Here is a 72089-nt window from a genome sequence, read left to right as displayed (position 1 = left end):
TCACAAACACATTTAAGCATAATAATTACAAATAAACAAACAACCAGTGTCGCACTTATTGGCTGGCACCACATGCATCATCTCAACAACACACTCACAAACAACAATCACTCAGCATGCAATGCATGCCATTTACCTGTTCTTCTAAATCGAGTGTGGTCACTGTGACTGTGGTACATTGCCGATCCATTGTTCAAGAAACAGATATTGGCCAGTCTTAATAAAATAATGTGGGACAGTCCGGCTAGGGGAATAATAAACTAAATAAGGATAGATGTCCTGGGACATGGCCCAGGGTTAGAGGCAGGTACACATTTGTTTGTATCTCCAATTGCCTTGAGTAAAATGGGTGGGGACGTCTTCACTGCACACTATTGCAACACCAATCCAGCAATAAAATATATCAGAGAGTGAGACGGTGGGGCTGACTTAGTCAACCAGACACAAGCAAATAAAATTAAATAATGTTTCGCTAGCTAATTTGTTTTGGGGCGTCGAAGAAAAGAAAGAAGATCAGCAATAGAGAGAGAAAGTTCTATGATTGTTGGCCTAGGCCTAGTAGTCAGGAAAGTAGAGTTTGTCCTTAAACTCAGGTGGTTTGCCCAGAAGTAGGTCACCTAGCACACTACTTCCATGACTTGAGTCTCCCTCCTTTTGTTCTTCATGTATGGAGTAATGAAGTGGTATAAAGTGCTGATTCATTTTAATCATGCTTAATCTCTCCATGTTTTGGTGCAAGAGACTGGTCCTTCTATGTGGCAATGGCACCAGTAGCACTGCAAACACGCTCAGCAGAGACACTGGCTACCAGGCAAGAGAGATAGTTTATTGCCAGCCTGCTGAGCTCTGACCATTGGTACCGTTTCCCATACCAATACACCAATGGGTCACCTTGCTCAACCTCTTTTGCCTTCGCCTCTGCACAGTACCTATGCCCTGCCAGTAGAAACCATTCTTTTGCGGATCCCGGGGTTGATGATCCAGTTTGTTGATGGTGTTCTTGTTGTTGGTTTTGGCTTCAGTGAGACACACGCAGTGCCCTAAGGCTCTGAACTTGAAGGCTGCCCCACAGAACTTATGGCCTGGAAGAGTGGGGCTCTAATTCCCAGCCTTTCTTTTTCTAGCTCACTGGCTTGTTCAGCTATCCATGTTTTGTAGTTTGCAACATCAGTGTCTGGAAAAGGAATGAAACTGGCCAGTAATAGTTTGTAAATTTGGAGAATGAACCGTCGCACTCGTTGTTACTTGTGATTGTAAAACAGTACTGAAAGGTAGTTAGGTGCTAGATGAGTTCCTCCTTCTGAGTCTTGGAGGCTAAAGTGATGAATATGGTAGCGTTATTCCAACCGGGAATGAAGTCCTCAAATGCACACAACACTGAGAAATGTCCTTTATGCTTTGTACTTTCAAATAAAGTTTTATTGAAACACTCAATTTAGTTGATTGTAATCATTATTTTTTCATAATGTCACTGATGTTCAAATGTCACTGGGCCAAATATAATTGTGACATTTGAACATTAGTGACATTATGAAAAAATTGTGATTACAATCAACTAAATTGAGTGTTTCAATAAAACTTTATTTGAAAGTACAAAGCATAAAGGAAATTTCTCAGTGTTGTGTGCATTTGAAGACGTCATTCCCGGTTGGAATAACGCTACCATATTCAGTAATAGTTTGTGCCATGGATCAAGAATTGTGGCACAGAGGTAATATTTGGATGACACAATGTCTCTTGCACCCTTCTCTTAACAGATAAGAGAAGGATTAAGCTCTCCACCAAGTCATATGCATCATTTTTTTCCTCCACACCTGCATACATTGCAGACGCCTCCTTTAGCTGTTCCTGTAGCATGTACAGCAAATGGATAGCTTGGCCCATGGTACTGTCCTCCTGGCTGACTTTCTGTGTGAACACTTCAAAAGGAAGCTGCACCTGTCAGGAATTTGACTAGGCCCCATTGATTAATCTGAATGATCATGCCTTTCACAGCTGCATCCCCTCTTTGCATGACATACTCATTGATCAGTCTTTACTGCTCAAACAGGCGTTTAATAAGTCGCGTCCAATGTGTTTGCACCTCCTGTAACTGGCATTCTATTATAACTCTGAATGACCCTCAGCTGTTTATGGGCTTAAAATGAATGGCTGAAATGAGTGCAGATCCTTCTGCAGGTGGACAGTAAGTTGCCTACTTAGCGTTCACTTTTGAGAAGGTCTTGTACAATGACGTTGATGAAGTGCACAAAACACAGGATCCTGAAATAGCCTCCATTGGCCACGACCTTAACTTATTACTGCGATTGCCTGTGGCAACAAATCCAATGTTAAGCCCTCTTGGTCATAGCCATTCAAAGACCTTGTTAATAAAGTCATACAAAATGTTTGCAGGAGTATTGGATTTCTCCATGATGAACATGGCTGCTGTTGCATGCTTCCAAGCGGCATTTAAAATCTCAGCAGTGTCAACACCTGCAGATTTCTTTTCTCTAGACCCCACAAAAGAGATCCAGTGTGCAATGATGCACATGTAAACAGTGGCTTGGCAGCTGATACACATGTCTGTCATCAGGTGGATATTGGTAACAGCACTCTGCTGCAAAGCTTGTCCAAGCAATTTTCAGCAATTTTCAGCACATCGGGATGCAGCCCTGGAACAGCAACTCGTGCAAAATAGGACCATCTGTGAACCTTCCATTTTGGGCAGTGGAAATTCTGAAAGAGCGGCTGCCTCTACTTCCTCAGCAGAAAGCTCAATCTGCTGAACTGCTCCACTTTGGGAGAAACTACTATTGATGGTTGTGGCTGTAGTTGTTGTAATCCACTTCTCTGAGTTTCCTGCAATGATAGGGTACTATTTTGTGACAGAGATAAGTCAATTTTCACATTACTGCTCGTCTGAGTTGTAGTAATTAAACTGGCTGCCTCTGTGACAGACATGGGTTTGAGCCTAGATTGGAGTGGGTCCACTGATACGGGGGTCCTGCTCCCAACTTGCTCTCCAGAGGCCAGTGCGGCAGGTACATTTGTATTTTGTTTCTCAAAAAAGATCTGGGTTGATATACCAGTGGTGGTGGTAAGCTCCTTCTTTTCACTGCCCACTTGCTTGGTACGAGTTCTTGATGGCATCCGAGTTAGATAGAGTCCCCAGATGTTTTCGCTCAATACTGCCATAAATCTAGGCAGCCACTTTGAAGGCTGATTTATTCACCATCCAGACATGATTTATTTGTTCTTGTGCGGTTACAGCACCATAAATCGACAAGTGTGCAATATGATCTTCAGTTTTCACGCAATTATTCATTCACCAGGATTGTCCACACTATTTCAACAAGGGACTACCGTGCCACTTATACAGGATTTATAGTGGCTTGAACAGAATTGGGGCCTTTTCAATAGAACTCCATGATTATCGACTGTCTGTAGCGATATTCCTATTTGGGAGTCATTTTTCTTCACTACGCTCCTACCATATCCGGAGTAGACTCAGTTTCAGTTTCGGAATACTGGGACTGACACTAGCTTTTATTGTCCTGAAGAAGACCCTATTTGATGATCTCATAATCACACTGTTACCTGGGTTGAAACGTCAGCGTAACATTCCCTCCTGTCCTGTTTCTCTTTACCCAGAGACACGGTGGGTTACTGTTGAAATTTAAAAGGGGACAGAGACTTTTTATAGTTATCTGGTTGTCTTGTGATTGTAAGCCCTTTCAAATATTAGAAAAATTCGAAAACCAAAAATTGGATATAGGAAAACATTTATTTTTTGATAAAAAGACAATAATGATTGTATGATTCTTTTTGTGTGCGATTTATAGTAATTGATTTATCACTATCAATAATGACATTTTTGGTTCTACCCAATGGAGCCACTTGTAGTTTATAGCACTTTCTTGGTAGCAGCTTTCTTTAGAGCCATCTTGAAGTTGTCAGTCAGCAGTGGCCCTTAGTTTCACACAAGTTGAAGAGAAGACAAGGCCCTCGACTGGATCTGCTCCTTCCTCTCCGGAAGAACGCAGCGGGTCAGACTCCCCCCTTTCCTTTCGGACCTTACACCTACCACCTGCGGAGTCACCCAGGGGTCCTCCCTCAGCCCTATGCTCTTCCACATCTACATGGCTCCGCTCGCCCCCATCGTCAGAACCTACGGACTGAACATTGTGTCATAGGCAGACGACACCCAACTCATCCTCTCCCTATCCAACTAATCCAACACCGCCAAGAACAATTTTCAAGAAGGCATGGAAGCGGTCGCCAAATGGATAAAAAACAGCTGCCTACAACTAAAAACCAACAAAATGAAGTACTCATCTTGGGCCCAAACCCAGACTCCTGGAACGACACCTGGTGGCCCCCCACCCTCGGAAGCCCGCCCACCCCCACTGACCACGCACGCAACCTGGGCATCATCCTTGACTCAGAGCTCAAAATGGACCGCCAGAACAACTCTGTCTCGTCCTCCTGCTTCCACACCCTCCACCTCCTACGTGAGACCTTCAAATGGATCCCCCTCAAACACAGAAAGACCGTCACTCACACCCTGGTCACCAGCAGGCTCGACTACGGCAACGCATTCTATGCCGGAATAAACAAAAACCGCACCCGCAAGATACAGAACATCCAAAACGCTGCCGCAAGACTGGTCCTCAACCTGCCAAGACATTGCCACATCTCCCAGCACCTGCGCACACTCCACTGGCTCCCCATCGAAGTTAGAGTCACCTTCAAGATGCTAAGCCATGCTCACAAGTCCCTCCACGACACGGGTCCAGCATACCTGAACAGCTGACTCAAATTCCATGCACCTCAAAGGATCCTATGACCAGCCTAGCTCTCCTACGCTGTGGTCCCCCACACTAGAAAGACCAGATCGGGAGGCCGCTCATTCTCTTTCCGCGCAGCCTGAGCCTGTATCGACCTTCCACTCCAGCTCAGACAGATAATATCGCTCCCCATCTTCGCAAGAAACCTCAAGACCTGGCTCTTCGACACACCCCCTCCTTGATGGACTGGAACCTGTGACCTCCCCCACCCCACAGTACCTTGAGACCCTTACGGGTGAGTAGTCGCGCTTAACAAACACCTGATCGATTGATTGATCTGTGTGATGTGTGGGTAACGCGTCAGGTTGTACGCAATGTAATTCGTTTGATTTATTTATTTATATACACATCTCTGTTGGGCCGCATTAAGGAGTTTACTACCCCCCACAGTGCCCCTCCCCCACCCGCCTCACCATCCCGCAGCACTCCCTTGAGGAGCCACCACTGGTTGCACAACAACCAGCAAGAAGGCATGGTCACAAACAAAGAACATATGCAGGCCTATGGCTAATGCACACCGACTTTCTATGCAAAATGGCCTCCAGCCAAATGGTCAGAACAACGACCAGCAAGAAGGCATGGCCACAACAAAGAAGACATGCAGGCCTATGGCAAAAGCACATTGGCTGGCTACACAATAGGCAGCCAGCCACTGTTATGTTCCCGGATTAGGCTCATGTAGCGAGCCTGCTCCTTTCTTACATTGTCCTCTTTTTCACAATAACATTTTTGCCGTGAACATTTGTACATATTTTGATGCTCAACAATTTTTTATTAGTTTCTCTGAAACCACTTTGTTTACACATCTAGCTACGTACAACATTATCACGAAGCCTCGAACATCTTGTACAAGACCTCTTTAAGCACTATGTACAAATGTTGTTCTAGCTTCATCCACGGGCGACAGAGCTATCTACATATCAATAGCTTCGCTAATCTACAACGTACATCACAAGGCTGCTTTCTATCATAAATAATGAGCATCCTATTAAATTAGCAGAGAAAGCACTTAGGCTGACACGAGGGTCACTGCATGCTGAGACTTCTCCACACAGCGGTCTGACACATAGTGAGGGGTGTACTGTTCGTGACCAAGACGGAGCCCTTCATTCTCTCATGCAAGGTAATGGGGTTGGATCGTCCCTAGGGGACAATCTTGGGTTTACACCTACACACTCTCTAGTTACACTTAAAGTAGGATTTGCATAGTAGGAGTACACCTGATTACTGCCTTGTTTATATGCCTGCATATACATACTTTCAGCACCAAGGTAGTTCCATACCTACTATTCACTCCTTTTGTGCTCGTAATCACTTTTATCTGCTTCTGTCTGCTGAGTATCGTAGCACATGTATTCTATGCAAGAATAACGTTGGTTCAATAAATATATTGAAAACGTCCCACTGTGTATTCTGTATATTTCTCTGAGCACACGTAAGCACGAGTGACTGAGCGAAAGGTTCGGATCTGTCACCACGATCCCTGGGGGTCAGGGTGGTCATGTTCAGTGGTTGTCAGAAACCATTCGCTCCCTGCTAATGTTAGGGGAGCTTACAGTGGCACTGAGAGCTGGCTGGTCTACAGGCCAACATATCGTGAGGTTGTGCCCGGAGTCAGTCCAGGCACTTCACCCAAAGCTTTTGTTATCCAAACAAACTTGCAGGTCTTACTGATTAGTGGGAACCACACAACACCACATGGTCACAACTCACAAGCAACAATAGCAGGATGCCTGGAAAACAAAGAAGAAATGCACTCCTATTGCAAAAACACACTGGATGCCAGTGCCTACACAAAATGGCCACCGACCACATGATCTAACAGCAAGCAAGGAGGCATGGCCACAACAAAGAAAACATTCAGGCCTATGGCAAAGCACAATGGCTGGCTACACAAAATGGCCGCCAGCCACATGGATAAAACAAGAAGCAGGAGGCCTGGAAAACAAGGAACACATGCAGGCCTATGGACACTGACTATACAAAATGGCCCCTTGTCACATGGCATGGGGAACAGAGTCAAATAGTGGCCTTTGGCAAACACACACACTCACCAGCCAGACAAAGGAGGCATTGGCAACACAGGGAACAGAGCATTAATTCAGCAATGCCAAAAATTTACTTTTGGAAAGATTTTGATGCTTCTCGATGAGCAAAACTTCCCCAGATTGCAGTCGCTGTAGATCCTGAGCATTTGGAATCACGTATGGCAATAAACATCCATCTTAAGTTGCTGGCATGCCCGAATGATGTATTAGCAACCACAAAATCTTATGGGAGCATGCAGAGAGCATGCAAATCTTGTGGCGACTGCAAACGGCTCAGAAACTCTCGTGGGCGATCACAAGCATTTGGCAAGTCACTCCTTAATGCTTGAACGAACATTTCGATCACACTTAAAAATATAACCTCCGCTCCGTTGCGGAGTTTATCAGCAACTGTGCGTTCTCTGCAGAGCGTGGAGTTGCTGAATTCTCTAAACTCTGCAAGCAGCGCAGAGTTTTATGCCCAGACCTAATTATGAGGAGGTTGAAAGAAACACCAAGCTGCATCTATCTCATCTGCGTTAGAATGTGGGGTCAGATGCTCGTTAAGAGTAACCTCAGAAAGTATTGAGTCATAATTTGAATGATAATATTCAAAGAGTACCTGTCTATGCAACAGACTAAGCAAAATACTACAAGTAATGTCATAAGAAAGAGGAATGTTATGGTAAGTGACTCCCTCAATTACCTAAGCAGAGCACATACATAGCATTCCATTGCCTCCTTTATTTGGGCATACTCATATGGCAATCTAGAAAAGATGTAGAAATGTCTCATTAGTGTCAAACCTACATTCGTCTCAACGGGTTATGCATGCGTATTAGGTTTAGGTGTAGGCGTATCAGGACTATTATTAGCAAGGGAAATTAACCCTATTAATAAAGCAGCCATGAGTATAATAGCACCTACTAACACTCCAGCTGTAACTGACCTATGCTGATCTTTGGTAAAGATACCAATACTTGCGATACAGACAGACCTTTTGAGTTGAGCATCAGGAAGCAGACTTAAGAACTCTGTAAATTTTCTACTTGTGCAAATGGCAAAACTTATTTTATTATTACATGATGAGATTGGCTTTATGTATAGCAGTCTTGGCAAATCATCCTTAGCCCTACTCCACCTGCTTCTAAAACAACACCTGTGCTCTTATACTGGAGACTTGGCCCTAAGGAATCTTCGTAATTCAACAAATGCAAAGTTAATCTAAGTTCAGTTCAAAAGAGCTGAATGGAGTTGAGGTTAAAAGACACCGTTTTTTACAAAGAAGTTTGGTCAACAGAGTTCTCTGCTCACCCAGATTAAAGGTGATTACATCAAGTTCACTGTCAACATAGTGTGTCCACTCAGGGGCAGAGTACCTCCAGCAAGACACCCTCACTTGTTTTGATCATCTGAATACTGGCTGTTTGTCTACACTGTAACTCAGCCTACTCAACTCTGTCTCTTTGACGACATCTTGTGGAATGCAATCAACAGATAGGCTCTATCTCAGCCCCTCTCTGACCGTTCGCCACTCTTCTATCCTGCAGTTGCTTCTGGTCACATTACTTCCCGTGATCTGCATCATCAATCACCTGCACGAGAGATTGATTTACTGTTGCTACTCTGGATTCACTTGCCGCAGAGTCAGAGCTTGTCTTAATGCAGCTTTGCGTTACTTCTGGAACTTGAATTACAGGTTGACCTTGAGGTTCCTGGGTGTTAATTTCAACCCCTTTGCTCCTTCGAGGTATTTACAAGGTGAAGGTTGCAATTTTGCAGCAGGTGTTACCATCTTCCTGTCGAGGCTCCCCACTCCCTGGGTATGGGAAGCATGTATCCATTCTGGCGTTCCATCACACTTGACAGCTGTATAATGCACTGAGATGACCTGGTAAGGGCCTGTCCAGCTTGGATCCACGCATGACTTTTGAACATGCTTCTTGACCAAGAACAAGTACCCCGGACTGGGGTTGTGACACTACCCTGTTGATGGATTGACATTAGCAACATCACCTGGTGAGACAGAAGGCCCCACATTAGCAATTCCCGTGTAGTAGTCGGGAAATGTCAGCTGTACTATTCACAAGCACAGCAGGCACAGCACGGCAGGCAATCTAATGACTCTCCCTATGAGTATCTCATGGGGAGGCAGTCCTGTTTACCGATCAGGAGTGCTTCAGATGCTCATCAACTGCAAAGGCAAAGCATTCAGCCACTTTGAGGTAGAAGCATACACTTTGGTCAGCTAGGACTTCTAAACCCCATTCACCTGTTCCACAATGCCAGAAGCCCGAGGTAGCTAACTACAGTTCAGTTGCTGTTCCCTTTGCAAAGCCACACACAGCATTCACAAGAAATTATCATTAAAATTAATCCTTGGTCTGACTCCAGAGAAACATGGACTCAGAACCTGGGTATCAGTTCACATAACAGCAGTTCAGCTACAGGGACAATGTCATTTCTCCAAGTCCGATATACTTCAAAAAACTTTTTACCCTATTACCAGGACAAATCTCGGCTGGTTAAACACAAATATCTCAAAAAAATCCAACTGCATTCGGTTGCAGGGACCTCCTGATCTCGTAATTTGACACATAATACCTGCGGTTGCTGTCCCTACATTTATCGGCTGGCAAACAAGACAAATGTGAAACAGGTTTTAAGCCATTATCCTGAATTGGGTGTTAAACCAAATCTGTCTGAACATTCTCACCATTGCGCCCCTCCCTGTGTGTGTGGGACCATGGAAATGTCTAGCCACAGGAAACAAACTATCAGGCAACACAGGTCTCCCATCTGCTGAAACTAAAATCCCATCACTATTATTCACACACCCTGCTCTAACCCAGCCCTGCTATACAACCTCTGCCACTTCCTCCTGCAGCCTCTTAACTTACTCCCACATATCAATAACTGACAACAAGAGATTAAAATTAGTACCATTTTCAGATTCATTTGAATATTCCCTGTTAAATGCACAAGACCCATAAGCACAATACTGAGCAATTTCATAAGCATAGTGGTTGCCAGCTGTTATGTAATCATTTTCGCTCCTGTGTGTTGGTCATTTAACCACAGCCATCTCTTGGGGCATCTGCAAGACCTCAAGAAGTCTCATAACATACTCCACATTTATGATGGAAGACCCTGATAATGTCTTAAATCCCCTTTGTGACCACAACTATCCGAATTCATGCACAGCACCAAAGCCCTATTGACTCTCAGTAAGAACTGTGAGTTTCAATTGCTCAGAAACACAGCAAGCTCTAGTAAGAGTGACTAACTCAGCCACTAAGGCCAATTTTACACAGTAGAGTCAGGAGGCTTTCACTACGCCTTGAACTGTAAAAATAGCATAGGCACCTCTAAAATGTATCTCCTCATCTCTTAAGCATGAGTTATCCACAGCCAATACATAATCGGGCTCTGTGAGGGGTTAATCTTTATTATCAGGTCTTGGCTTGGTGCACAATTCTGTGGAATTGAGACAGTCAGGCTCAACCGCCCCTCAGTTTCATATTCTTGTAGGGGTAATAATGCAGCAGGATTCAAGCTACAACATCTCTTCAATGTAATATTCTCAGCAGCAAGTATAATTTGCTTGTAACTGGTGAGTCAACAGTTGGTCAGATTTTGGGTCTTGGTATAAGTAAGCAATATCTCTACAAAGTGAGGGACCATCACTGTAAAAGGAATGCCATAACTATATTCTCACTCTCCGAAAATACTGACACATATGACTGCTACTGCTTTAAGGCAGCTAGAAAGACATACAACTAAAGGGTCTAGTACAGCAGGAAAATAGGCCACAGGTCTTTAAGAATCACCATGCATTTGAGTAAGCACTGAAGGAGCACAGCCCTCCCTCTCACTGCAAAACTATGTAAGCTTTTTGTTGTAATCTGGCATTCTCAGTTCCCGGGCACGGCATAGAATTTTCCCTCCAGATTTTCTGTGGTGTCTTTTCTGCATGCTTCTTGTGAATCGATGAAACTAACAAAGCTTTGATGTATTGGACAAGGACTGAATTACAGAGTAACTTTAGAGTCTCCAGATTCCTTTTCAGGATTTGGTTGAAGATTGAGGGACTTTCTGTTTACCCTTGTGGAACTCGGCACCATGGCAAAATTCTATTTTGAAACCTAAACATAAAAAGAGACTGACCCTCCCCATGAAACGGGAGAGAAAAAAGACGACAAAGATCACTTACTGTCAATCATGCAGCTTCACAGGGTAAATGGAACAAAAGCACAGCAGGATTATTTTCGACAGGACAAAGTGGAGCAGCAATCATTTGCAGGTCTTGCACAATGTGGTACTTGCTGCTCGGTTTTTGCAGACCTATAATAGCAGATTACGTAGGCTCCCCATAATTTCCTTCAATATTCCTTGCGTAAGCATGGAATAAAGCACTGGGCAATCCCAGCTATCATTTCTGGTGTGAGGTTAAACTGTGATGTTCAGGGATATTCAGCATTTAAGTTTAACAGTAATTTAGACAGGTTCTACAATTTTAATTAGTCCAAACTCTTTCCCACTAAAATCCCAGACTCCAGGCTTCACAATATCTTTTAAATCAGGGACAAGTCTTCCACAGTCATCAGAGGAAACAACCCAACAGCTGTTCTCTATTTAGCTATTTTAAAATCCAAGTCCTCATCATGTTTAAAACACAACACCATCTGGTGTACAGTGTGTGGGTCAGTTAAACTTGCACAAAATACTACATCCTAACACATCTACTGGGCCAGAATCACATAACATATATCAAAGGAATCTATCATACCTGGGCCTTTTATGACGCAGGGCTAACAATTTGTTTATTTCCAACACCTACAACTTGGAGCTGTTTTCCTGAGAGGGGTAGGCCGGGGACTTACGCTGTTCTAACAGTAGAATGGTAGCATGGTGTCTATTAAAAAAAACACTGGGTAGTCATTTTCTTCACCCTCCACATATGGATCAGTCTGGGCTACCTCCAAAACGGTGCCAAGTTTGCAATCTTCTTTTACTCTCAAGCATCACCATTGTGATAGATCAGTACCATAGCCATCAGAGGCATCAAAAACTGGGTACTGTTGAAAGTTGTTTGATTTGCAAAAGAATTCTGATTCACCCTTGTGACCTAGTTCACACCGAGCCGCAGATTTCCATTTTCTGTTGGGGCGTTGGTGCTTGAGGAACCCGAATCACTTCAGCTTGTGGCATATTAGGAGTGACTTACCACTAGTAATAAGGCCACAACCACAATTAAATGTTCAGTTAGGGTCTCAATAGATTATTCTCTTGCTCAACCCTTGATAGCTGGCAAAAAGCAGTCAGACTTAATTTAGGAGACAGGTGTGTAAAGAAATTAAAAACGCCAATACATTCAATAAGTAAGACACAATACACAGTAAACCTCCAACACCAACTTATAAACAGAGGTTATATTTTCATGAACATAAAGACACCAATATGACAAAAATCCAATGTAGGGAACCAGAGTTTTTTTAAAGATTAAAAGTAAAACGAGCAAATAGATCTAAGTTGTTCAAAAAGGTAATGCTGGACTAGGTCAGATCAAACTTTCACAGCTAAGGGTACCCCCAATCAATATTTCTTTTAGGTCTAGAGGAGGGGGAAGGGAAGGAATATACACTATAAAGAGACCTCTGGACTGACCTATCTAATTTCAAAAGTTGGTAAAACTCAAAACAAACTTTTTCTACAAGGACACAGCACAGCTATATTAATATATACAAGAAGCAATAATTCTCATTTAGGCTTTATTTATCATTTATTTCTCTTAGTTTATAATTCATTTCAGAAAGCAATTTTTTGTTGTTTTTTGAATTTTTTTTACACATGCAAAAACAATGATACACATGTTATCATTTCTGTATTTAGAAAGAAATGATTTCACAATAAGTACACAATACAGGATTTCATATAACACCCCCACCAAAACATTCAATAATAAAAGAAAGCTACATAAAACAGCTTTATTCATTCGTCCGTGTCAGTCTCACCATTCATACTACTCATACATACTGTCTCTTACATACTACGCACAAGGGATCTGGAGAAACAAACAGACAACCAAATTTCGAACGGCCCACAAATGGAGATATTATTCAGATATTGTACACAAATACCATCCCCAGTTTTGCATTTGCTATCCTTCTTTTGGGGATCCTTCTCAGTTGGATTTTCAGTTGTCTCTCAGTGGCCTACGTACGTTTCGGTGTAAGCTAAAAATATGCCACCTTCATCAGGGCCAATACATATTCAATTTCCTTGAAGGTAGGGGTATCTTCACATCTGTAACCAATACAATGGTAGTACAGATGTAAGTGCTGAGTCCTTGATACTCATGTTTCTTATTCAGTTAAATTCTATTAGTGGTTAAAGTGACATGTGCTCTCAAGGGAAATAGTGAGGAAAAAAGAGAGGTGATCTTAATAGCTCTGGTATTCAAAATGAGAGTCTGTTAGTAGTTTTTCCAATAGTAAGAAAGAAGACTATATCAGTTGTACAATGAGACAGGAAGTGTGGATTTACATACGAGGTTATATGTCCATAGAGTCCCCAGAAAGTGGAAGGATTCAAGATTTTGTGATGAACTGCCACCAGAAACAGGAGAAGATATGTCTACTATCATCACCCACTTTTCTTGTAACAACTGCACTGTTGCAGGTTACGTATTTGGTTCACAACTTTTTATTTCTCCTGTAGAGACATACATAGAGAAAAGTTACTAGAGATGTAACATAAGGCTATAGATTAAACTACTCCAATATTTGTAACTAGGCTTAGATACCTACAGGTATATTAATGCCCAAGCCAGGAAGATGCTCTTTTCTGCTTTCCATAAAACTGCAATGTGTTCATCTATATCACTAGTAGATATATCTGGTATTAATTATGAGGACACCAATCGCGTCTCTTTTCTTCTTCTTTAGGCACAGGTAAAAAGATTCTACAGGTGTAAGAATATATGGTTTTAGAGCATTTGAAAGTACCGAAGCCTTTTAACGATCGTTAATAATAATATTGTCCTCACTGTGGTCTCACCTTATTAGTTTGGTCTCTCTCTTGAAAAAAGGGGGGTCCTGTTGATTGGTTTCACTGGGGTATTTTTCTTCCCCGTTATTCATGGAGTCTCCACCCAGAGCAATTTATCACTAAAGGGCAAAAGTTAAGAAAAAAAGATGGACCAATATGGCAGCATGATTTTTACTACTACACCGTGAAGAATAGTTTCCTGTAGCAGTCCCAAGATTAGAACAGACCCACAGGGCGGGGACCAACTGGCATTGTAATGGCAGGCACAATTTGATATCCTCATCATGAACAATAAAGTTTTAGAAAAAATGCTAAAAGTTAGTTTCTACGCGCTAGTGCACGCATGTGTGGCACGAGTTGTCTAGACCTTATTTTCATATATGATTAAATATACGTTGATGCTGATATTATAGAGCCTGTGGCAGATGACATAGCCATTCTGTCCCGGGGCTGAAGCTCAGCGGGTGAGATTTCGCCCAAAAACAAGCCATTATTATCGTGTTAATTATCTAGCGGTATGTTAAAACCGCAATACCATTTTTAAAACCTTACTAGGAAGACTTACTACTGAGGGCACGCTATCTAGTATGGGGACCTATGTTTTGAAACGTTCTATAACTTGATACTGCAGCATGGGGAGAATGCTGGAAAACGGCGTTTCAATTCATCAGATTACGAGATGGCCTCTAAAAATTATTTAGCTGTGCGAGACCTCTCTAGTATGGGTACGATATTTACCTCGTGTAGATGTCTGTTCCTCCGCATGTGTCGTCCTCAGTCCATCTGGTCGGTGTTCAGTAGCGCGGACGGTTTCACTTTTTAAAAGAAAGAAAGGTTGACTCCTGCCGGAGCTCGCGCGATATTGGCAAACTGAGATTTCTTATTTTCAGCACAATATAAAGAGGACTAAAGTTTATTACGCTCTCAGTGCGATAGCTGGCTGCCGCCACCATTTTCAAATGGTATTATCAGTAAGAAAAACCAGTAAGTCGGTAATGTGTCAGTGGTATCAAAGGGAGTCCAAAAAGGAGATAAACTATTTAAAAACTCTTATGACTTGCCAATTTGGATTATCTTAGTGAATAACTTACGTCTTTTACCTAATACCGTATATGGCCCATATGCTAGTATTGTCGGGTATAATAACGTTAAAACCAGCCAGAAGGAGACGTTACCAAGAGATATATAATGTAAAGAACAGCCTAGGCGGAAGTCTTGAATTGCCTACACAGTGGTAACAGGACAAGAGACTTAAGAAGGACAGTTTCCAAAAAGATTACGTTTTTGTGCTAAACAAATTTATTGTTAAATAAAACAATTTAAAAATACATATATCAAATGACACATTAAAATTATATTTCAGAAATATAAATCACAGTAAAAAACACATAATCAGTTCCTTTTACAATGAAAAAATGGGGGAGTGGTGTATCAAGTTGTGTGTTGACGCGTTTCGGCGGCCAGCGCCTTTCTCAAGACAGAGGACAACTTTCTAAAAATAAAAACATATTTTAGTACAACATTTAAGCAGATTACTATCATCATATGCATATCAACGGTTCACATTCAACTCTATATTTTAATGTAAATACTATCGGTTAGAAAAACATGGAAACTGTACATAAAGAAGCGCGTGTCCTGTTTTTATAGGCAATTTTACGCTCAGAGAATAAGAGCAAAGGTTAAGGGTAGCCTCTACTGTAGCTCACAAAATTAATATTGACAAGAATCTCTCATTTTATAGAATTGATGGATTACATTTGCATAGTAAACAAAGTAATGATTGATCTTGTATTAGTAAATGATCTGATGCAAAATATATTCATAGCTGATATTGCGCATAGATAAAATCACATATATCACTGTTACCCATGGTAATGTACCCAGTCATTTTCTTTACCCACAATACTGCTTATTTGAATAATACAATGAGAGTATAAACTGGAGATACACATAAATACATTTTATTCAGCTGACCCGGTAATAACAAGAAACATCTTCTATTTTGTATTATATCTTATGTAGGGAAGGTGAAAGAGATAAGTAGGCCAATAGTTATAGCAGAAAGATAAATAGAGTAAAAATAAAGAGGATATGATTCAAAGTTTGAAACCCTATTGTTTTTGTTTTTGAAGTGTTATTTGTATATGAAACGACAAACCTTATTGGATCAAAAAGGTTTCATAAAACTATTGATTTATTGTCGACATGTTTCTTTTTTGACTAGATTATGATATTATCTAAGTTACTTACAGATATGAACAGCCTGAGGAACCGAATTTTTATATATTTCATTCAGGTCTTTTGAAGATTATAAGATTCAGTTGGTATTGGTGACAGAAATCTGCAAAATTTATTATCAAATTAAAAAGGTATAAGTAACACTGTAAATTATAAGATTGTCTAAACTAAACAGGATTTTTTCATAAAGATGACATACCTAATCTGACCAATGATTGTTTCTTATGCAAAGCTGATGATGATGTATATTCCACTTTTTAAATTGAAGCAGGATGGATGGATAAAACTGTGGGGAGGTTTAAAGAAGGAAAAAATTATATATATGTTTAATCGTAGGCTACCTAACTGCTCAAATGTTACTCAGTTTAAACACCTGCCTGATATAAATGACTATTTTACCTGATATTTAAGGCGATAATGCGTCGCCTTCACGGAATAAGACCAGTTAGAGAAGGGGCTTCGTATTTTGGAAATAGCACCTATGTTGGGAACATATATAAGAATCACAGATCAATATTTTTTCTGTGTTTATCAAGTGAATTCCTATACCCACAGATTTGGGAGGGAATCTTACCTAATAGTGCAGTTCGTTAGCATCAAGTTCTTAAGTAGCAGTTGTTAGGAGGGCTTCTGGAGATTCTATTTAGCTGCTTGTCATAAATCACAAACCGATGGAAAAATCTGTATTTAGCTGTGAAGGAACAGGGGTTTATTATAAGGTTCCTTTGTAACAAGAACTACCCATTTCCTTATAGAAAAAATAAAGAATGTTTGTTGGCATACCTTATGAATTAAAGTATTCACGGTTTGCTTCAGAAGCGTGGGGATTGACAAACGCCTTGGTTGTGGGTATCTGGATATTACCTACAACCCAAAGTAATTGAAACATTGTTAAAAGTAAAGCCAGTGAGGGTTCGTTTTAGTTCGAGCGAGAATTGCTTTTCTAATTAGCAATCGCGTTTACATACCGGCGGCGTTTCTGGTCGTAGCGTGTGAAGGCGGTCTTCCGTTTCAAACGTGCTTCAGGGATAAAATGAAGCATAGAGTGATTCGCGCCTCTATATATACTGGCAGGTGAAGCTAATTAACCTACTTTCACCGGACGCTTAGGTGTTAGAGAGCGAGGAAAGACTTTGGGGCATGCATGGTTATTTACGGAGAACAGACTAATTCATCTATGCAAAGCGATATTTGCACACAAGTGAGAAGGCATTATAGGGGGGGGGAATCATATTCACAGCGGAACTTTCTTTATTTTTAAATTAAATTAAATGGTTACGCTGACATGATGGATTCAATCCTATATTCATCCGCCAAAACGACCTCATGTGTGTAAACAAATATATTTATTTATATGGAAATTGGAGAAACCTCTTTTTGCACACAGGCGCAACAAGAATATTAAAGATTACATTGTGCGCTCCAGAATGAAAAGTCCGACAGATCCTAAGACTTTTGTACAGAAATCCTTAACTGGAGATCGCCCCCTAATTAGCACGTTCCCGTGCTCCAGCTGTAAGTCCTGTGCTAATATTCACAAAGGAGCATCTTTTACCCACAATGGCTACACAGCCACTGCTAAAAGTATGTCCAACTGTAAGACCTCTAATGCAGTATACTTTTTACAATGTCCATGCCGCCTTGGGTATGTAGGCGAGACATCACTTGCCATTCAAACCAGATTGACCGAACATCGTTCGGCAATCAGGACTAAAAAAGTAATGGCACCATTAGTGAAGCACTTCCTCGAACAAGGACATGGCCCAGACGACTTCACTTGGCGCATACTGGAAAAAATTAATGTGCCCGATGAAAAAGGAGGTGAGGCTATTCGAAAGAAACGTGAAGTGTTCTGGATTTTTTCCCTAAACACTTTTCGTGAAGGATTGAACTGCTATATCCCGTGGGAAAATGCAATTATTTAAAGCAATGAATGTACATTAGAGTTTCATGATAGATAACTGCCCCCTTTTTTAACGTAAATAATTATTTCCCCTTCCTTATTTTGAATAAATATATTTACTTCTCTTCATATAAGTAATGCCCATTAGAAAATATTTCCCATTGGAGAATCGACATAAGCTTTGTCAATAAAGGTATGATAAAAAGAAATCTTAGCTCAAATGGGAATTATTGTTAACACTAATGGATACATTTAAATCGTTGATCCCTTTGATCACAATTGAAAGGCAGATTCTGGCATATTCACTACTTCAGGCGGTGATTAATGCATTATCCTCATTAATGCACTATCCACATTAGAACCGATCCTGAGAAATAGTATTTTCCATATAAATAAATATATTTGTTTACACACATGAGGTCGTTTTGGCGGATGAATATAGGATTGAAACCATCATGTCAGCGTAACCATTTAATTTAATTTAAAAATAAAGAAGAAAGTTCCGCTGTGAATATGATTTCCCCCCCCTATAATGCCTTCTCACTTGTGTGCAAATATCGCTTTGCATAGATGAATTAGTCTGTTCTCCCTAAATAACCATGCATGCCCCAAAGTCTTTCCTCGCTCTCTAACACCTAAGCGTCCGGTGAAAGTAGGTTAATTAGCTTCACCTGCCAGTATATATAGAGGCGCGAATCACTCTGTGCTTCATTTTATCCCTGAAGCACGTTTGAAAGGGAAGACCGCCTTCACACGCAACGACCAGAAACGCCGCCGGTATGTAAACGCGATTGCTAATTAGAAAAGCAATTCTCGCTCGAACTAAAACGAACCCTCACTGGCTTTACTTTTAACAATGTTTCAATAACTTTGGGTTGTAGGTAATATCCAGATACCTACAACCAAGGCGTTTGTCAATCCCCACGCTTCTGAAGCAAACCGTGAATACTTTAATTCATAAGGTATGCCAACAAACATTCTTTATTTTTTCTATAAGGAAATGGGTAGTTCTTGTTACAAAGGAACCTTATAATAAACCCCTGTTCCTTCACAGCTAAATACGGATTTTTCCATCGGTTTGTGATTTATGACAAGCAGCTAAATAGAATCTCCAGAAGCCCTCCAAACAACTGCTACTTAAGAACTTGATGCTAACGAACTGCACTATTAGGTAAGATTCCCTCCCAAATCTGTGGGTATAGGAATTCACTTGATAAACACAGAAAAAATATTGATCTGTGATTCTTATATATGTTCCCAACATAGGTGCTATTTCCAAAATACGAAGCCCCTTCTCTAACTGGTCTGATTCCGTGAAGGCGACGCATTATCGCCTTAAATATCAGGTAAAATAGTCATTTATATCAGGCAGGTGTTTAAACTGAGTAACATATGAGCAGTTAGGTAGCCTACGATTAAACATATATATAATTTTTTCCTTCTTTAAACCTCCCCACAGTTTTATCCATCCATCCTGCTTCAATTTAAAAAGTGGAATATACATCATCATCAGCTTTGCATAAGAAACAATCATTGGTCAGATTAGGTATGTCATCTTTATGAAAAAATCCTGTTTAATTTAGACAATCTTATAATTTACAGTGTTACTTATACCTTTTTAATTTGATAATAAATTTTGCAGATTTCTGCCACCAATACCAACTGAATCTTATAATCTTCAGAAGACCTGAATGAAATATATAAAAATTCGGTTCCTCAGGCTGTTCATATCTGTAAGTAACTTAGATAATATCATAATCTAGTCAAAAAAGAAACATGTCGACAATAAATCAATAGTTTTATGAAACCTTTTTGATCCAATAAGGTTTGTCGTTTCATATACAAATAACACTTCAAAAACAAAAACAATAGGGTTTCAAACTTTGAATCATATCCTCTTTATTTTTACTCTATTTATCTTTCTGCTATAACTATTGGCCTACTTATCTCTTTCACCTTCCCTACATAAGATATAATACAAAATAGAAGATGTTTCTTGTTATTACCGGGTCAGCTGAATAAAATGTATTTATGTGTATCTCCAGTTTATACTCTCATTGTATTATTCAAATAAGCAGTATTGTGGGTAAAGAAAATGACTGGGTACATTACCATGGGTAACAGTGATATATGTGATTTTATCTATGCGCAATATCAGCTATGAATATATTTTGCATCAGATCATTTACCAATACAAGATCAATCATTTCTTTGTTTACTATGCAAATGTAATCCATCAATTCTATAAAATGAGAGATTCTTGTCAATATTAATTTTGTGAGCTACAGTAGAGGCTACCCTTAACCTTTGCTCTTATTCTCTGAGCGTAAAATTGCCTATAAAAACAGGACAGGCGCTTCTTTATGTACAGTTTCCATGTTTTTCTAACCGATAGTATTTACATTAAAATATAGAGTTGAATGTGAACCGTTGATATGCATATGATGTTAGTAATCTGCTTAAATGTTGTACTAAAATATGTTTTTATTTTTAGAAAGTTGTCCTCTGTCTTGAGAAAGGCGCTGGCCGCCGAAACGCTTCGACACACAACTTGATACACCACTCCCCCATTTTTTCATTGTAAAAGGAACTGATTATGTGTTTTTTACTGTGATTTATATTTCTGAAATATAATTTTAATGTGTCATTTGATATATGTATTTTTAAATTGTTTTATTTAACAATAAATTTGTTTAGCACAAAAACGTAATCTTTTTGGAAACTGTCCTTCTTAAGTCTCTTGTCCTGTTACCACTGTGTAGGCAATTCAAGACTTCCGCCTAGGCTGTTCTTTACATTATGTATTTTTCCCTGACCTAGGGGTGCATGTTTCTATTCAGTTATACAGGGAACCCTTGTTTGATACAAGACGTTACCAAGAGAGCCATCATGGCGTACGCAGCCTGAGAGAGCTCCGTCCCGTCGATAGTAAATCCGACCGTTTATCCTGGTTCCCCCTCACCATACTGAGTCCCGGAGGTGTGGGAAGGGAGACGACAACAGCGGCAGGTGCTGAGATGAGTCTGGGCCACCTGAGGGCAAGAGGAGCCGCAGTGAAAACATCGGAGCGGTGAGGCCTGCATCGGAAGGTGAAGCCGGGGAGCTCGAGTTTGGAGCACCCCGCCGATTGCTGTGGCTGTGGCTCGAAGCAGGCGAAGCGGCGCAGGAGAGCTGGTGACAGGAGGGCGCCCTGATGATCTGGGCCTCCGGAGGTTATTCCCGGCCCTGCTGCAGGTTCCGGGAAGGCTGACACCGGGACTGTGGAGTAGACTTTGGCGGACGGCCGGGAGGTGCGGCCTGCTATCCACCGCGAAGCCAGGGAATCGATTTTGGCGACCATCCCCACAGGAGCAGACCTAGACGCGGGGGTGAGGGGAACATCCACCCGGCGACGAGGGGCCCTATAGGGCCACAAGTAAGGCGGTTTATCTCCCTCACTCCCCCCTTGGACCGGGGGGTAAGACAGGTGCCCCGAGGTGCCGCTGAATCTGAGGGGCGAGTGGCAACTGATTCGCCGGCTGATTCGGGCCGCGGTGGTGCTGGGGGACAGATGACGATGCCCCCCCCACGAGATCTGGGGAGCCCTACCGTCTGCCGACCAAATGGGACAGCGAAGGGGGGTTCGGGCCCTCCTGGAAGGTGGTGACGGCGGGAGCGCCATCCAACGGACGGACAGGCGTCCGGCGGGCCCCGTCAATACGGGCCAGGCCCCTCCTGGGCCCTACACTTGGTCACTGCCCGCCGCCCCGGAGGGCGAGGGACACGTGTACTCTGGTCTGTGCCTTTGCCCCCGGGGTGAAAACAGACAGCCGAGCCCCTGAGGACTGGTGCATAGTGATGAGGGACACTTCTAGAGGCAGGAGGGACACGCACAGCAGTCACCATCCTGAGAGGCACTCCGGCGGGGGAGCAGAAACCTGGACGGCGGACGTCAAAAGTGCACTGAAGGGTGAGGGCTGTGGGGCCAGTCTTGAGGTCAGGGCCGATGAGAGCGGGGGACCTGCTTGTAACGCTGGAAAGAGAGTCGGAGTGCACTGCAGGCGATACCAGCTGACAGAAACGATGCAACAGGGTGGTGAACGGTATTGGAGGTGCCGCTGGCTGGCCCCCCAGGGCCTTGGAGTATGAGTGCGGTGTGGGCGAGTAATCCTCCTCCAGTGGAACGACATCGAGAACCAGGGGGACACGTGCAGTGGAGCCCGGAGTGGGGACCCCAGCAGCCATCGGACATGACCAGAGGTGGGAGTGGTGGTGGTGCCTTGAAGCAAGGACCAGTTCATGGGCCCAAGTGGGGGTGCCGGCACCTCTGGAAGCCACCAGACACCGGGGCCCGACAATGCAGCCCTCATGGCGGCTATTACACAATCTAGAGACATGCTGGATGCGGAGATTGGGGCCGTGGGGGCTGACGTCACTCTATTACGCCAAGACCTGCGAAATGCCATGGCCCGTATCACAGAAGCTGAGACCAGAATAACGGGAGTGGAAGATGATGTGGCGACCCTGAAGAAGAAGGTGGCCAACATGGAAGGGATTCAGAAGGGCCTACTGCTCCGAGCGGAGGATGCGAAGGGTGGGCTCAACGCAACAACTTGAGGTTCGTTGGATTTTCAGAGGGCTGCGTGAAGGGCAACATGGAGACCTTCCTGACCCAATGGCTGGAGGGATGGCTCCCGCCGGAGTCCCTCTCACGCTGCTTCATAATCGAGCGGGCACATAGAGCGCTAACCCAGAAGCCTCCAGTTGGCACTCGCCCCCGGCCTGTGATAGCCAAGCTACTCAATTATCATGATCGAGATACTATCCTGCGACAAGCACGAGTGAAAGAGCCCCTTATGTGCGATAATCAGAGGATCCTTATTTTCCTGGACTACACCAGGCTGGTGCAGCAACAACGGCAATCCTTTACAGCGGCCAAAGCACGCCTGAGGGACCTCAATATCTAATATGCCTTGCTTTACCCAGCCTGCCTGCGGGTGATATTTCAATCCCGCACACTATTCTTTAATACTCCAGAGGAGGTGTTTACCTGGACCGATGAGACTGTCCGCATCAGGGTGCACACTCCGCCTGCTAGAGTCTCTGATTCATCCTCGACGACGATGCAGCCGCGGACCCCAAAACACTCGTGAAGTAGGAGCAACTGGAGATCCAGACCGTCGAGAGGCACTCTCTCCAAGGAGGTGGAGAAGGGGGGAGACCGTTGCTCCAGACACTCAAAAGCCAGATTCATGAGGGTTCGAGGCGTTCCTTTTCAAGGTTTAACGTACGGATCTGCGGGCAAGGCTTGAGCGGACATGCACGGTCCAGCTACAGATGGACAATGACTTTAGGAATTACTATCAGGGACGTGTAGATGCTTACGGTTTTGCTGAGACGGGATGTGAGTATGGGTGGGGGGGAGCGAACTAGAGGGTGGACGCACACCCCATGTTTGGAGGAGTTCATCTCCCAAGGGTGGTAGGTTGGGGATTGGGTGGGCTGTTCATGGGGGTCCATTGGGATAGAAGGTCTCCGGTCTCCTGTTGGGGGTCGGGGATATCCTATGCCGCAACAGGTACTTCAACGTTGCTGAGGAATGGGGGGGAGGTTGGGGAGTTGGGGGGGAGTTGGGGGGGAGGGTATGGGGGTTGGAGGTTGCGGAGGGATGGGGGAGGGTTGTGTGGCACAATGTCATCTGGATCATTGTTCTTGGTGTGTGCATGCCCAATGTGCCCGTTGCTGCGCCCTGTGATGTGCTGGTGATTAGATGGCGGTTGAGGGCCCTGGACTGGGGATGCCTATGGCATCTATGAGAGTACTAAGATGGAATGTGCGGGGGATGCTTGATAAAATTAAAAGAGGCGCAGTTCTGAGACTGGGGAAAAGAGAGAAAGTGGATATTCTCTTGCTCCAGGAGACACATCTGTTGGGTAATAAAACGCTCAGCCTGCAGAGGTATGGCTATGATCAGTTCTATCATGCTGGGTTTGTGAGTGGGTCCGGAGGAGTGGCAATTTTGGTTCATCGTAGATTGTCCTATATCCACTCGACACAGTGGATTGATCCACAGGGCCGGTATGTGTTTATAAAGGGGATGATTGGTGCGGAGCCGCTGGTAATTGGTAGTGTGTACGCCCTGCCCCCACTACAGTGGTCACAGATTGAGAAGTTGTATACGGTGTGGACGGAGATTCCTGAGAGCCTTGCGGTGATAGGGGGTGATTGGAATGATGTTATGCAATGCCGCATGGATTGCTGCAAACCTGGGGATGGACAAGTTGCTGACACACCCACCAAACTGGGAGACATGGTGCAGGGAATGGGATGGGTGGACACGTGGCGCTATCTCCATATACATAACCGGGAATATACATTTGTTTCAGCAGTACATAAATCGTTTTCTAGGCTTGATTACATTTCTGTCCCCAATGCAGTGATAGAGAGGGTCGACGCAGCGTCCATCTTACCACGAGGGCTGTCAGATCATTCTCCAGTAATGGTGGATATTACTTTAGACAGAGGGAGGCAGCCGTTTCGGTGGCGCCTTTAGGCTTGGACTTTGCAACAGGAAGATTATCAGCGACATATGGGGGACGCCATAGCCCATTACTCGGAGGATAATATTGGCACAATGTCAGATGTGGGGACATTATGGGAGGCCCTAAAGCCCATGCTCCGCGGAGTGGATATCGCCTGGTGCGCGGCGGCACGTCGGAAACGAAAGGAGGAGTTGGTGAAGGCTGCAGCAGCGGTGGAGTTGTTGGAGACCCAATGTGGGGTGACTCGAAACGGTGGGGATGTGGGACAGCTACTCCTGGCACAGCAGTCCTATGCGTCCCTGCTGTTTGACGAGGCTCGGCAGGTATGGCTGGCGACACGGAGCAGAATCTATCAGTGGGGCGAAAAATCTAGTACAATGCTACATAGACTCTGCCAAAACACATTTCAGGCGCGGGTGTTGCCGGGTCTTAGGGACGAGACTGGGGCCTCGATTTTGGCACCGAAAGTGCTGGTGGATAACTTCACCCGGTACTAAGCGGCCCAATATGCTCCGTCGGAGAGTATCCCTGCGCCGGACATTGATGGCTTTATCGCGGCCCTCCCTCCCAGCGCACTCCGAGAGGATGTGCGGGAGCGACTGAGACTCCGCTGTCGGCAGACGAACTGAGCACAGTCCTGGGGGAGCTCAATACAGGTAAGGCCCCTGGGCCAAATGGGTTTCCTAGCGAGTTCTTCAAGAAATATCATCTCCAGTTAGGGTCACACTATATGGAAGCCCTGGAAGCGGCGAGAGAACAGGGACGCCTGCCGGAGGACTGGAGACACGCAGAAATTGTTGTGTTTTGTAAACCCGGACGACCCCCTGATCGGCACGAGTCATATCGACCGATCTCTCTTCTGAATATGGAGGCCAAAATACTGGCTAAGGCGCTCGCGAACCGGCTCCTCCCATATATCATGGACCTGATTCCCCCTGATCAGGCCGGACTTATGCCCCGTAGGGCGACAAGACATAACATCAGACGAGCACATGTGGCAGTAGAGGCGATTAGGAGAACCGGGACCCAGGCGGCGCTGCTACTAGCTGACATTGACAGGGCCTTCGACTCCCTAAGTTGGATTTACCTCTTTGCACTCCTCCCGCGTCTTAACTGTGGGCTGCATTTTCTGTCATATCTGAAGCTGTTGTATACTGATTTGACGGCCTCGGTGAGGGTAGCGGGGGCTACATCTGTGGCATTCCCCATAGGGCACCTGTTTGTTGTCCACGTACTGCGGGGGACTGGCGACATCGGACATTCTGTCCTATTATCAGGTGTCCCACCTTCTGGTCCTGAATGAATGGTGGTATGGGGACAGGGGAGACCCAGCATATGCCCTTGAGCGATATCTAATGGACCCTGAGACGCTACACACTATTTTATACTCGGCACAGTTGAGGAAGGTGCTGCCTAGGGCTACTCAATTGGTCTTTCAGATCTAGCGACAGTTGTTGCGGCGCATGGGATGGTGGGGTAGGCTTACGGGGGAGACCTCGCTCTGGCACAATGGGCGGCTGCCGGCGCTGACATCGCTGCGGGGCTTCCGAGGCTGGGATTCTATTATAATCTCCACACTAGGAAACGTTCTGAAGGGCACGTCACTTAAGTCCTTTCAGGAGTTCAGTGAAGAATTGTGTATGCCCCGAACTCAGTTCTTTAATACCTACAATGCCGTCATGCCCTTGCACCTGCATTGGAGGGACCGGACTCCTTGCCTTGCGAAGGTGTTCATGGGAGACCTGGAGGAGAAGAAAATATCCCGAATCTACCAAACACTAGTCACGCATTGCTCATCCTCTCTTCAGACTCTGTGGGACTCCTGGGTAAAGGATGTGGGGGAGCTAGAGAGGAAGATTGGAGAGAAGCCCTCGAGTCCCCTAGAGGAGCGGCCATAGCAGTGCGTCTGAGATTCATTCAGTTTAAGTATCTGCATAGGGCCTATTACACCAGGGAGAGATTGTGTGTGTGTGTGTACAGGAATTTATATAGCGCAAATCACCAAGCGGTTTCTAAGCGCTTGCTTAGGGAACCCGTCCTGGTATTCCCCTGTGAGATAACCCCGACAGGGTATCCGCAAGGTGAAAGCCAGGCATCCCACCGCGAGAGGCCGTTGTGGAGATTAAGCAAGCTATTTCCCAGAGTCGCAGAGTGTGAACCCATGATTCGAGTAGGCACCGGAGCGAGAATTGTCGAGTCCATGGACATTTTAGGACTCAAGACCCCGCCGATCCGGGAATTGAACCCTGGTCCCGGGCTGACCTCTGCTTCCAGGTCTGCCTCCTCTAACCAGTGAGCTACACTTCTCCACATTGTGGCGGGCTGGGTTGATTGAGTCTCCAGTATGCTTGAGGTGTGGGCGAGAAGTGGGCACTTTCCTACATACGGTGTGGGGTTGTGGTAGTTTGGCAAGTTTTTGGACTGGGTTGTGGGACCGCTTGTCTGAGGTGTTGGGCTGGGATCTTCCTCGCGGTGGGTGGGGGGTTCAGGGTTTTTGTTATCAGAAGTTATGTAGATCGCTGATTATATTGTGATTTGTATGTGGCAGTTCCTCCGGGGTACGGAGTGCAGTGTCCTTTGTACGATCTATCAATGAAAAAAGAGTTTTTAAAAAAAACAGCCAGAAGGATTATAAATGGTTATAGGTTGTTAACGATGATGACAGCCCAATATGAATATATGGATTAGGTAAATATCATTGCAGTAAAAAATGTGGGGTCTTTCACTTGGTGACTATCCAAATGATTTCCTCATTTAGGCCGTGACGCACTGTGTTGAGAGTGTAGATCCAGTATGTTTCACGTTATTTCCTGAGCTTGGTGGTATCTTTACCTGGTATTGTTTTGACACGTTCCAGGATTAGCCAACGCATTTCATTTTCAGTATGGTTCTGATTTTGGTAGTGGCTAACCATGGGGGCATTCAGTTTACCAGTCCTAATGGCTGATTTGTGTTCTGAGAATCGCTCCCGAAATTCTCCAGAGCTTTCGCCAATATACCCAAGTCCAGAGGGACATAGGATAAGATAAATAATGTTAGAGCTTCTACAAAAGGTCAGATCACCCATAATGTAACACTTTTACACATACTTCTAGAAGTGTTTCTCTATGCTGGAACGTGGTCCACAGAACCAGCCAAGGGTTCAGATGCTCTGGTTTTCCTCTTGATGTCTAGGACTACAACTCCCACAATGCACCTGGGCACCTTATGGAGTTTTTTGCCAAAAAGTTCCCATATTTCAGGATCTTTTTCCAGAACGTCTCCTAGAGGGTTCAAAGTGTCCATGATACCAATCCAGGGGTCTGAAACTCCGAGGTGGTCCTTGGGATGGTGGGACTAGAATTCCCACAATACACCTGTCGAATCCTTAAAAGTCCAGTAGACACACTCCAGGATGGGGACGTTTTAGTAGAGAGGATGCAGGTGGACTCAGTTAACCTGTAGCTTGAAGGGAGTCCACTCCTTAATCCTTTTTGAAGCACTGAAAAGTCCTTAGGGCAGTATTCCCAGAATATGAAGTAGGTGCATTCCAAAAGGTGCAGTTCAGGTTTTCAGCAGGGCAGCTCTTTTTCTCCTTGTAGATTCAGGCAGCAGTTCTGAGTTGTCATGCAGCTCTTCCATATTTATGCAGTGTTCCTGGCCATGAAGCATTGAACCACTTCCTACAAAGTGTGGCATATTCTTGCCATAGAAAGCACCATTCAAAATCCAGAATGTAAAAATTCTCTCCTTGGAGGTTAGATCAGGCCAAGCCAAACTACTGGTATGGCTAAGATTCCCTAACCTTCCCTTCCGCCCTCTCACTAATCTGACTAACGGGACTTCGATGTGGCTGAAGGTGCAGAATGTTGAAGTAAAACTGTGCGGTCCTAAATTGTCATTCTCCCTTTGAAGACCAGTTTGTCTACCCCTCCCTCATACTGTCTTCTGCTTCTGAAGCTGCAGTACTACACCCATGGGAAATCATTTGTCTCTCTAACAGGCAACTTCACACCTCATTAGGACAGCTTGGCTCGACTGGATGAGGCTAGTCAATAAGAGAAGTTCTGCTCTAAGGCTAGATTTTGGCTTACAGGAAAGAAAGTTCAATAACTTTTTTTCTGCAATAGGTATTATAAATCTAATAGGGGCAAGTTGTTGGATTTATCATAGGTATCACTAAGTTCTTGAATGATATTTATTGCTTGCTCCTATCAATATTTATACTTAACTAAAATATTACAATGTTAGCCTTTAGGAGCTAATTATCTACAATGGGGCAAAAATGAAATTGGCAGTTTGTTGCCTCACCAAGGCATGTAAAACATCCTTTATAATGTCCCTGTTTATAGTTACATTGCACCTTACTCCTCTGGCACCTAGGGGAGACCTTAGCTGTCACTTATATGTAAAAATAAAGTAGATTACTACTTTGGAATTACCTTTAATTCCAAAGTCAAATTGCATATAATTTTATTTTAGAGGCAGTCTGCAAAGCAGGGCTCCCTTTAAAATCACAGCAGGTAGTGCACACTCCAGTGTAAAAAATCTACTGGGCCTCTAAACCTCCCTGCTCTCCTTACCATATCTATTTCTGTACTCGGATCAGTTGGAACCCTGCATCCTCTACCTTGTGGATCACCACTTCGCCATGCATCATTTGTCCTCCACCTTTTTATCCAGCACCTTGAATTCCACAAACATTTTCCACTTATGGTCCATTCAGAAACCACTTCTGTGGCAGCTTGTTTTGGGTCTGCATGAACCTTTCCTTGCGCATCTTCTGTTTCATCTCCTTTTCATCATTGCAATACTTCGCATATCAAAGTATCTAATTTAAAGGCTTACTTTGGCAACAGATCATGTTCTGCTCAATATGTAGGATAATGTCCGACACAATCTAAGAAAAAAACTGTGCCTCAAAATTGCTCATATTAAGCCTTTCTGGGTTATCAACAACATTATGATGTCTAATCACCTGCAACAAACGCTTAAATTGGGCATGCACGGATTTCTCAGCATCTTTTGTAGTTTGATTAATCTTCAAACAATCAATGTCATTTATCGGAACATTTCCTTTAAAGAAATTATCCACCTGGTTTTACGTCTCCATCACTATGGAAGACACTGCAGCCAGTCTCTGACGTTCAGCATTTGGACACCTATTCAATGCTTTACATTCAGCCTACGAATCACTGGGAATCCCTATATCAAAAAGGTGTTCAAATCCTCCCACAGTACTTTTGAAATGTTAATAAAACAATCAAACGTTGGGACCCTCCCTCCCTTTCAGAAATTGTAAATTTAGCAGGATCACCTCAACTCCAGGGCACATGCGCCTATCCTCCTCCATGTACATCTCTCAGAGGGTAAGTCTTAGTATTAGATCCATCTGGGGTTATTGGTAGTATTTTATCATTCCCCCAGCATCCTCTTTTCCTTTCCTTTTTCTGACCCACTGGTCTAGGCTACTCCAATTCTGTATGCAACTGACTGGTTACTTAACATGTAACCAAAAGGAGATGATGAACGTGGTGCTGAAACCTTTCAGACGCTCACCCCCAGTCACAGATCTTGGTTGAATCTATAATCATTCACTCACTTTTCCCCTGGATTCACGCTAGCTTGACTGATGAAGGGTGTTACCCAGAAATCGGTTCCAGGATGCTTGTATCCGGTTCAGGGAAGACCTGGCTTGGCGGTTCGGGCTGGACTGTTCCTATGAGGCACAGGGCCAAGGCTGATTTGCATATAGCTGGGTCTGAACTGAGGTGACAAGTAGGCTACAGAACTATGATGGATTCAACCCAGATCTGTGACTGGGGTGTGTCTGAAAGGTTTCAGCCCTCCGTCCATCATCTCCCTGTACTTGCTTTGTTCGCCCTAAGTTGGCAGTGTATGCTCACTTTGCCTCTGGATTCAAGCTAGCCTGGCTGATGAAATGTGTTACCCAGAAACCGGTCCCAGGATGTTTGTCACCGGTTCAGGGAAGACCTGGCTTGGCGGTTCGGGCTGGACTGTTCCCATGAGGCACAGGGTCAAGACTGATTTGCATATAGCTGGGTCTGAACTGAGGTGGAAAAGTGAGCTAATGATGGATTGAACCCAGATCTATGACTGGGGGTGAGTGTCTGAAAAGTTTCAGCGCTCCGTCCATCATCTTCTTGTGTTTGCTTTGTTGGCAGGGTATGCCCAGACGTGGGTCCCTTGCTCACTTTGCCACTGTATTCAAGCTAGCTTGGCTGATTAAGGGTGTTACCCAGAAACCTGTCCCAGGATCCTTGTCTCCAGTTCAGAGAAGACCTGACTTGGCAGTTTGGGCTGGACTGTTCCCATGAGCTACAGGGTCAAGACTGATTTGCATATAGCTGGGTCTGAACTGAGATGGCGAAATGAGCTAAAGAACGATTATGAATTCAACCCAGATCTGTGACTGGGGTGAGTGTCTGAAAAGTTTCAGCGCTCCATCCATTATCTCCTTGTGTTTGTTTTGTACGCCCTAAGTTGGCAGGGTATGCCCAGACGTGGGTCCCTTGATCACTTTGCTGCTGGATTCAAGCTAGTCTGGCTGATGAAGGGTGTTACCAAGAAACTGGTTTCAGGATGCTTGAATCCAGTTCAGGGAAGACCTGGCTTGGCAGTTCGGGCTGGACTGTACCCATGAGGCACAGGGTCAAGACTGACTTGCATATAGCAGGGTCTGAACTGAGGTGGCGAAGTGAGCTAAATAACGATGATGGATCAACCCAGATTTGTGACTGGGGTGAGTGTCTGAAAAGTTTCAGCGCTCCATCCATCATCTCCTTGTGTTTTTGCTTTACTTAACATGTAACTTTATTCCTGAAGTTCTAATATTTACAATTGCTTGATTATCTAACTGAGTGTTAAAGATTCTTCCAGACTTTTGCTTCTTGAAAGGTATATGCATACTTATTTGCCAAGTCTTTACATTTTGTGTGCGCTTGAGCAGTACATTGAGTAACATCTTTACTCAAAAATATAAATCTATTCTACTGATACTGGTTCACATAATTAAGTTCATCTCCCCAAATAGGCTCCCCTAACTTTACCCTCACTCTGGAAATATCTAAAGGTCTCAAACTTGACTGGAACTCTGGCTAATTTTTGATTACCTCAATCTCTCACTGTTTAAGAATTCCACAAACCGTTGAGGTATCACTCCAAAGTCCAAGAATCTCATGGCACCTTCGTCAGCTCCGATTGTGCACACTAGTCTCACCTTGTCATAAAGGCCTTGCAAGTGGATTGGAGCTCTAAATGGCTACTAGTGAATTATGTGTAATAACAGTAGTAGGCATTCCTGGAACTGCTCCAAAAACTAAACGCATTGGAGCCATAGTTATTGGGGCAGTTAGAGTGGAAATACTATGTGTCTGGGTCATCATAGCAGGAGTCGTCATTCTAGGAACAGGTAAACCTGTGATTACGGTATTAAACCGAGCAATCTCAGCAATAGCTGTTGATGCTGGACCAGTCACAACTTGGCTGTTGGGGCAGGTCCCCTTGACTGAGTAACACCTTGGTCTACAGGAGCAGTAGCACCATTAACACTATGAGCAGTATGAACAATATTATTAGGAAGTAGTCCTCTCAAAGGATGGTAAGTCCTCTAGGAAATCATCATTACAATCGCTATCAGTGTCAACCTTATCCTGCGTCTCAACATCTTTCTCTCCCTGGGCTTTCTTCTTCCTAGATTTCTCGTTCATTATGACCAGTTACAACTTACCTTCTTCAGTCATGTGTCTTCTCCACATTTGTAAAAACAACATTGATGGACAGAATGCAGAACAATGTCATACATTCACCCCAGTACAGAGATCTGGACCTAAGTCCATTGTTTTTTTGCTAACATTGCCATTCCAGTTTGAACCCAGACATATGCAAATCAGTCTTGACCCTGTGCCCAATGGGAACAGCCTAGCCTAAACTGCCAGGCCAGGTCCTCCCGAGACTGGAAACAAGCATTCTAGGACCAGTTTATGGGTTTCACACCAATAGCTTGACTCCAGTGGCATGGAGAGCATGGGACCCACGTCTGGGCATACCTGTCCCACTCGGGGTGACAAATACAAAAACAACAATTTATGAACAGAATGCAGAACAATGTCATACATTCACCACAGTATAGAGATCTGGGCCTAAATCCATTGTTTTTTTGCTCTCCATGCCATTCCAGTTTGAACACAGCCATTTGCAAATGAGTCTTCACCCTGTGCCTAATGGGAACAGTCCAGCCCCAACTGCCAGGCCAGGGCCTCCCTGGACTGGAAACAAGCACACTAGGACCGGTTTAGGGGTTTCATCCCTCATCAGCCAGGATAACTTGACTCCAGTGGCATGGAGAGTACTGGAAACAGGCCTGGGCATACCAGTCCCACTCGAAGTGACAAATGCAAAAACAATAATTGATGGACAGAATGCACAACAATGTCATACAATAACAACAGTACAGAGATCTGGGCCTAAAACCATTGTTTTTCTGCTCACCATGCCATTCCAGTTTGAACCCAGCCATGTGAAGATCAGTCTTGACCCTGTGCCCAATGTGAACAGTCCAGTCCAAACTGCCAGACCAGGTCATCCCTGGACTGGAAACAAGCATCCTACTAAAGGTTTTGGGTTTCACCCCTCATCATTCAGGATAACTTGACTCCAGTGGCATGGAGAGCATGGGACCCACGTCTCGGCATACCCGTCCCACTCGGGGTGACAAATGCAAAAACAACAATTGATAGACAGAATGTAGAACAATGTCATGCATTTACCCCAGTACAGAGATCTGAGCCTAACTCCAATGTGTTTTTGCTCACCATGTCATTCCAGTTTGAACCCAACCATATGCAAATTAGTCTAGACGCTGTGCCCAGTGGAACAGTCATGCCCAACTGCCAGGCCAGGTCCTCCCTGGACTGGAAACAAGCATCCTAGGACCAGTTATAGGATTTCACCCCTCATCAGCCAGGATAGCTTGACTCCAGTGGCATGGAGGACAAGGGACACACGTCTGGGCATACCCATCCCACTCGGGTGACAAATGCAAAAACAATAATTGATGGACAGTTTGTAAAACAATGTCATATAGTCAACCCAGTACAGATATCTGGGCCGAAATCCATCATTTTTTTGCTCACAATGCAATTCCAGTTTGAACCAAGCCATATGCAAATCAGTCTTGAATCTGTGCCCAATGGGAAAGGTCCAGCCCGAACTGCCAGGCCAGGTTGTCCCTGGACTGAAAACAAGCATCCTAGGACCAGTTTTGGAGCTCCACCCCTCATCAGCCACAAAAGCTTGACTCAAGTGGCATGGAGAGCACGAGACCCATGTCTGGGTATACCCGTCACACTCGGGGTGACAAATGCAAAAACAACAATTGATGGACAGAATGCAAAACAATGTCATACATTCACCCTAGTACAGAGATCTGGGACTAAGTCCAGTTTTTTTTGCTCACCATACCATTCCAGTTTGAACGCAGCCATATGCAAATCAGTCTTGACCATGTGCCCAATGGGAACAGTCCAGCCTGAACTGCCAGGCCAGGCACCTTCCTGGACTGGAATCAAGAATCCTAGGGCCAGTTTTGGATCAGCCAGGATAGCTTGACTCCAGTGGCATGGAGAGCAGGGGACCCTCGTCTGGGCACACCCATCCCACTAGGGGTGATAAATGCAAAAAAAGACAAGTGATGGACAGAATGCACAACATTCGACATTGTTCGTACATTTACACCAGTACAGAGATCTGGGCCTGAATCCATCGTTTTTGTTTTTACTCACAACGCCCTTCATTTTCAACCCAGCCAAATGCAAACCAGTCTTGACCATTTGCCCAGTGGGAACAGTACAGCCCGAACTGCCAGGCCAGGTCTTACCTGGACTGTAAACAAGCCTCCTAGGACCTTTTTTGGGGTTTCATCCCTCATCTGCCAGGATAGTTTGACTCCAGTGGAATGGACAGCACGGGACCCACGTCTCGGCATACCTGCCTCACTCGGAGTGACAAATTCAAAAACATCAATTGATGGACAGAATGCAGAACAATGTCATACATTCACCCCAATACAGAGATCTGGGCCTAAATCCATCGTTTTTTGCTCACCATGCTATTCCAGTTTGAGCCCAGCCATATGCAAATCGTCGTGACCATGTTCCCAATGGGAACAGTTCAGCCCGAACTACCAGGCCAGGTCCTCTCTGTCCTCATCCTAGGACAGGTTTAGGGGTTTCACCCCTCATCAACCACAATAGCTTGAATCAAGTGGCATGGAGAGCACAGGACCCACGTCTGGGCATACCCGCCAAACTCAGGGTGACAAATGCAAAAACAATTGATGGACAGTATGTAGAACAATGTCATACATTCACCCAAGTGTAGAGCTCTGGGTCTAATCCATATTTTCTTTTGCTCACCATGCCATTCCAAATTGAACCCAGCCATATACAAATCAGTCTTGACCCTGTGCCCAATGGGAACAGCCCAGCCCGAACTGCCAGGCCAGGTCCTCCCTGGACTGTGGAGAAGTGTGGCTCAGGGGTTAGAGGCGGCAGACCTGGAGCTTGAGTTCGGTCCGGGACCAGGGTTCAATTCCCCGCCTCGGCGGGTCTTGGGCTCAAAAATTCCGCGGACTCGTTAATTCTCGCTCCGGTGCCTTCTCAGCTCACGGGTTCACACTCTGCGACTCTGGGCAATAGCTTGCTTAATCTCCACAACGGCCCCTCGCGGTGGGATGCCTGGCTTTCACCTTGTGGATACCCTGCCAGGGCTATCTCACAGGGGAATACCAGGACGGGTTCCCTAAGCAAGCGCCGAGATGCCCCAGGGTAAGTCGTGCGCTATATAAGACTTCATACTTTACTTTACTACTTTACTTTACTGGAAACAAGTATCCTAGGACCAGATTTGGGGTTTCACCCCTCATCCGCCAGGATAGCTAGACTCCAGCAGCATGGAGAGCACAGGACCCACGTTTGGGCATACCCATCCCACTAGGGGTGACAAATGCAAAAACAGCAACTGATGGACAGAATGCAGAACAATGTCATACATTCCCCCCCTATATAGAGATCTGGGTCTAAATCCATCTTCTTTTTTTGCTCACCATGCCATTCCAGTTTAAACCAAGTCATATGCAAATCAGTCTTGAACCTGTGCCCAGTGGGAACAGCCAAGCCCCAACTGCCAGGCCAGGTCCTCCCTGGACTGTAACAAGCATCCTAGGACTGGTTTCAGGGTTTCACACCTCATGAGCCAGGATAGCTTGACTTTAGTGACATGGGCAGCACAGGACTCATGTCTGATTATACCCATCCCACTCGGGGTGACAAATGCAAAAACAACAATTGATGGACATAACGCAGAACAATGTCATACATTTACCCCAGTATAGAGATCGGGGTCTAAACCCATCTTTTATTTGCTCACCATGCCATTCCAGTTTGACCCCAGACATATGCAAATCAGTTTTGACCCTGTGCCCAATGGAAACAGTCCAGCCTGAACTGCCAGGCCAGGTCCTCCCTGGACTAGAAACAGGCATCCTTGGACCCGTTTCGAGTTTTCACCCCTCATTAGCCAGGATAGTTTGACTTCAGTGGCATGGAGAGCAGGGGCCCACGACTGGGCATAGGCCTCCCAATCGGGGTGACAAATACAAAAACAGCAACGGATGGACAGAATGCAGAACAATTTCATACATTCACCCCAGTATGGAGATCTGGGTCTAAATCCACCTTTTTTTTGCTCACCATGCCATTCCAATTTGAACCCAGACATATGTAAATCAGTCTTGACCCTGTGCCCAATGGGAACAGTCCAGCTTGAACTGCCAGGTCAGGTCCTCCCTGAACTGGAAACAAGTATCCTAGGACCAGTTTTAGGGTTTCAGCCCGATAGATTGACTTCAGTGGCCTGGAGAGAGCACAGGACCCATGTCTGGGCATACCCGCCCCACTCAGGTTGACAAATGCAAAAACAACAATTGCTGGACAGAATGCAGAACAATGTCATTCATTCACCTCAGTATAGAGATCTTGGTCTAAATCCATCTTTTATTTGCTCACCATGCCATTCCAGTTTGACCCCAGCTATATGCAAGTCTGTTTTGATCCTGTGCCCATTGGAAACAGTCCAGCCCGAACTGCCAGGCCAGGTCCTCCCTGGACTGGAAACAAGCATCCTAGGACCGGTTTCGAGTTTTCATCCCTCATTAGCCAGGATAGTTTGACTTCAGTGGCATGGAGAGCAGGGGCCCACGTCTGGGCATAGGCATCCCACTCGGGTGACAAATGCAAAAGCAACAATCGATGGACAGAATGCAGAACCATTACATACATTCACCCCAGTATGGAGATCTGGGTCTAAATCCATCTTTTTTTTGCTCACCATGCCATTCCAATTTGAATCCAGCCATATGCAAATCAGTTTTGACCCTGTGCCCAATGGAAACAGTCCAGCCCGAACTGCCAGGCCAGGTCCACCATGGACTGGAATCAAGCATCCTAGGACCGGTTTCGAGTTTTCATCCTTCATTAGCCAGGATAGTTTGACTTCAGTGGCATGGAGAGCAGGGGCCCACCTCTGGGCATAGGCATCCCACTCGGGTGACAAATGCCGAAGCAACATTCGATGGACAGAATGCAGAACAATGACATACATTCACCCCAGTATGAAGATCTGGGTCTAAATCCATCTCTTTTTTTGCTCACCATGCCATTTCAATTTGAACCCAGCCACATGCAAATCAGTCTTGACCCTGTGCCCAATGGGAACAATCCAGCCGGAACTGCCAGGCCAGGTCCTCCCTGAACTGCAAACAAGTATCCTAGGACCAGTTTTGATGTTTCAACCCTCATCATCCCGCTAGATTGACTTTAGTGGCCTGGAGAGCACAGGACCCACGTCTGGGCATACCCGCCCCACTTAGGGTGACAAATGCAATAACAACAATTGATAGACCGAATGCAGAACAATGTCATTTATTTCCCCCAGTATAGAGATCTGGGTCATGCCATTCCAGTTTAAACCAAGTCATATGCAAATCAGTCTTGACCCTGTGCCGAATAGGAACAGCCCAGTCCGAACGGCCAGGCCAGGTCTAACCTGGACTGTAACAAGCATCCTAGGACTGGTTTCGGGGTTTCACCCCTCATGAGCCAGGATAGCTTGACTTCAGTGACATGGGGAGCACAGGACCCATGTCTGATTATACCCGTCCCACTTGCGGGGACAAATGCAAAAACAACAATTGATGGAAATAATGCAGAACAATGTCACACATTCAAACCAGTATAGAGATCTGGGTCTAAATCCATCTTTTATTTGCTCACTATGCCATTCCAGTTTGACCACAGCTATATGCAAATCAGTTTTAACCCTGTGCCCAATGGAAACAGTCCAGCCCGAACTGCCAGGCCAGGTCCTCTCTAGACTGGAAACAGGCATCCTTGGACCCGTTTCGAGTTTTGACCCCTCATTAGCCAGGACAGTTTGACTTCAGTGGCATGGAGAGCAGGGGTCCACGTCTGAGCATAGGCCTCCCACTCGGGTGACAAATGCAAAAGTAACTATGGATGGACAGAATGCAGAACAATGTCATATATTCACCCGAGTATGGAGATCTGGGTCTAAATCCATCTTTTTTTGCTCACCATGCCATTCCAATTTGAACCCAGCCATATGCAAACCAGTTTTGACCCTATGCCCAATGGGAACAATCCAGCCCGAACTGCCAGGCCAGGTCCTCCCCGGACTGGAAACAAGTATCCTAGGACCGGTTTTGGGGTTTCAGCCCTCATCAGCCAGGATAGCTAGACTCCAGTGGCCCGCAGAGCACAGGACCCACGTTTGGGCATACCCGTCCCACTAGGGGTGACAAATGCAAAAACAGCAACTGATGGACAGAATGCAGAGCAATGTCATACATTCATCCAGGTATGGAGATCTGGGTCTAAATCCATGTTTTTTTGCTCACCATGCCATTCGAATTTTAACTCATCCATATGCAAATCAGTCTTGATCCTGTGCCCAATGGAAACAGTCCAGCCCCAACTGCCAGGCCAGGTCCTTCCTGGGCTTTAAACAAGCATTCTAGGACCTGTTTTGGGGTTTCCCCCTCATCAGCTAGGATAGTTTGACTCCAGTGGCATTAGAGCACTGGACAAACACCTGGGCATACCCTTCCCACTCGGGGTGACAATGCAAAACAAGGTCATACATTCAGCCCAGTATTGAAATTGGGGTCTAAATCTATCTTTTTTTGCTCACCATGCCATTCCCGTTTCAACCCAGCCATAGGCAAATCAGCCTTGACTGTGTGCCCAATGGGAACAGTCCAGCCCGAACTGGCAGGCCATGCCCTCCCTGGACTGGAAACAAGCATCTAGGACCAGTTTCAGGGCTTCACCCCTCATCAGCCAGGATGCTGTGACTCCAGTGGCATGGAGAGCAAGGGACCCACATCTGGGCATACCCGGACCTCTCGGGGTGGCAAATGCAAAAACAACAATTGATGAACAGAATGCAGAACAATATCATACATTCACCCAAGTACAGAGATCTGGGTCTAAATTCATCGTTTTTGTTGCTCACCGGGCCATTCCAGTTTGAACCCAGCCAAATGCAAATCAGTCTTGACCCTGTGCCCAATGGAAACAGTCCAGCTCCAACTACCAGGCCAGGTCCTTCCTGGACTGTAAACAAGCATTCTAAGACCTGTTTTGGGGTTTCCCCCTCATCAGCTAGGAAAGCTTGACTCCAGTGGCATGAGAGCACGGGACGCACGTCTGGGCATACCCGTCCCACTTGTGGTGACAAATGCAAAAACAACAATTGATGGACGGAAGGCAGAACAATGTCATACATTCAGCCCAGTATAGAAATCTGGATCAAACTCCATCTTTTTTTACTCACCATGCCATTCCACTTTCAACCCAGCCATATGCAAATAAGTCTTGACCCTGTGCCCAATGGGAACAGTCCAGCCCGAACTGGCAGGCCATGTTCTCCCTGGATTGGAAACAAGCATCTAGGAACAGTTTCTGGGCTTCCCCCCTCATCAGCCAGGATGCCTTGTCTCCAGTGGCATAGAGAGCACGGGACCCACATCTGGGCATACCCACCCTCTCGGGGTGACAATAGCAAAAACAACAATTGATGGACAGAATGCAAAACAATATCATACATTCACCCAAGTACAGAGATCTGGGTCTAAATCCATATTTTTGTTGCACACCATACCATTCCAGTTTGATCCCAGCCATATGCAAATCAGTCTTGACCCTGTGCTCAATGGGAACAGTCCAGTCTGCACTGCCAGACGTCGGTCCCTGGCTCAGTGTGCCACTGTATTTAAGCTATCCTGGCTGATGGGGGTGAAGCCCTGAAACTGATCCTAGGATGCTCGTTTCCGGTCCAGGGATCGCCTGGCTTGGCAGTTCGGGCTGGACTGTTCTTATGAGGCATAAGTTCAGGACTGATTTGCATATGGCCGGGTCTATACTGGGGTGGCTTGTGAGTAAAATAATGATGGATTCAACCCAGATCCCTTGACTGGGGGTGAATGTTTTGATTTGTTCTGCATTCTGTCCATCAATTCTGTGTCTTTGCTACCTTGCCCTAAGTGCGCTGGCTGTGCCTAGACGTGGGTCCCAGGCTCCCGGTGCCACTGGATTCAAGCTATCCTTGCCGAAACTGGTCCTAGGATTCTTGTGTCGAGTCAAGGGAGGACCTGGCTTGGCAGTTCGGGCTGGACTGTTCTTATGAGGCGCAAGGTCAAGACAGATTTGCATATGGCCAGATCTAAAATGGGGTGGTATGGTGAGTAAAAGAATGATGGATTTAACCCATATCTCTTGACTGGGGGTGAATGTTTTTATTTGTTCTGCATTCCGTCCACCAATTGTGTGTCTTTTGATTCCTCACCCTAAGTGCGCCGGGTATTCCCTGACATGGGTGGCTCACTGTGCCACTGGATTTCAGCTATCCTGGCTGATGAGGGGTGAAACCTCAAAACCGGTCTTAGGATGCTTGTTTCCAGTCCAAGGAGGACATGGCTTGGCAGTTTGGGCTAGACTGTTCCCATGAGGCACAAGGTCAAGGCTGCTTTGCATATGGCTAGGTCTAAACTGGGGTGGCATGGTGAGCAAAAGAATGATGGATTTAACCCAGATCTCTTGGAGGTGAATGTTTTGATTTGTTCTGCATTCCGTCCATCAATTGTGTGTCTTTTTGTCCACATTTGTGTTTCTGCATTCCATTAAGCTTCCACCCAACTACAAACTGCCTGTTTTGTTCTATTCTGGTACTTTTCTTTGCTTCTTAGCACGGACAGTACACTACCAAGCATTCAACGTCTCATGTTGTGCTGGTTTGGGTTTTGATTCATATAACACTTGTCTTAAATTTTCAATTATATTTATTTTAATGGTATTGTATCAGGGGAATTGCAAGGACCCTTCTTTCTTATCTAATCTTGTTTGAGCCAAATACATGAGTGAAGTCTGATATTTATGGCCACATAATGATCTTGTGTACACTCTGGTAGAGCTTCCTAGCTTTCTTGGCCAGGAATTTTTGCATCACCCTTCACCAAGTCACTTAGCGCCCTAGAGCATTTAAGTTTTGCAATGATTATCCTTAATTTAGGGTAAACAATACATTCATATAGGTGGCAATTTTTACCAATTCACAATATAATACTTGACAATACTGATTTCCATTCTCAACGCATCACTCTCTTCACAAACCTATCACACCGCTGCACCAAATGACGCAACAACCAATATCAGTGCCACACTTACACCAACCAACCAACACCAGCAATCAATTATGTGATTTGACACATCGTAGCGGCTTACAATCCTTTACAATTTCTCCTGTGCAACAAAACTTTTACAAAAACGCTAAAGCAAGCACAAATAGCAAATAACTTGTCTAACTACTAAAGAAATTCAGAGTTATCAATCACACAAGAAGGATAACACTTTCCAACATTAGCATGCATACAAATGAAATCTAAACCAGTGGGAAATCCCCTAACTAATGCGGTTTTTCGTTGGTGCAACAGGATCCACCAACACCAGTCACTATTAGTACACTCATAACAATCAGTTATAAACTCCTATCTGAATTGTGTGGCCAATGGTACCTCACGAACCAACACCACAAACCTTAGCAACACCACAAATCTTGGCAAACAAATTAAGCAACAATATCCTTCGTATCTATCCCAGGATTCTGGACTGCAGCAAGCGCAATAACAACTTCAACTGCTCATCATTAAGTGCATATGCATTTACACACCTACTCCAGAGACACAGTTTCAATGCAAGATACACAATATCGTCACAAAACCATCAGCTTGACATAAACAAATTGCAATGCGCAACTCTATTTATACTCACTCCTTGGCCATCGCGACCCCATTCAGAACCTTCAAAACACCACTAATTCTCCAAATTAGGCTATTAATTTAAGGGGCATGGGCTGGATGTTCTCCAGAGTATTTTAGATCCCTAGACATCAGTGAAAAACCATCCTCATATCTACCACTTGATAGAGCTGAGTTTTTCAAATCTCAGTCTCTTGGTGAAGTCATCAAATAAGTTTCCCCATTGGTGGTATGGGCCTTTGATTGTCCACTTGAAGTGTAATAAAAGAGCAATACCAGTATGGCACCACAAGAATAGATCGGATGGTGTCCACTCCAAACCTTAAGGGTTTATTAATCAATTTAATTCAGATTATATGTTAACTCAAATCAGCAGTACGGAAGAAAGCATATAATTTGAGAGTATTTATTTAAATAATCATTCAGTTTGAATTTATTTAGGATGAACATAGTATCAAATAATGCAAGCAAAATATCACCAAAACTGGTTCCATAAAGGAACGTTCCTATTCTAAATTGCGTACTGGTAATGTAAAGAGGAAATTATGTGAGAAAGGTGTCAGCATCAGATAAACCAGATTTAAGGTTCATTGGAAAGAGTCAGAGTATTCAAGTATGAAGCTTAACACTCCGGGCAGGGAAAATCAGTGGGGTGAAGAAGTAGTATTCTCTCAACAAGAGTCCGGATAGGGTCTGATCTGCTATTCTAGAGAGCAGACAAAGCATGGAAGAAGATTCAAGAAAGCTTCTCCTTATTAACCCTGGGCGTAGTGGGCGTAGTGGGCATAGTGGGGCTTCGCGAAGCTACGCGAAGTGGGCGAGACACTACGTCCACCTACGCACTTTTCGTAGCCCCACAACGTGCCACCCGCCTCCCTCCCGCCCTCCCTAAATACTTAAATTACATTTTAGAAATGATTAAAAACCACTTACCTTGTCCGCCGCGTCCCCGGGGCTCCCTCTCGCCATTGGGCGCTTCGCGCTGCCGTCTTGGATAGTAATGTGCATGCGCATGCGCAGGCGGCCACGCAAGCGCATTACTATCCAAGACGGCGACGCGAATCGCGCAATGACGAGAGGGAGCCCCGGGGACGCGGCGGACAAGGTAAGTGGTTTTTAATCATTTCTCAAATGTAATTTAAGTATTTAGGGAGGGCGGGAGGGAGGCAGGTGGCGGGCAACTGGCGGGCAACTTCACTACGCCCGCGGGTGGGCGTAGTGTTGCCTGCTATGCTTACTTCGCAAATGGCGAAGTAGGCAACACTACGCCCACTCCGTGGGCGTAGCGAAGTACTAAGCCCAGGGTTACTCCTTATCCCCTTCAACCAAACAAAACAATTAAAAGACTTTGTTCCTAGGGAGCAGGTAGCATCCGTAGTTTCCAAGCTCCCAACAAAGAAGCAATTATCTGGACTATATTGGATGTAACATCAGCCCAGGATAGTTTCTCCCGATATCCCAAGCACAATATCTGAGGCCAATTTTTTACATTTTTTTTAAAGTATATTTATTTGCATTTTGGAAAAAAATTACATCATAGCTGTCAAAATTAATCAGCATGAATTTACACAGTGTCTTCTCAAAAGAAACATTTTTAGTTAGTGTACAGTCACAAATATACATCATTGCAATAGTTGCAGTCCACATTTTCACTGTTCGTTTCAGTTCCAAGGGCCTATTCGGAATCCGAGGTGGTATCCTCAGTATCTGACGGTGGTTCACATATGTTCCCCCTAAACTTATTCCAGGCCCCCCATATTTTCTTCCATTTTTGGGGGCACCCCCTGTTTCTAAATACGGTCCTCTCTGTTATCATGGCCTCATCCATATCACCCCTCCACGCTGTTAGGGTAGGTCTCTCCGCCACACCCCACCTTTGTGCAATATTTCTCTTAGCCATCATCATGCCTAATGTCACCCAACTTTGTCCTGTCCGTGAAAGGTCATTGGGCTCCCATATATTTAGAAGACAGCGTCTGGGTTCTGGCAGTAGGGAGACTCTGATTGCGAGATAGTTCGTAATACCTGGGTCCAGTATTAAAAAATTCTGGGGCAGTCCCAAATGGTGTGATAGAAGGTCCCTTCCTCACCACAGCCCCGCAGGCAGTAGGGATGGTCTACCCTCCCTATTTTATGTAGGGTGCTTCTAGTATAGTAGGAGCGATGTAGTATGCGTAACTGTACCAAACGGTGACGTGAGGGAATGCCCACTTCCCTCGGGATGCCAGTGCCTCCTGCCACTCCGAGTCATTAACCTCTCCACAGTCATGAGACCATTTCTCTCTTAGGGTTCCCATGGGATCAGGTAAATTATTCACCAGTTTACGATAAACTAGGGAAGTCGCTTTCTTAGGCATAAAGTCAGTCAATAACCTGTCTTCCAGAGGTGATGCCTCTGGGACTTCGGAGTCAGGCGTCAGGGCTGTCATTAATGCATGCCGGATCTGTACATATTGAAACTGCTCAGAGGGGGCTAAGTCATATTGCTGACATAGGGTAGAAAATGGGAGTACCTGTCCTTTCTGCCATAGATCCCCAATAGTTGACAAGCCTATAGCATCCCAACGGTCAAAGCCCTTGGTGCGCCTAAGTCATCCCAATTGTTTTGTGTACCATAGTGGAGTGAGCTGTGTTAAGACCCCTTGCCATCCCAGTTTTGCCTGTGCTGTATGCCATATCAGAAGTGTGTGTCTCAGTGGCCCAAACTTTGACATCGCTAATTTTTTGTCGAATAGAGGAGCCAATATACCAGACAGACCTAATTGTTCCCTGTCTGCCTTGAGTGCAGGCTCCGCCTGCGGAAGATGTAACCACTGATTAATGGCTTTTAAATGGGCTGCCCAATAGTAAAGACATATATTTGGTAAGGCTATACCGCCATCATACCAGCTTCGTACCATCTTGGTATGTGCTATGCGTGCAGGTTTATGGCCCCACAGCAAAACAGAGACCTGTGCTGCAATTGTTTTAAAGTATGCAGGTTGCACGTTGCACTGGATAGGGCTTATTTTCTAAAATATAAAAAAAACGTGGCAGAGCCATCATCTTAAATAGTGCTGCTTTGCCCAGCAAGGTCAGCGGTAACGATTCCCAATGTCGACGTCTCGCCTGAGGCGGTCGAGTGGGGGCTGTAGATTTAGGTTATAGAATTCTGCAGAATTGGTCGTGACGGAAACCCCTAAATATTTAAAAGTGTTATTTGCTGTCTGCAGCGGACAGCCGTCCGGCAGGCGTGGTGGTGGGCCATGGAGAATGTACATAGTAGATTTAGAACGATTAATAGAATAACCAGATGCCCTGCCATACGCTGTGCAAACATCCAAAAGTTTGGGTATTGAGCGTTGAGGGGAAGTAAGATATAACATTTAAGGCCCTTAATAGTGGGTTCCCATCTTATCCCTTCCGCCAGGGTTCTCCAAGACCAGGGCGAACAATAGTGGCGACAGCGGGCAGCCCTGACGTGTTCCTCTGGCAAGAGGGAAGTCCACTGACATATGGCCGTTAGCTGTAACATGTGCCATGGGTTTCGCGTACAATAGTCGGACCCAGGCGCAGAATCTCGGGCCAAAACCCAAGTGATGCAGTACTGCAAAGAGGAACGGCCAATGAACCGTGTCAAATGCCAAATGGGCGTCTAACGAAAGTACCACTGCTGGCTCCTGCAGGAAATATGAATGTGCCAGTACCCCATGCAGTCGCCGTAAGTTAAGCCATGTGTTCCTGCTGGGCATGAAACCTGATTGATCTCTGTGTGTAAGTTTGGATAAGTGTGGTGTGATTCGTAGTGCTAACACTTTGGCGAGTATTTTGGCCTCAGCGTTCATGAGTGAGATAGGCCAATTTGATGTGCACTGATCCGCCGGCTTCCCTGGTTTCACAATAGCAACTATGGTAGACGTACGTTGATCCGGGGGGAGCTCTACCATCTCTAGGCTCTCATTAAACATATTTAACCGGTGTGGTACCAATGAGTCCGACATTTTTTTATACAGTTCGATCAGTATGCCGTTGGGTCCTACTGCTTTGCCTGATTGTAATTCCTTAATAGCTAGTGTCACTTCGCCCGCTGTGAGGTCATCTTCTAATATTTGTGCTTCTTCTGGGGTCAGCTGGGGCATTTTGAGATCCTTTATATAGGACAAGGGATCCTCTTCCGAGATAGCAGAGTCTGAGGAGTATATATGCCTGAAGTGCTGCGCTAGCATATTTACTATTGTGTTTGGATCTGTAGTGGGTAGCCCTCCCTGCGTTGTAAACTTTGTTATCCATCTATCACACTTCTCCTGTTTGTTCAGCCATGCCAGAAGTTTGCCTGCCTTGTCCCCTACGTCATAGATTTTGTTGTGTGCGTGTCAATTGCTGCCCGACCACTTTCGTCAGGTATGCCTTATGTTCCCGCTGCGCAATTTGTAAGCTGCGTGACCCTGCAGGGGTTGGGTCAGTGGTATGTCGTGCCTCTGCAGTAACCACTTCTGCTTCTAAAGCCTGTAGTTCCGCTTGTCCCTCCCGTTTATAGCATACAATGGAAGCTATCGCCTGGCCCCTAAGAACTGTTTTATAGGCCTCTCACAAGGTGACAGAGGAAGATATGGAGCCGATGTTATCCTGAAAAGTGTTTTGTTGCCTTACGTAATTCCTTCCTAATTTTGGGATGATGGAGATAGGCAGGGCGTATGGGATAAATCCGACGCCTCGTGTGTTGGTGCAGTCTGCAACTAAGCATTAGTGGGGAGTGGTCAGAGATGCCCCATGGCTTAATTTCTATACTGCTGAGATTCCAAAGGCCACTCACAGATCCCGGGATATAGTCGATTCTGGAGAGACTATTATGAACACTGGAGTGGTAGGTAAACTGACTGTCACTAGGGTGATATGTCCTCCAAAAGGTTCACTAAGCCCATAGCCACAAGAAAGCTACCTAATCTTGAAGCACCTGTTGGAGCCGGACGCGCAGGGATTCTATCCTGGGAGTCGTCAACCACCAAGTTAAAATCTCCCCCAACTATTACCTCACCCTCCTGCAGCCCCAGGAGGAATGCACTCAGATCCGAAAGGGCTATCGCCTGCAGTGCTGGAGGCATATACACAGAGACAATATTTACAGTTTTGCCCTCCCACTGTGCATGTATAGTGGCAAATCTAGCTGCCCCATCAAATTTGACATCGTTAACAATTAAAGGGAACTGTTTCTTTATCAGGATATGGACCCCTCTAGAGCTGGAGGTGAACTCAGAGTGGATTGCCATTTTATAACTCCATCTATCCAGGGCTTTTGTAGCTGTGCCTATGAGGTGTGTCTGCTGCAGTAACACCACTGCTGCGCCTTCCCTTTTAATGCTCTGCCAAACCAGGCCCGCTTGAATTTGTCACCCAGGCCGCGGACATTCCACGTGAAGATGGGCAAGGACGGGGTCAACGTATTTGATCCCACCTGCGAGGTAGGCAGCAAGTTATCCCCCATCGTCGTATTGAAGGTATCTACAACTGTAAGTGACCTGTCCCATGGTACCGCTCATGCACGTTCCTATGAGTAATGACACTGCGCAACAATATCCACATCTGTGCATCACAGAATCAGCAAACAATAAACGAATTAACATTTCCTCCCCACCAACCCCCCTCCCTGCCTCCATGCCTAGCGGATGTAGAACGGCCCGCCACCCCAACTCAGCAGAGTGCTCAATAACCCCACCCTAGAACTTCGGTTGCATGTATGTACAGGGGTGGGAAAGTCCAAGGAAGACCCAACATCCCCCCAGTTCGTAAGTCTCGAGCCATTGTTCAATCTCTTGTCATTAAAGAAAGGAAGGGAGTTCAAACCGGTGACCAAATACAATTGCCATAGACAGTATAAAAGAAAGTGAGGTACTTCCCCTGTGTTCGAAGTGTTCAGTCCCCGGAGTCCTTATGGGTACTCACGTCTTCCCCTCCTGTCTGTTCAATGTCTTCAGAGTCGCCGTCTTTGCCCAGTTGTCTCCGGCTCCTTCTCGGTCGTTCTGACCTTTCCACTGGACGCCAACCCTCAAGCCAGTCATGTGCTTCTTCTGGCGTATCAAAAAAACAGGTTTTCTTGTCTGCCACCACTCTGAGGCGCGCCGGGAAGAGAATGGAGTAAGGTAATTCTCGGGACCTCAGGGCTTTCTTAACCTCAAAAAAGCTCCTACGACGCGCCACGACCGCCGCTGTATAATCTGGGAAGAAAGAGATCTCCGAGTTTTTTTTGTTTTTTTTGTCCTCATTTGCCATAACCTCTTTCCATAAAGAAAAGCCAACCACCGTGCGCGTCCTACCTTGAGAGACAAACAGATCTTTTATGTCCTCACTTACCCAGACACGATTCAATTGATGGCGGAAGACCGAATCATAGAGATGAAACAGAGGAGGGGAGGGGCGAACCTCTTATTACTCCATCAAAGTGTTTCAACTTGAAGGACCCATTATTGTATTCGGAGGGGGGCAACACTCCAAGGTCCATGGAGTGCAGTAGGCATAATCATAGGACCCGGGGAAAAAAAAAAACGGGACTCCTATCTCCAATGAACCAACAGGTCCCAAAAAGACAGATTTCATTTGCTGCAGGCTCTGGCCAAGTCAACCTTCGAGATTTCATATAACGACGTTAGCCGGCCTGCGTGCGATGGAGCAGTAGAATCCATCCAAAATTTGCAAATTTGTCGTCTTGCAAAAATAATTGCATAAAAGAGGAGAGTCTTTGCTTGGCCGGTTACTCTTTCATCTAAACCAAAAATTATTAATGGGAGAGTGATGGTCAATGTTGTATTTAGAATAGACTCCAGGGTGTCCTTTACTTCTTCCTAGAAAAGCGTAATAGCAGGACAGTCCTTAAACATGTGTATATCTGATGCTTCCACGAGGTTACATTTGTTACACTTCTTTCCTGGGAGGAATTTTGAGAGCCTTAGGGGGGAGAGATAAGCATGATTTAAAGTAAACAAATGATTGTGCCTCAGCCAAGCTGGTTTAACTACTCTATAAAGAAAGGTGAAAGATCTCATCCATAAATCCTCGCACTGAAGGCCCAATTCATTTCCCCAAAGCTCATCTGGCAGAGTAAACTCCCCATCCGCCTCCTCCACTATATTCCAGTAACAGTTCGCCACCTCTTTACCTCCCTCTCGCCTTTCTACCAGCTGTTGTTTGAAATTGCTTTGTTTCCCCAATCGGACACCCCTCCTGCCTGCAGCTCGGGCCCAACTGTCCAACTGTATATATTTAAATCTGGATGAAGCCGGGCCTACCCTATCCCACAACATTTCCCATTCTTCTAAACTCCCTCCAGCCAGTAACTCTCCCCATCTGGTAATCCCTGCCTCCTTTAAGCGAGTTGCAAGACTGTCCTGCAAACATGGTGGCTGCCCTGGGGAATTGCACAGAGGGGCGAAATTTGAAAAGTAAGGAAGCCCTACTTTCTTTCTAGTCTGCACCCAAGATGTTACGGCCGACTGTAGGGTCTTTAATATAACTTGCTTGAAAAATGTCTGATCCACGAACTTAAATAGAAATCCATCAGGTGGAAGGTCCTCTCCCGCTAGCATGGCCCTAAACATTACCCCCATGGATGAGCTTGATGGTGTTTTCAGGAGCCTTCTGGAGTAAGTCAACTGAAATACCCAAGCATAATACAACAGGTCTGGTAATGCCAACCCTCCCTTCTCTCTCCTCCTTCTCAACTTCTTCCAGGCCAGCCTAGATGTTTTATAATTCCATACAAAAGAGTTAATCTCACACTGGCATTTGTCCAGTTTTTTAGGTTCAAAATCCAAGGGGATGGTGTTAAAAATAAAAGTAAACTTTGGGAGAATGGACATTTTACCTAAGTTTGTTCTCCCAAGTATAGAAAGTGGGAGAAAGGCCCAGGATTTTAAAAGTTTCCGACATTCATTGGAGACTCGATCTAAGTTGGTCTGTACAATATTTCCTTTTTCTTGTTTGATCCGTATTCCCAGATATCTCATCACAGTTTAGTTCAGACAGCAGCATATATAGGCAACCTGGTGTCTTCAGACTCAGGGCAGGTTACGACCAGAAAGAATTTTCGATCTGGACAGAAATATATGAGCATATAAAAATATGGGAAAAGCCCAGACGGAACGATGAGGGGCAAATGGGCTGGTGACCCAGTGAGTTCTACCACCCAACTGACTTGTTGTGTCTACTAATCCCCTTGGAAGAATAGAGTTGCGATCAGCCTACATCTCATAGAGGTGGCCACCTTTAACTGTGAGTTGGGGATATTCCAGGTCATGATCTCCGTTTTACTAACGTTGATATCATAACCTGAGATCCGCCCAAACTTCTCCGCCCTCTTAATTACCGTGGGGAAAGCTCTATCCGGATCAGACGTATAGATAAGAATGTCATCTGCATAAAGAACTACCCGCTTCTCCCACCTCCGAATACAAAAGAGGGAATGTCCTCTTCTTCTCTCAATACTTGAGCAAACACCTCAATGTACAAGTTGAATAAGAGGGGGGAGAGCGGGCAGCCTTGCCTGGTACCTCTAGTGATTCTAAAGGGGTCTGTTAAGGCACCGTTAACCAACAGTCTGGCCCTTCGGGTCCTGTAAAAAAGTTCAATAACCCGACAGAAAACCGCCCCAAACCCAAACTTTTTCATCACCGCAGCCAGATAGGGCCAATTGACCCTATCAAAAGCTTTGTTGGCGTCTAGAGTAAGGGTGGCCAGTGGGAGAGAAAAGGTGGAAGCGATGTCAATTGCGCCCACCAGATCACGGGTGTGGTCTGCCAACTGGCGCCCCTTTATAAACCCTTTTTGGTCTGGGTGGGTTATTGAACCAAATATGCCCCCCAATGTAGATGCCATAATAGATGTAAAAATGTTGTAATCATTATTTAGGAGAGAAATTGGTCGATAAGAGCGACACTCCGACGGGTCTTTGCCTAGCTTGGGGATCAGCACGATCGTGGCTTCATTCCATGAATCTGGGGAAACCTCCCCCTCAAGAGAATACCATTAAATAGGGCCGTCATGGATGGAACTATGACTGAACTTAGCACCCGATAAAGTTCTCCTAGTAACCCATCAGGGCCAGCCGCTTTCCCCTGCTTTAGATAACCAATGGCTTTACCCACCTCCTCCTCTGATAACTCCCTCTCCAGATGGCCACTCTGTGCTGCTAAAAGGGTTGGTAAGGAAACATTGTCTAACCAATTCTCCCTAGCCTCCGGATCGTTCGTGACCTCCTCCTTATATAGCTCCTGGAAAAATTCCTGAAAAGCAGTCCCTATCTCCCTGTCCGAGGTCCTAGAAACAGCTTCACCTTCTAGTTTAATCTCCCTAATATGTTTTTGCTTGGTCTGATTTGATTTTCCAGGCCAGGACCTTCCCGGCAGCTTCTCCAAATTCAAAGTGGGAGATTTTACTCGCCTCCCACCTCTTGGCCAACCTTTCCTGTAATATTTTTTCCAGCTGATTTCTCAGCTCGGCCCGCTTTTCTAGTTCTTCTGCTGAGGCCATAACGGAGCCAAGCTTTTGATCTAGTTGAAACAACTCTTGCTCAAGATTTTTGATTGTTTCCTGGTATACTCTCCGTCTATATGAGGCTCTGTTAATTATACAGCCTCTCAAATAAGCCTTCAGAGCGGCTCAAACCATTGCAATTGCCACGGATTCCAAGTTCAATTCCAAGAAAAACCTCGACTCAGCTAGCAAGAAACTTTTTTCCTCCTCCTCCAATAGAATCATACGGTCAAAAGACCATGAGGAGGCTATTATCTGTTTACCAATCTTAAGGCCAAATACAATTGCACGATGATCAGACAGGTGTTAAGGGAGATAGTCCAACTCCATCAGTGAATATTTTAAACAGTAACTAAAAAAAGCGTAGTCAATTCGCAATTTATGCTTGTACTTGAAATTTTGAAAGGAGACCCTCAATTTGTTTCCCGACCTTTTCCTCCATACATACGCAAGACCCAGCTGTTCCATTATGACTACAAGGGTTTGCCTGGATTTCGATAATGTATGGGCTCTTGACTTGGATGACTTATCAAGTTTGGGATTAAGAACTATATTAAAATCCCCAACCCAAATGACGGGATCCTGGGAAATTATCAGATGGTTCTGGATTGCTTTCTGGTAAGAGGGGTCATCTTGATTTGGGCCGTAATGGCCCACAATCGTGTAGGTCAAGTCATTGAATGAGATTTTTTAGATGAGCAATCTCCCACTGTGATCCTCTTTATAATCCAGGACTTGAGCTTTAGCCTGTTTTTTGAAGATTTTAAGAATCCCTCTTATGTTTGCGTTTTTATCAGTGCAGATAAACTTGTCCACCCATTTCTGCTTCTGCGACATGTCACAGACCTCTGCTTTAAGAAGATGTGTCTCCTGAATGACAGTGACTTGCGCGGGATAGTCTCTAAGGTATTGTAAAATGTTATGCCTTCTACTCCTCACTCGCAGGCCATTGACATTCCAAGATAAAAACTGTAACAGGCAGATCTCCAAGTTTTGTATCTGTATCGGTGGGGCCACTGGAGCTGTTTGCAGAATAGCGTCTCTATCCCGAAAGTTAAAAATACGTACCAACGCTGGTCGCGTGGGAGCTCCTGGTCATGGCCGCCCACCTGGTATCCTGTGAGCACGCTTCACCGAAAAAAAGGTTGAGAGGCCCTTAGGTTGCAGCGTATTCTTTATGAGATCTTCAACATAGAGGTCCATGGCAGGTCCAACTTCGGATTCCGGAAGCCCTGTTATTGTCGGGAGCGCCCTTCCTGTTCATCTAGCTTTGCCGCCATTTGTCTGTTGTCTTCCTCCAGTTGCATCACTTTCTTTACCAGGAGTGAAGTATCTTTTGTAAGAGTCGCCGTCACTTGTTCCACTTCAGTCACCCTTGTCGCCATTTTCTGAAAATCCGCACGTAAGAATGTGACGTCCGTAGAAATCGCGCCCACTGTAGTCTGTACCTGGTGGAGTGCCGCCATCACATCATCCAGTGTTACTTTGGAGCCTCCATCTTCCTCAGCACCCTTGGCCCCAACCCCCTTCTTGTCCGGCAACGGGGGAAAGTCTTTAGTATACGCAAACTTGTCAAGTTTGCCTTGCTGGGGCGGGCGGGTCCCTCTGCCACTCATTGTGGGGGGATTAGCTTCTTTAGGGCTGTGCGTCACTGACTCTAGCTCCTTGCGTGCCGCCGGTGTTCCAGCCACCCGGTATTATTGTATGGCAGTCTGACCTTTTATGCACGTGCAGGGGTGCCTTTTGAGGCCGCTCACCCCCGGCCTCCAGGAGTGGGCAACGCGACCAACGCCCTGCAACCGGGTAGGTGCTAACGTGCTATCCAGTATGCCCCGGGCTCACTTTATAGGGCAGTTCGTTTGTGGCCTCTCGTAGCAGGCACGTCACATCAGGCCTTCTCAATCTGCCTAGTCAGTAACGTCCAAGAGGGAGCCCCTCTTCTGCTTCTATCAGGCCTCTGTCGTCGCTAATCACGTTGCCCCCAGATGTCCACCGAAGGGACCGGCGCAGGTTGAACAGGCCACCAGGAGGGCGCAGACTGACCCGCACAAGGCGCCGCCTCCAGTCCCTGCACAGAGTTCCGGATCCTTGAAAGCGGTCCTTCCCGCCGCGCTGCACCCTCGGTAACTGAAGAGGAGGAGGGAAGAGGGGGACGATTCAGCCCTCACCCCGGCACAGCGCTCGCCACCGGTCCTCTCCCAGCTCGATAGCCGGTGCGCCTCAAGACGCTCTCACCTCAGGTGGGGGGGCACCACTGCAGCAGTCACGCGCTCTGCCAGGCGCTCGTCAGGGACGCTGGGGCGTTACCAAAATCCATTCCGCAGCCTGAGAGTGTCGTAAAGGCCGCAGCTGTTGATCCATCGCTGCTCCGTGGTCAAGCGTCGGAAACGCCACAAAGCGGGATCGGCGGAGTCCTCTTCACCTCCGCTTTAACGGCAGCAGCTCTGGGACAAGTGTTGAAGCGGATTGATGCCAGGATTTACGGGGGGAGTCGGTCTCACCCTCTGAGCCTCACAATGTTGCGGCCATCTTAGCTGGCTGCAAGCCACCCCCCCCTGAGGCCAATTTTTTATGAAAAAGATTAGTCCCTCTAATCGAACAAACTGAACAATCAGTCTATTCTAACATAAAAACAATTGATAAAACACCAGCAGAGGAGAGAAAATAAAACACATGCAGTCATTTTATAACTTAACATATGCACTGAGGCCCAGTTAGAGGTTAGGCCAATGTTAGATTTAAACAGGTTCTAAATGAATACGGTTAACATGAATGAATGCATCAAATTCAGATAAGGGAAAGTATAATTTTTCTTTCATGGGGAATAGATTTGTTATAATTCATCAACATATACAGGTGGCTCTCATTCAATGAAACATACAACCACTTACTACAATTGATTAATAAACTTCACACGGAGTAATGCAGTTAAACACACATCCATATCCATATCCATATATATATTGCATATCGAGTGTTGGGCATTGAATTGCGCTGCTCCAGTTGTCATGCAAGTTTTCTATCATTACCTCTTAGAGAAAAATGCAATACCTGTGGTGTCAAAGTGAATCTGACCTACTATTTTATTCCACAGCACAACTTCCAAAGGACACTTTCCTCTGTAAGACGTCCAGAGGCAAATGCGAGCCTCGGCCCTGTAATGAGAATGAACAAGCCGATGGAACCTGCAATTATGGAGTATCAAACTGCTGCATACCGATAGTAAAGAAAGAGCGATGAGAAAGAAGTGCCTGCAGACGTCCGGGATCTCATCTTATGAATCGATGGAAAGCATTTCTAAATTCATTGATCAGTGAATAAAAGCTGGTAGTAGATGTTAGAAATTGGAGAATCTGCTTGAACTTTTGATTTCTTCCCAAAATATTGTTTTACAGCTGGGTGACTCAAGGGTAGCACAAGTTCTTAGTAATTCTGGACCTGGGTGCAGTAAAATTAGTGTACAGTTCCACCTGCAAAAGCAGGCAAAATTCATACTTGAAAAAGAGTCCAGTATTGGGAGAAGACGTGTAGTGGTAATGCCAAGCCTGCATGTTATTCCTTGTCAGTGGGTTATAAACTCAGAATGGTTCTCAGGAAGATCATCTCTCTGCCTGTAGTGTGCCCCTCTGGATTAGTCCCTTGGTGTGACTCTGCTCGTGCAAAGTAACAAATCAGATGCCGACTGGCAACTTTTAGCATAGACAAACTCCTCACTTTTAGAAGCTTCAAGCTGATGGGAATGCACACTCACAAGCAGAGGTAGGTAGGGAGGCCAGATACGTCTTGTGCCTGCGCCTTGGCTCGTGCTTTGGGGTTTTTGCACCAATCAAACTGATGGCTTAGGCCTGGCTCACTTCCGTTCCTTCTCCTTTCGCTTCCCTTTATGAACATTCTGGTTTATCTCCCTCTAAAAGCAAGGTATACAACTATCCAGGGGCGCAACTAGGTCTTAATTTCGGGGGGGGGGGGGCCTAACATGGCAGATGAAGGGGCGTGGCTAATGTAAATCAATGGGGCGGAGCTAAAATGGCAAATAATCAGGATTGGTTAATGCTCAGGTCAAGCTGAGAAAAAAATGTGGTGAATTCTGCATTTGAAACTGGATAACAATTAAAGCACACATTTTTGTTAGTTTGATGCATTGCCCCCCAAAACCCATACTCACCCTGAATCGTAAAATTACCCCTGGCACACCAAAACACATACCCACGCTGAACCCTAAAATTAACCCCCTCACACCCTAAAGCCCATACCCGCCCTGAAATCTATAATTACCCCTGGCACCCCAAAACCCATACCCATCCTATCCCTAAAATTATCCCTCCCCGGCACCCCAAAACCCATACCCACCCCATACCCTAAAATTACCCCCTGACACCCCAAAACCCAATACCACCCTGAACCCTAAAATCACCCCCCTGGAGCCCCAAAACCCATACCCGCCCTGAACCTTAAATTACCCCTGGCACCCCAGAAACCATACCCATGCTGAACCATAAATTCCCCCTTGCCCCCCAAAACCCAAACCCACCCTGAACCTTAAAATTACCCCAGGCACCCCAAAACCCATACCCATGCTGAACCATAAATTCCCATCTGGCACTACATAACCCATACCCACCCTGAACCCTAAAATTGCCCCTGACACCTGAAACCCCACACCTGCCCTGAAACCTAAAATTACCCCTGGCACACCAAAACACATACCCACGCTGAACCCTAAAATTAATCCCATGGCACCCCAAAACCCACACCCACCCTGTACCTTAAAATTACCCCTGGCACCCCAAACCCCATACCTATGCTGAACCATAAATTCCCCCCCTGGCACCTCATAACCCATACCCACCCTGAACCATAAATTCCCGCTGGCACCCCATAACCCATACCCACCCTGAACCCTAAAATTGCCCCTGACACCCCAAAACCCACACCTGCCCTGAAACCTAAAATTACCCCTGGCACACCAAAACACATACCCACGCTGAACCCTAAAATGTCCCCTGGCACCCCATACCCACCCTGAACCCTAAAATAGCCCCCTGACATCCGAAAACCCACACCTGCCCTAAACCCTAAAATTACCCCTGGCACCCCAAAACCCATACCCATGCTGAACCATAAATTCCCCCGGCACCCCATAACCCATACCCACCCTGAACCATAAATTCCCCCCTGGCACACCATAACCCATACCCACCTGAACTCTAAAATTACCCACTAGCACCCCAAAAAAAATGAACACTACAAACTTACACTGCATTTGCATATTTGGAGGGGACTGTCCTCTTTGACGTTTCTATGTATGTAAGTCAAGAACAAAATTCACAGTAACCTTGATATGCAGGCAGTAGGTAATGCTGTGCTGAAAAATGCATTAAAGTTACTGGAACTTACACAAAAACTGCTGCCTGCTCTTCTGATACTATACTGTGGAGTCTGGCTGATCAGCAGCACTGTGTCCTGGCATCCAGCCCCTCCCGAAGGTCTCACTGTGTAGATCAATGTGGGTCAAATGCACAGACAGCAGGGGGAAAGGGATGGCCAGTGCAGGTGAAGCTTTTCCTTTGTAAATTAATTCCTGCTGGCGTCATAGCCAAGGGTTTGCTGTCTGTGCAATTGTATGGGATACACATCTATACAAGTGCACAGACAGCACACCCTGGGCTAAGATGCCAGCAGAAATTCCTTTACAAAGGAAAAGCATCACCTTAACTGGCCATGCCTTCCCCCTGCTGTGCACATCTTCACACCCCATGCTCACAACCCATCAAGTGCTTAGGTGAAATCCCTGCCTTCAGGCAAGGATTTCACCTCTGCGCCACTCTAAAGGAAACACAAGAGGTCAGGGCAGGGGGGTCGGTTCACTCGCTGAAACTTTTCAGAGGCTCGCTGTCTGGCTCGGGCTGCTGGGCCTCTCAGAAATCATTAAAACAATCACATTCTCGGATCGGATGCGCAGCCTTCTTGCACCATTTCAGTGCGTGTGATCTTAGCCCGGGCAGAGGAGGCGAGGGGGGGGGGGGCTGAAGCCCGGTGAGCCCAATGGGTGTTGCGCGCCTGCAACCATCTATATTTGAACAACATTACAAGAAACACCGCCTAAACGGCTCACACGGGAAAATTGCCAATCTGTGCAGAGCACATCACGACCACAGTTTGAAAGCGACCCACACACTCGTGTCATTTTTCACTGATTATTATTCATCTCCGATGTTTAATATGTTTACTTTTGTAAACATCTGCATGCTGCTAAAACAAGTGCATGACAGCACACAGAGCCAGATTTACAAACCATTTTGTAATTGCAAACCCTGCGATTCGCAAAATCACAGGGTTCGCACCTGCAAAATGGCTTTTTGATGTGTAATAAGCCTATTTAGTGATTCAGAAACGCATTTGTGCCTCACTATGGGTTTATTAACCCATTCTTCAACACAATTAGGAAGGCATGCAAAAGGGACATTCCCTCCTATTTGCAAATTATTATGGTTTTTATCTATGGTTTGCGACTGCAGTTGCAAACTATTGAATAGTTGACGACTCCACAAAGAAGATGGTAAACCATTCGCAAAGGAGAAGCGGTTCCTGTTGAATAGGCCCCCGTATGGTGATAGTGTTAGGCGACCGCAGGGAAGCAGTCTGTGGTCCCGGGAAGATGCACCTCTCAAATCTTTAAAGGGAGTACATTTCTTTTTTTCACATTTTTATTTTTGACAAAGGGTGCAATCTTAAGTCATTTTACATCTGTTCAGGGCAAGTAAAGTAAACAGCAAAGGAAGAAAAAAAAGAATTTCCCATCGAGTACAGAATAATATATAGAAAAAAGTTAATACATATGCATTTCAAACGACATGGGAACAAAGGAAACAAAGGCAGAGACCATTTTTTTTAAAAAGAAGAAAAAAAGACAATAAGAGAAAGAATATTTAAATCGTAGTCTATCGTGTGATTCAGGCAACTCTGTTCCACATGCGATCCAATTTCTATAGTGATCGCACACCTCTATGCGATCGAATTTCTATAGTGGTCGCACACCTCTATGCGATCGAATTTCTATAGTGGTCGCACACCTCTAGTTCTAGCTTGTGGGCGCTCCCTCTCATAAATATCTTTCATAGTTGCTCACAATTCTAGTGCTACCGGGGGATTTGGCGAAATCCATGCCCTCGTGATGCAAAGTTAAGCCTCAACAAAAGTTATGGAAAGGAAAGACGTCAGACCAAGGTTGGCTTCCACCTTGTAACCTAACATGATCTCTTTTGTCACAGGAGAGAGGTCCAGCCCAAGTGGCTACTAGTAATTTGTGTAACTTTTTTTTAAAAATTGTATTTATTAAAGATTGCATAGTACAAACGCAGCATTTGCATATATCATAATAACATGTGTATATAAGATGAAGCAATCAGTGTGACAATGCCGCTGCACATTTCAAAAGGATACAATTCTTTGTTTCACATAACTAACCTGAAAACAGGCAAACGTCAGTATAGTTGTAAATCAAATCCAACATTACAGCATTTGAGTATCAAAAGTAAAATGAGTAAACATACTCTATGGAGTCAGTAAACAGCATCCGGACCAAACTTATACCTCTATATATAAAGACAAGCGGGCGACTATATCTACCTTTATCTGCTACACGTTGGGGAGGGGAGCAAAGCACTCCTGGGCCTTCTGCATCCTATCATCCACGCATTATTGTAAATGCGTCATAATCATGCAAACAAATTTAGGGTAATCACATAACATCAGTTTGGGATTGCGCAGTTGGGTTCGCAGGTGTAGCCATGGGGGAGACCATCCTATCACATGACCACTGCAAGAATGGCTCCCAAATGTCTCTAGGACGTGAGGTAGTTGGCATCAGGTCCCAATAGGCACCCAGTTGCGTGTGACCATATGTAACATCTGCCAGCGAGGCATTAAATTTAGGCTTGGTTTTACGCCCCCAGTTCATGGCCACTCGCCTTTTGGCATACAATAACAATAGCGCATGTAACTTCTGACCTTTTGGCTCAGTGTTTTCTACCCAGCCCAGAATGCCCAGGAGTGGAGATGGGGAATCCGCTCTATTCAAGATTTGATTGATAGCAACAAAAATTTCAGACCAGTAATCAAATAAAGCCGGGCAGTGCCAAGCCACGTGTAAAAAAGATGATTCTATTAAAATGCCAACAAGGGAATTTTTTCGAAGATTAAATCACAGGTAATTGATCACTTATACTTTTGTGCTTCTGATCAACTGAATTAAATTGATACCTGCTATTATTATGAATTGTCGCATAGATGTGGACATAGTAATCAAAATACTAAGGAAGAAGGAAAGCTACACGGTTATTGAGTTTGTAAAATAATATCTCTTTATATATATATATTTGTTTAAGAAGGGTACTTTTACAATAAGAAAAATTCATCAAAGACAAATGGACTGGAAAAATGAATTGTTCTTCACGTCCACTTGCGCTGTAGTCCACTCTTTCGGCCACATGCATCAAAGTACGGTTTTGCGATTCCTTATTTGCGATTTTTAGGGAATCGCAAAGAAGGAATCGCAAAATGGGATGCATGATTTAAATCGCATAATATTTGCGATTCGGTAAAAATTGCAATTTTTACCAAATATTATGCGAATTCTAATTTGCCATTTCGCAATTCCCATTGATTCCTATGGGCCAAAAGGCCCATAGGAATCAATGGGAAGGCATTGACATTTTGCGAATTTCAATTAGCGATTCGCAAAATGTTAATGCATTCCATGGGTGCTGGGGGGGTCCAAAGGACCCCCCCTGCACCCCTGAAATGTATTTTGAAGTGCATGTTGTGAGAAGTTGGCCTGGTATATAATGCTCACTAATTCTAGTGATCACTTTGTACCATGCCAAGCAACCCTTATGATGATGGTTGTAATTCAACCTCGTAGACCAGTTATCCTAGTGGTAACGTGGACAAAGCAGTCTTAGGCTAAACTCTGAAAGGCATGTGAAGCCAGCTGTTATACCATACACAACCCCCTTGAATACCAAATGAAAGGGACACCACACAGATATATATTGAAAATATATATTGATTTATTAACTATAAAATCCCCTGGACTCTTTATAAGCACAGAAGCACAAGCGTTAAATCACAAGACAGTTTAAAATACACAAAAGTTGCACAATATGGATGAGCCCTAGGGGCCACCTAAACCATATACTAAGAAAGTGGTATAAGAGATACCAATAGGAAAGGGAAGAGGCCTAGAGCCTTGGGAATCGCTGGAGCTATTCGAGACTGGCAATGACTAAGTCGGGAAAGGCCCACGGGACTCGGGTGCAGTGTTCAAAGTGCACGCACTTTCCAATGTAAAGTCTATGGTGCGTAAAAAGTACACAAAGTTAGTTTAAGGGCACTTCCGCTAAACCTAGAGGAACAAAACTTAAGACACAGACCCTAGAGGTGTGTACCAGTGTAGGGACACCGGCTTTGCAATGTTACCTCACCCACAGGAAGTGGGTGCACAGGGTCGAAGTGGCGTCTGGTTCTGACACGCAGGTTCTTGGCGCTTGAAGCTGAAGATGCTGCAGGCGATGTGAAGGAGAAGTGTCCGGTGGATCCAAGGGTGGATCTGAAGTGGTGAAGACCTGAAAGCAGAGGGGACAATGTTCAAAGTCACTGACCAGTGACCACCGTGGAACCAGATTGGAACCAGGCAAAGTCGGGTGCAAACAGGTGATCAGGGGTTGCTTCTCTCTGCAGCCACGTGGACACGAAGAGGTCAAGGATGTCCAGGAGTCGATCACGAGCTGTCCCTCGAAGGCTCTAGCTGATGGCGGTGTTGGCAACTCGATTGAAGCAAACAAGCCTTGGCTAATGCAAGCCACGGGGAAAGTAAAAAAAGGCTTATTACTCGGACCAGCAAGGTCAGAGCGGGTACTCCTTTCTACAGGAGCGAGGGCAGGTCTGGAGCAACCAGACCCACAGTGTAAATTGTAGGTTTCGTCGCCAAGATGGCCGCTGACCATGTGACAAGTGGCTGGGATGGCGAGTCGAGTGGCAAAAAGCAAAAGAGCCCCACGCAGATCGTGGAGATGCTGGAGGGCTGATCTTTGGTGCATATGCTGCTCGGTTGTGGGGCTTCTCAAACCCCAAAGCACAGAGTCAAGGGTGCCTCGGATGCTGCGCAGTCAGCGTCTCGGGGGTCTTTCAAGATAGCCGCTCCCACGTCTCTCGGTGCCTCCACGGGTCCCTTCTTTGCAGGGACTGTGGATCAGGCTAGGAGAAGTCTGGGAAGCTGTGTCTTGTCAGGCTCTGCACTCGGGCTCCGGCGGGAGGCGGCGGCAAAGCAGGCGTCGAGGTGCTGGGTGATGCCTGTGTTCACAGGGTGGCCCCTCCTAGGCCACTAGGGAGATTCTCTTCAGTCTTCTGTGCAGCAGAATGTCGAAGTCCAGTCTTCTTCTTGTTTAAAGTTGATTTCAGGATGATCTGCTGTGCAATGGCACTGCTCCCACTCTTATTCCCAATCTGAGGGGTGGCTCTCCTGCTAGGTCCCTCCCTATGGGTGGGACCAGGAAGGGGGGTGGTTACACCCCCTCTCCTTTGTCCAGCTCCTCACCAGGACTGGGGATGGAAAGCCCCAGAACCGGTTTGGGCTGGCTTATGCACAGGGACACCTTGTGTGCCCCAGGCATGTCTCAATCTATTCAGCCCTGTCCTACCCAATACACAAAACCCTGTCTGGGGTGGTGCTCGCACCTCCCCAGGCAGGAAACCCTTAGTCCAGGCCCTCCTCGCTGGAAGGACTCCCAGCAGCAGGAGGTCAGACATGTGTCTGTGGTGGCAGCATCCATTTTGTGATGCTGAGGCTCTGTTTAACTTTAACCGGGGTTAAGGCTACACACATGTCGTGTCCCTCTAGAAGGGTGGAATGCTATCCCCGTCGCCAGAACTGGCGAGGGGATAGTATTCCAATTCGTATGACACCTTACTCGACATGTTTTGATAAAGCCAAACCAAATATAGAATTTAACCGCGAGGATTATAATGCACTTAAGAGTATATGGTATGGCAATATCCCGGAACAGCTTAGGGAGTGGTTCCCGACAGCTGCAGACAGGCTCAGCTCATGCTAGAGCACCATCTCACATATTTCCAAGCACTCTGCCTCCAGGATTGATGAGGCCTTCCATAGGAGTGGCTGATAGGAACATATGTGTCCAGTTTAGGGTTAGGCACAGGCATACTGTACCTAAGTAAGAGGTGATTACACCAACTTACCCCAGCTGAGTGATCAGCCAGTTGTGTCAAATATGGAGGCCAGGCCAGGGGTGGCACAATACATGCTGCAGCCCCTGGTAGGCCTTGGATACACCTATGCCCTGGGTACCTAGGGTCATAAGGTGAACCATTTCCAATTGTGTTATGCACCTAAGGTACATGGAGTCCATTTTAAGGAGAGAGCAATCAGCCTGGGGCCCTGAATAGCAGGATCCCAGGCCAACTAAGTCAAAAACCAGCTAAACACCAGGCAAAAAGTTTGGGGGTAACCATAGTCAGATATCCACCTTCCTACATAACCCCCCCCCCAAACGAAAGGAGATAAGGCTATCCTTGACCAGGTAAGCCTATATTGCCTAAGTGGCCATATAAGGAAGTACCAGCTCTGGCTTGGTAACCCCCTGTCTCATGGTCCACTAAGCAATCCCTCACCCTAAGGGTATCTGAGGGTCTCCACCATAGGGAATCTCTACCTGTGGTGTGTCTTTGCAAAGTCAAAGGCTGGTGTTGAGATGGAGTACTGAAGTGAGTTTCCTCTGTAGGGCTCAGCTTCCTCCAATCACTCTCCACCATGTGTGCCTTTCTTTCTCTGACTGAGTTGCACTGTGCTCTCAGAGTCAACCTCTGGCTACCTAAAGCTGGAGGCTGGGTCCCTCTGTTTGGCTTACTGGAGGGACAGGTCAGGTTTGGGGCCTTTTGGTCCCAGGTTTGGCTGTGCCCAACAATACCCATCTGGGGGAGGTCCCTAACTACTTTTAAGGGGGATCCCTCAGGAGTTTTTAAAGGTTTCACCTCACTAGGGCTACTAGTTTCGGTGCCCCTAATCTGTTGATGGGGGTGCTTTATTTGACAGGGGGCCCTTTGGGTCTCACTGTCCTTCTTGTCCTCTGCAGCCCTGGGCTGAGTAAGGCAAGGTAGAGAGGGGCAGGTTACGTGCTCCAGACTGGGTCCCTCCTGAGAAGGGTCCACTGCCATCACAGGCTCTGTCAGGCCAGGCCTAACAACCTCTGGGACAGTTCCTTCATCAGGGGTAAGATCAGTTCCCTGAGGAGGCTGATCCTTTCCTAAAGTCTGGTGGGAGGGAGATTTCTCTTCCTCCTCAATGGTCTCTGTTTGGGTGGAGTGATCCATCATTTCAGGCTTCACTACCCATGTATCAGTTTGAGTTTGGGCTGTGGCCATCACAGCCCCACCAACCTTTTCAGGAGGAGACTCAGTTTGGGTATGGGCTGTTACTAGTACAGCCCTGCTACTCTTTTCAGGAGGGAAGTTATCTAAAGATGGGGCTGAGGTTTGCTCAGCCCTCCCAACCTTTTCAGGAAGGACATCTTGAATTGGGGCTGTAGCCATTACAGCCCCACTAACCTTTCCATGGAGATTTACCATTCTAGAATGGGTTTGCTGTTCAACCTCAGCCCAGGCTGAGATTTCCAAATCATTACCCAGTAGGCAATCTACAGGCAAGTTTGCTGACACTGCCACTCTCTTTGGGCCAGTGACACCTCCCCAACTAAGATTGACTACTGCCATGGGATGATTGGATTCTATGCCATCAATGTTTGTCACCTGATATTTGGCATCAGGTAAAAGTTGCCTTGAGGGGACTAGACATTCAGCCACCATGGTGATGCTAGCCCCTGTGTCTCTGAAGGCCTCAACTTTCAAGCCATTGATGAGGGGCTCCTGTCTATACTTGCTCAAAGTGTTTGGGCAAGCAGTGAAATTGGCAAACCCCATGCCAGTCTCATAGACAAGAGTATCTGAGTTAGGGGACCTGGATAGGCCAGAGTCCACCTGTCCTCCAAAAGTAAACCCACCCAAATTCTTGGGGGTGCTCCCACCACCTGGGGGACCACTGCTAACAGTGACAGGAGGTGTTGGAGCCTTACCTGGAGGTATATTCTCTTTATTGCCATTCTTGGGACAACAGCTATCTGTTTTGTAATGCCCCACCTGTTTACAGGTATGACAATAAGGCTTTTTCTGGGTTGTAGAAGTGTCTTGGGACCCACCCCCATTCTTGGAGTTTTGGGGCCCTGGGGAAGTATTTTCTTTACTTTTATCCCCACCCTTCTCTTGAGGCTTGGTAGTCTCTTTCTTTTGGTCACCACCCTGGTTCTTAGGCCTGATCCTGGTTCTGACCCATTTGTCTGCCCTCCTACCCAATTCTTGTGGGGAGGTCAGATCAGAGTCAACCAGGTGCTGATGTAGAAGCTGATTTTGACAATTACTTAAGATTTGCTCTCTCATAATTAAATTATACAATCCTGTATAGTCAGTAACCTTACTTCCGAGCAACCAGCCCTCCAGAGCCTTAGTGGCACACTCAACAAATTCAGACCAGTCCTGAGTCTGTGTCTTCTGGGTATCTCTGAACATTAACCTGTACTGTTCAGTGGTTAAGCCTAACCCATCAATCAGAGCACTCTTCAGGACCATGTAGTTTCTAGAATCCTCATCACTAACTGTGAGGAGTCTGTCTCTGCCTCTACCTTCAAAGGAGAGCCACAAGATTGCTGCCCACTGCTCCTGAGGGATCTGCTGTACCATGCAGGCTCTCTCAAGTGCAGTCATCCATTTGTGGATATCATCCCCAGCTTTGTAGGGGGGCACAATCTTACTCAGGTTTCTTGTATCAAAGGACCTGTCTTTATCCTTCTGGATATTGCTGCCACCAGTGGATCCTAATCCACTCTCTCTAGGCTGTCTTGCTCTAGCAAGTTTCTCTTGGGCCAGGGCAATTTCTAACTCTTGTCTCTGGACTCTCAATTCAGCCTCTCTAATTTGAGTTTCTCTCAATTTGGTCTCATGTTCCCTTCTCTGAGGGCTAGTCATCTCCCTTCTGGAGTGACCATGAGAACCTCTAGAGACATGGGGGGTATTGGATTCACCTGAGTGATTCCTCCTCCTCCTATGCCCCTGGTTAAGTCCATTTGGGTGGCTGGGCAAGGTCAGCCTTGCTTCAGTCCCAAACACACTTAAGTTAGCCTGGTTCAGTCTACTGACCAGCACCTGACTATTTCTGTCATCATCTGACTCACTGCTTTCCACCTCCTCCTCTTCCTCTTCCTCCTCATCTACCTGAGGAGCTCCAGTGGTGGAGGCTTCCTCATCTACCAGGATGATAGGGGCAGGGGTGTCTACAGTGTCATCCTCTGAAGCATGGCCTCCTTCAGCATTCCCTGTGGGGTTTGCCTTAGAGGGCTTTAGAGTCTCAGACTGGTCTAAGAGCTCTCTTAGGTGGTCTGTAGTAGGGGAAGGCCCTGTCTTCAGACCCCTTAAGACACAAAGCTGTCTTAATTCCTTAAAGGAAAAAATAGCAAATTTGGATGGTGCCCTTGGAGGGTCACTCTCAACAGGAGTAAGTCCACTGGACCCCCCTGCTCCAGACATTGCTCTAGTGTGGGTGGATGTGTTGCAATCTACCTACACTGGTGTTTACCTACTAAACCTATCTAGTAGTTGTAGCTAGGGTGTGCTACTCCCTTTGCTCTACAACAACTAAGTTCAGTAGAACTTAAGTATACTAGTCTTGTTTTATATGTACCTAGCAGGTACCTGTATGATATTTCAAATGATAATCTCAAAGATTGTAATGGTAAAACAACAGCAAGCTCAGATCCCAATCCGCTGCTCACCAATGTGAGAAGTTGGCCTGGTATATAATGCTCACTAATTCTAGTGATCACTTTGTACCATGCCAAGCAACCATTATGATGATGGTTGTAATTCAACCTTGTAGACCAGTTATCCTAGTGGTAACGTGGACAAAGCAGTCTTAGGCTAAACTCTGAAAGGCATGTGAAGCCATCTGTTATACCATACACAACCCCCTTGAATACCAAATGAAAGGGACACCACACAGATATATATTGAAAATATATATTGATTTATTAACTATAAAATCCCCTGGACTCTTTATGAGCACAGAAACACAAGCGTTAAATCACAAGACAGTTTAAAATACACAAAAGTTGCACAATATGGATGAGCCCTAGGGGCCACCTAAACCATATACTAAGAAAGTGGTATAAGAGATACCAATAGGAAAGGGAAGAGGCCTAGGGCCTTGGGAATCGCTGGAGCTATTCGAGACTGGCAATGACTAAGTCGGGAAAGGCCCACGGGACTCGGGTGCAGTGTTCAAAGTGCACGCACTTTCCAATGTAAAGTCTATGGTGCGTAAAAAGTACACAAAGTTAGTTTAAGGGCACTTCCGCTGAACCTAGAGGAACAAAACTTAAGACATAGACCCTAGAGGTGTGTACCAGTGTAGGGACACCGGCTTTGCAATGTTACCTCACCCACAGGAAGTGGGTGCACAGGGTCGAAGTGGCGTCGGGTTCTGACACGCAGGTTCTTGGCGCTTGAAGCGGAAGATGCTGCAGGCGATGTGAAGGAGAAGTGTCCGGTGGATCCAAGGGTGGATCTGAAGTGGTGAAGACCTGAAAGCAGAGGGGACAATGTTCAAAGTCACTGACCAGTGACCACCGTGGAACCAGATTGGAACCAGGCAAAGTCGGGTGCAAACAGGTGATCAGGGGTTGCTTCTCTCTGCAGCCACATGGACACGAAGAGGTCAAGGACGTCCAGGAGTTGATCACGAGCTGTCCCTCGAAAGCTCTAGCTGATGGCGGTGTCGGCAACTCGATTGAAGCAAACAAGCCTTGGCTAATGCAAGCCACAGGGAAAGTAAAAAAAGGCTTATTACTCGGACCAGCAAGGTCAGAGCGGGTACTCCTTTCTACAGGAGCGAGGGCAGGTCTGGAGCAACCAGACCCACAGTGTAAATTGTAGATTTCGTCGCCAAGATGGCCGCTGACCATGTGACAAATGGCTGGGATGGCGAGTCGAGTGGCAAAAAGCAAAAGGGCCCTACGCAGATCGTGGAGATGCTGGAGGGCTGATCTTTGGTGCAAATGCTGCTCGGTTGTGGGGCTTCTCAAACCCCAAAGCACAGAGTCGAGGGTGCCTCGGGTGCTGCGCAGTCAGCGTCTCGGGGGTCTTTCAAGATAGCCGCTCCCACGTCTCTCGGTGCCTCCACGGGTCCCTTCTTTGCAGGGACTGTGGATCAGGCTGGGCGAAGTCTGGGAAGCTGTGTCTTGTCAGGCTTTGCACTCGGGCTCCGGCGGGAGGCGGCGGCAAAGCAGACGTCGAGGTGCTGGGTGATGCCTGTGTTCACAGGGTGGCCCCTCCTAGGCCACTAGGGAGATTCTCTTCAGTCTTCTGTGCAGCAGAATGTCGAAGTCCAGTCTTCTTCTTGTTTAAAGTTGATTTCAGGATGATCTGCTGTGCAATGGCACTGCTCCCACTCTTATTCCCAATCTGAGGGGTGGCTCTCTTGCTAGGTCCCTCCCCTATGGGTGGGACCAGGAAGGGGGGTGGTTACACCCCCTCTCCTTTGTCCAGCTCCTCACCAGGACTGGGGCTGGAAAGCCCCAGAACCGGTTTGGGCTGGCTTATGCACAGGGACACCTTGTGTGCCCCAGGCATGTCTCAATCTATTCAGCCCTGTCCTACCCAATACACAAAACCCTGTCTGGGGTGGTGCTCGCACCTCCCCAGGCAGGAAACCCTTTGTCCAGGCCCTCCTCGCTGGAAGGACTCCCAGCAGCAGGAGGTCAGACATGTGTCTGTGGTGGCAGCATCCATTTTGTGATGCTGAGGCTCTGTTTAACTTTAACCGGGGTTAAGGCTACACACATGTCGTGTCCCTCTAGAAGGGTGGAATGCTATCCCCGTCGCCAGAACTGGCGCGGGGATAGTATTCCAATTCGTATGACACCTTACTCGACATGTTTTGATAAAGCCAAACCAAATATAGAATTTAACCGCGAGGATTATAATGCACTTAAGAGTATATGGTATGGCAATATCCCGGAACAGCTTAGGGAGTGGTTCCCGACAGCTGCAGACAGGCTCAGCTCATGCTAGAGCACCATCTCACATATTTCCAAGCACTCTGCCTCCAGGATTGATGAGGCCTTCCATAGGAGTGGCTGATAGGAACATATGTGTCCAGTTTAGGGTTAGGCACAGGCATACTGTACCTAAGTAAGAGGTGATTACACCAACTTACCCCAGCTGAGTGATCAGCCAGTTGTGTCAAATATGGAGGCCAGGCCAGGGGTGGCACAATACATGCTGCAGCCCCTGGTAGGCCTTGGATACACCTATGCCCTGGGTACCTAGGGTCATAAGGTGAACCATTTCCAATTGTGTTATGCACCTAAGGTACATGGAGTCCATTTTAAGGAGAGAGCAATCAGCCTGGGGCCCTGAATAGCAGGATCCCAGGCCAACTAAGTCAAAAACCAGCTAAACACCAGGCAAAAAGTTTGGGGGTAACCATAGTCAGATATCCACCTTCCTACACATGTTTCACACACACATGTCCTAAGGACATGTGTGTCTGTAACATGACAGTGTTTTAAAATGCAATTTTGAGCATTTTAATACATTTTCGCAAATTACCACTAGGTTTACCCTTTCGCAATTTTAAAAGTAATCATGCATTGCTTTTAAGGAATCGCAAATTTGCGATTCCTTAAAAGCAATCGCATTTTTGGAATTCGCTAAAAATAGCGATTTTGCCAAAAATGTTTGATGCATCCCAAAAACCTATTTATGAATCGCAAACGGCCAAATTTACCGATTCGCACCGTTTGCACTTCCTAAATAGGTTGATGCATGTGGCCGTTATTGAATTATTAACAATGAATCTTTCATACCCTAAAACAATAATTCTTTTGTCTGAGTTCTTTCAACTTAAAAGATATGGACAAAGAAGTCGACGTTTCGGCCTTGTAGTTGTTAAATCCCTAAGGCCATCCTCAGGACAATTCAATCTTTAGAGAGTAGAGACCCCCTGTATATTGTCTGGATCCAACTAATTATGGATAATTTGTCTTGACTGGAAGTTTCAAACAACCTGCTCTTTGAGGAATATGAGCAAGAAAAGATGATTGAAGGACTGGGTTATTTAAGACACAGCGGTGCCAGGAGACAACACCTGAAACCTTCGTGGGTAACCTGCTCCGGCGTACAAGTGACAGAGACACGGGAAACTTCCTTCGGCGTCAAAGATTCGAGCTTTATTTACTGCAGGGAACACAGAAGTCACGGCAAGTACAACGCGTGCCACTTGTGGAGACTGCTTCAAATTGCTACAAATGGGTCGCTCCTTTTATACAAGTTTCTTCCATAGGGTTACATGGCACACAAAGGTTTATGGCTTGGTTCCCATAGTTATCCCCGAGAGGGGTCGCTTTGGTCACTTTGATACATTCAAGGTCCGGAACATAAGTGCGGAAACATTTGGCGGTTCCCAACTGCAAAAACCCATCTTCCCACCATTAGTACATTCCAATCAGCAATAAAACAGATCGAAGAAGGAACAAGGACAGGTGCGGAGGAGGATGGAGACAGTGGGGAATTGGAAAGGGTGAAAAAGAGGAGGTGTCGGGGAAACACGAGCTACAGGCATCAAAGGGACGTGCCTAATGAGATGCACGGCTGAGACAATAAACCGGCACGGCAAGATGAGCCTCGAGCGGGGCCATCTGCCTTACAGTATCATCCCCCTCATCATAAAGACATTTTCAAAGGATATGTATCTTCCGTAGATATCTTGGGAATCCCAGGGTCGCGAAGCGGACAACGTCCGTTCGCTGGCTACTTGAGGGCAAGAGACAAAATGGATGCCATATCTAAGATGGAACCCGTGGGTACAGATAGAATAACCCACGTAACAGACGAACGGTTTAGGTTAGCACAGCGAAACTGCATACACCCACTAAACTCGTCATTTGCGGTTCATAGATACCAGACTCGACCATATTCGTGCGAGTCGAAAACACAACTTACAATTGTCACGGAACCTCAGACGCTCCTTTTGCCCTCATGTAGGCAAGCACTAGTCGGAATCATACTCGATATTCATCAGACCATCTAGATGTTGCTGTAACATAGCTCTGTCCAATCGAGCTTCTTTGGTAACAGGCGGCTGTCTTATACACGTTGTAGCACAGAGGCCACATAAGGCAGGACCACACTGCACACAAAGGCAGCATGTGAACAGGAATGCCACAACAACTCCGATAATCATCAGAATCTTCCAACCCCAAGTCGACATCAGGCCCCAAAACCACCCAAGTAGCGTCCAATCCCCTACGTCCACGTGTATGGACTCAGAGATCTTATGCAACTTTGAGATGGCTTGATAGACGGTCGGAGCGTTATCTGGAATGAAAATATAGCAGCTCGAATGGATCACCTTGCATACCCCACCTCGATCTGCTAAGATCACGTCTAAAACCATACGGTTTTGTAACGTCATAAGTCTATCCGCCTGAAGTTCTGTGGTGATATTACCAAGGGCACTGGCAGTAATATTAGCTGTCGATTCTACCACTCGAGTCAATTGTCTCAGGTTCCTACTATTAACCATAGGCCCCCAAAACGGGAGGAAACCCTTGAAAAAGTCTCCTGCCTCTTGACCGGCAGTATCCGCTTCGCTAATTACGCCTCTCAAAACTCTAGTCTTGTGATAGTCTGCATCTACAGTGAACGTCGGAGGCAACAGATTTGCGATAAAACATGAGCCCGCAAAGTCGGAGGGCAACCATGCATATGCACGATCATGGCAGACAAAGTATGTACCCTTGGCAGCCAGAAATACAGGGGATGAGATCATCGGCAGAATGTAATTCTCAGTGCAAGCACTCGCTCCGAGTCGAGCTTTCAATCTTCGGCCACGACCCATTAAACAAAAATTACCAATGTGGGGTACGACCCATATCGGAGGTGAGCTTTTAAGCTGTTTATCACTCGTGAGCGCACTATATTCAATTTTACTCAGGACCCTATAGGCTTGTACCTCTTCCTCCGGTATGAGCGACGGCTCATAGATATCTCTATCTAAGTCTTCTATCGCTATAGACAAAGGCTTGTGATACGAGCCAGGGCCAGAGTAGGGAGAACGTGGCTCTCGACTGGGGTAAGAATCTAGTGCGCTTCGAAACATTGTTTGAAATGCTCGAGCGGAACCCTGGGAACTATACGGTAAAACCAGATATGGAATTCCCCTATCCGTGGTATGTGGCATCAACCCACACACCCAACAATTAGTAGTATTAACCACTAACTGGTGCTGGTGAAGGAGCTGGATAAAGGAATTATTACGGAATTCTACACGTCTAGCCTGCTCGTGTTCGGGTAAGATATGAAAAGAATGAGGGGATGCAGTGGAGGTAAGTTTAGGATCAGAAGTAGGAGTAGGTATGGCAGAAGGTAAGAAGTACGACATCATATAGTACACCCCACCGCCAATAATACAGAAACAATCAAAAGCAATATAGATATCTG

The sequence above is a fragment of the Lissotriton vulgaris genome, chromosome 6 (assembly GCF_964263255.1).
Source record: "Lissotriton vulgaris chromosome 6, aLisVul1.2, whole genome shotgun sequence".
NCBI lineage: Eukaryota > Metazoa > Chordata > Amphibia > Caudata > Salamandridae > Lissotriton > Lissotriton vulgaris.
This window is presented reverse-complemented; position numbering follows the sequence as displayed.